This window comes from Loxodonta africana, chromosome 3 (genome assembly GCF_030014295.1).
Source record: "Loxodonta africana isolate mLoxAfr1 chromosome 3, mLoxAfr1.hap2, whole genome shotgun sequence".
Taxonomy (NCBI): domain Eukaryota; kingdom Metazoa; phylum Chordata; class Mammalia; order Proboscidea; family Elephantidae; genus Loxodonta; species Loxodonta africana.
Window position 1 is genome coordinate 15,797,599 of NC_087344.1, and position 72,089 is coordinate 15,869,687.

Consider the following 72,089-nt stretch of genomic DNA (forward strand, 5'->3'; position numbering starts at 1 on the left):
AGGGCTCCCCACGATTCAGGTCTGGTAACTCCTCTCTGCTTCTGAACAGTCTCTTCCTTCCCCTGCCCCTCAGTTCGTTGTCTTAGCTTGCCTTTGATGCTCAGGGTTCCCAGCTTGTCACAAATGTACTCTTTTCACTTTTTTGGGGGGGTCTTTGTTGTAAAGAGGGCTGGACGGAAGTGTCTGTCTATTCCGCCATCTTGGTTCCACCGCCTCCCTTTATTTGTTTCACAGTGACCTTCGCCTGCTGGAAGGCCTCCTCTTCCTTGGTCTTTCAGTCCCATGCTGCTCATTTCTTCACATTCTCTGTGTCTCTGTCTCTCTTCTCACACCCTCACTTTCTAGGTCTCTCCCCAGTTTCACCTGTCTGTCTCGCACACATTCTCTTCCCCTCTAGCCCCATTTCACTTTCTCATCCAATCTTCCTGTTTCTCTCTCCTTCGGTCTCACTTCCTTTCGCCACTAACCTGTATAGGGGCCGTAGGCTGTGGGCTACATGGGATATGAAGGGGCATCAATGCCCTAGGAGCTCAACAAATCCCTCTAGTTGCTTCACAGTTCCTGGGCATGGGTAGGCTTGGACTTTATCACTGTTCAGCCATCACTTGCATCTTACCCAAGCAGATAACACCCAAGTACCTGACCGACAAACCAGGCCCCTTCATTTTCCCCTCGATCGCTTTCCAACCCTGCGACTGGAGGCACATGACTACCTCACCAGCTGCAGTCTGCAAAGAAGCAAATGAGTCAGAGGTCATCATGACATCATCAATGTTGTGGGATATAGCCATCTCAGCAGGGGGAATCCACTGCTTGAGGTCAGTGGCTACCATGCCATAGTATATGGTGGGGCTATGCAGGTACCCTTGTGGGAGCATGTTGAAAGTCCACTGCCTCACCTCCCAACTGAAGGCAACTAGTCCTGGCTGTCTGAATGTAGAGGGATGGTAAAGACAAGTGGTAAGTGCCCAGTGCCACCCCCATTTGCCCCATCATCTGTGTGATGTTGGGTACAGCTGCAAACAATGGGGGAGTCACATCATTCAATTCCCAGTAGTCTACTGTCATTCTCTAGGAGCCATCCAGCTTGCACATTGGCCAGACAGGACTATTGAAGGGGCTCTTGGCTTGGTCTCAGAATTCCCACTGGGTGTAGCTCCAGCACAGCCTCAGTAATTTCTTGGTGCCCCCCAGGGAGGCGGTACTGCTTAAGGGCCATGATCTGAGCTGGGGAGTGCAACTGCACAGGAGACCATTTAACATTGCCTTGTACTACAGTCTTTATGGCTCTCACTTACAGGTGGAACTCACTGGAGGTCTGCAGCTCCAGCCCCAACAAGATATCTCTGCCCAGAAGGTATCCCGGGATTGGGGCTATGTATACTTGGTAGGCCTTTGGGGGTAGCCTTCCAATCTGCAGCACTAGTTTGATTTGGAGCACCCTGACGGCCTCACTCTCGTACCCATCAATAACTGTTAGCGGCCCTTTAAACCTATGTGGGTTATCATACATCAGGGTGCATTCTGCTCCAGTGTCTACCAGAGCCAAAACATATTGCTTGCTAGTGGGGGTCCAGTGCGTGATCATTTCAATGTGTTGTCTCTGGTCCCCTGTCACCCAGTGGAGGGCTTCCTGCACCCGTGTTGTGCCGTGGCCATACCCCCACTTGAGGGGTGAGGGAGACTTCCACCCCTCCATTGGGGGAGCCATAGGCTTGGCCTCCACATATGGGCTCTGGTCAGTGCCTTTGTGGAACCCAGATCTTTTGTCAGGAACAATTCTACACCAAAGAAACACATTTTATAGAATAAAAAGTTTGATCAAACATATGGCACAAATAAGAAATGCCCTTGCAGGGAACTGCTGCATTGAGACCCCAGACTGCTTGTCTGAGATGCATGGTTCAGGCTGCGGTTGTCTTGTCCCTCCCATCAGCCATTTAAACCTATTCATTGAAGTGGTCAATTGCCCCTATGTCTTGGGGGTGATAAAGAGTGCAAAGAGTTCATTCAAGATCCAGTGGAAGCCTCTGTACAGGACAAAAAGCACCAATATGATTTAACTGCTGAGAACACCCTGGCCTGTTGGCTCGGGAATCTGTCCCTGCACAGGTTTTAGCCTTGGCCAGGGTTCCATAGGCAGGTCAGCTTTCCTGTGCTATACAGCGTTTTCTGATGACAGTGGCAGACCTTGTGTATAGGCCCAGTCTAGGATGGTATGTGAATCTCCAAGGACGGTCCTCTCTTAAATCCAGAAGGTGATCGATTGCAAATCTCTTTACTCTGGAGCAGACAATGCTTCAGCCTCTGTAGTCAGCTGGTTAAAACTGGTCTGCTTGTTGGCTGTTTTCTGCTTTCAGCATAGTGGCTTTTCTAAGGACTACCCACACAAGTAACAAAAGCTTCTGTGAAGCAGAACCGATTTTGTTATTTTTTTTGTGTGTGTCCAGATGTCTAATCTATTGCATTGCATATACCTCAGTCCGAGGGTTGTCAGTGGCCAGATTGAATGGCCAGGCAGTTAGCTATAGCCCACGTCATGGTTTCCTCGTGTCCCTCTAAAAACAGCCCTAACTGCAGCAATTCCCATCAGAACTTGAAGGCAAAAGTTTACAAAGGTGTGCATTAATACATCAACATTGTCAGTACATACAATAAGGATTTGTAGGGGCCCCAAGAGACTTATCCGTAGCCAGGCTGGGGCAAGTGTCTCAATGATAGTGACTTCAGACCCAAAGTGTACCTCACTGGACTTTAGTTGTAACACAAGACCTTTGCTCCTCACTGGTGACACATAAATTAGGCTTATTCCTCAATTAAGAAATAAACATTCTTAATTATTTCTGAAAGAAGATCTGGGAAAAGTTGGCAGAGCCCTCACTCATTTGTGGAGCCATGCCTCCACCACACCAAGTGCAAGCATGGGTCCAGCTCAGTTGCCTGGTAACCTGGAGGTGGGCCCCCCTCTTTTAGTTTACCCCTTACCATTGCAGCTGCAGCTACATTGCTGTTCAGTTATCTTGGCAGGGGCAGCTGTCAGAGAATTCTGAGGTCTCTTCAAGTTCGCCCAACACAAGCTATCTTGAAGGGCTTTTTCCTCCTTTTTTTCCTTTTTCCCTGCTGTTTTAACTCTTGCTTTGCACTGGATGTTACAGGGTGTTCTCAGTTCCAGGGACTTGTTTAGCCCCTCCAACTAGCTCCAGTCCCATGTGCTACCAATTGAGCTAGCTGGACTTCACTGGCCACCCTGGGATCCCTCCCACAGAAAAGCATACAGGACAGACCTCCCCTCACAGAGGTCACTGACCACCCCAGGATGTCCCCCACAGACACCTCTTGCTTCTGCAAATGGGATGCTAATGTTTCAATGGAGGAGGAATATGCTGCCTGCAAATCCTCCAGCTGCAGCTCTGCTTCCAGCTGCCTAATTAGGGCCCTAGCAGCTGGCTCTGCATCGGACACCCCTCTCAATGCTGCCAGTAGAAGCCACCCCACCCAAGCACTGGCTTTTGCTTTGGGGCCTCCCATGAATATCGCCACGCCCACGACAGCGGCCACGCAACTCCCACAATAAATAAATAAATAACTCCCACAACCAAAACACAAACATCATTTCTTTCTCAATATGTAAAGACTCTAGTAACTGCAACAATCCCTGGGGCATTTTCGGGGTGCCCTCGTACTCACACACAGGTCCTTAGGCATCAATAGCCTGGGTTAGTGGTCCCAGGGCATGCGTCCCTGGCCACCCTGGGATTTCCCCCAGTGGAGCCCGCTTTTCCCCCACCATCTGGGAAGGCCTAGTGTGCTCCCTGCTATCCTGCTGACTATGCCACTTGTTGGCGGACAGCCCCTCACTGTGCATCCTGGCAGATCATCCAAAGAAGTGACACGTAGCTCTTTCCAGATTCATGAGTTCAGGGAAACTTACTGACATCGGCAAGCAGCTGCTCTCAGTGGCAGCTGGCTGCAGTATTTTCTGCAACCACCTAGCAAGGGACCCAAGCTTATATACTGTTCCAGCTGGGACCAAGGCTCGTTGTTTTCTCCCAGGTCCTTGGGAAGTCAGTGTTCAAAGGGACTTCATGTCCAGGCCCAGATGTTTTCCTTCTTGTTGCTAAGGCATTCCTCAGCCTTGGCTCCTGGCCCAGTCATATCACTCCCGGCCTTGTACCTTAGCCCGAGTCCATCCCGAATTCATCCCCAGCATGCCTTGGGGAAAAGCAAAGCTGATTTCATTAGGAGGGGATGCATATAGCTGAATAGCATTACCCTGCAAGTACTACCTGGAAGCTTGTTAGAAATATAAATCTTTGGGCTGCACCCAGATCTACTGAGTCTGAAATTCCATGGGTGGGTGGGCCCCAGCCATTTGTGTTTTAGTAAACCCCCAGGTGAATAGGAGAAGCTGGACTATAAGAAGAAGAATGGGGCATCAGGATTGGAGGAAGACTCATTAACAACTTGCATTATGCAGGTGACACAACCTTGCTTGCTGAAAGTGAAGAGGACTTGAAGCACTTACTAATGAAGATCAAAGACCACAGCCTTCAGTATGGATTACACCTCAACATAAAGAAAACAAAAATCCTAACAACTGAACCAATAGGCAACATCGTGATAAACAGAGAAAAGATTGAAGTTGTCAAGGATTTCATTTTACTTGGATCCACAATCAATACCCATGGAACCAGCAGTGAAGAAATCAAGATGCATTGCATTGGGTAAATCTGCTGCATAGGACCTCTTCAAAGTGTTGAAGAGCAAAGATGTCACCTTGAAAACTAAGGTGTGCCTGACCCAACCCATGGTATTTTCAATCACATCATAGGCATGGGAAAGCTGGACAATGAATAAGGAAGACCAAAGAATTGATACCTTTGAATTGTGGTGTTGCCGAAGAATATTGAATATACTACGGACTGCCAAAAGAAGGAACAAACCTGTCTTAGAAGAAGTAGAGCCAGGATGCTCCATAGAGGCAAGGATGGCGAGACTGCGTCTTACATACTTTGGACATATTGTCAGGAGGGAACGGTCCCTGGAGAAGGACATCATGCTTGGCAGAGTACAGGGTCAGTGGAAAAGAAGAAGACCCTCAATGAGGTGGATTGACACAGTGGCTGCAACAATGAGCTCAAGCATAGCAACGATTGTAAGGATGGCTCAGGACCGGGCAGTGTTTCGCTCTGTTGTGCATAGGGTCGCTGGGAGTCGGAACCGACTCGACGGCACCTAACAACAACAGGTGAATCTTATCTCTTCTTTTTTTTTTTTTTTTTTAATGACATTAGCCAGGCCATTGTTTTCTCTGTACATTGTCAGGCTTAAAGAACAGGGTCAATAAGTGTTACAGGTATGATGATGGAAGACTGCACTTGTTGATGAGCCCTTGGGGACAGAAAAGGAGAAAGTTTTCATTATATCCTTGGAAAGGAGAATTGGAAAAGACTTCCATAGAGGGAGTGATGCTTGAACTGAGATCTTCAAGAGTAACCTTTCGCTGTGTAGTTGGGCCATGGAACAAGTATTTCAAGAGTAGGAGGTTTTGTGAACAACTGGACATAGCATTCTGGAAAATGTAATCTGGCATAGCTGGATGAAGGGGCCTCTTTCAGGTAGGGAGAGGGATGGTGTGAGGCAAAAGTGAGTATCAACCCAGCTAGGAAGAATTCACACAACTTTTCAGTCAACCCAGCTCTTGGATTCTCCATCACAAAGGAGATTTGTACAGACCTTTTAGGCTAGTGGTTCTCAACCCCAGCTGCAAGTTAGAACCAGCTCCCAAAATTCTAATTCAATTGGTCTTAGGTGGGGCCTGGGCATGGTGACCCCATATGTTATAGAGTAGAACCGCTCCATAGAGTTTTCTTTGTTTGACTTGGAACTAGACAACTAAGAACAACAATCCTTACAGGAGCAGATCGTTAGGTCTTCCTTCTGTGGTGCCACTGGGTGGGTTTAAACTGCCAATCTTTTTTTCTTTTGCTTTTGGTGAAAGTTTACAGCTCAAGTTAATTTTTCAGACAAAAATTTATACACATTGTTTTGTGACATTAGTTGCAATACCCACCATGTAAGAACACATTCCCCCTTTCCACTCCATGTTCCCTATGTCCATTCAACAAGTTCGTGCCCCTTCCTGTCTTCTCACCCTGCCTCTGAACAGGAGCTGCCCATTTGGTCTCCTGTATCCTATTGAACTTAGAAGCACTCTCCTCACACGTAGGTGAATCTTATCAAGCACAGCTGAACTTTGGCAACAATTGCCCTAGGGGATTTGCTAAAATGGATCAATGAAGGACTCATACAGGGCTGCATCTTTAGAGATCTAAGGGCTCCTCACCTTCCAATGGTTATCTACAAATAATGTCACATTTGTTTTCGACATTATAATATTTATGCACACTTTCTTTGTCATTATATTGCATTTGTTTGAATTAGCAGAATATTATTAAATACTTATTTCTAGCATTAGTCCTTTGAATATTCATTAATTGCCATTTCTTAATGCTTCCAAGGTTAATGCTATCTCTCATTTAAAAATCAACATCCTTTGTCATTTTAAAGATATATCCCCATTTTTCTAGTTTGAGAGCCTGAATTACACTTCCTTCCCAACATACACCATCATTTGCAGTGATGCTTGTTAAAAATGATCAAATATATTTTGATTTCTATTGAAAGTAACATTTGTCCTCATGAAGTCACTGGACCAACATTCCCAATTCAATATTTTAAAAAGTAAAATTTTTGAAGGAATGAGCTATTGGAAAGCACGCGTTCACTTTGCCTGTAATGGCATGCGTTGCCTTCCAGCCAAAACAAAGAGATACTTAACAAGTGGAGTGAACACAAATAACAATTTTACATCACAGCAATGGCAGGAAAGGAGGTGAGATTTACAAGGTTGGCAATCAATTGTGAAACTTTCTTTACATCAGTTTCTAGCCTAATTCAAATCTCTCATTCTTTACACTAACGCACTATTTCTAAAATGAAAAGCATAAATAATTTTAAGATGAAAGTTAGCAATACAGGAAAAAAAGAACAAAAAACAAACCCATTGCACTGGCGTCGAGGCTGGTATATTTATAGTGTTCAAATTCTCTATTTTCCTATTGATCTTCCCTCTCAATACACTGTTTCTCGCTAAAGTCTTCAGTACGGCTTGAAATTCTTCCTTTAGTACCATCGGTTGCTGAACTTATGCTTCCTCCTTAAATGGTTGAATGTCAACCAATTATTTTTGGTATTAAAAAAAAACAAACCCCACTGCTGTCGAGTCGATTCCGACTCATAGCAACACTATAGGACAGAGTAGAACTGCCCCACAGAGTTTCCAAGGAGCACCTGGTGGATTCGATAGTGACAGTGTATTCCTTCCATCTTTTTTTTTTTTAAAGCTTTTTGCATTGTTCAATATTTTCCCTGTAGAATCCTTCACCATTGCAACTCAAAGCTTGAATCTTTTCTTCAGCTTTTTCAGCTTCAGAAATGCTAAGCACATTCTTGCCTTTGGTCTTCTACCTCCCCATCTTTGCCCAAGTCGTTATAATCCTTTGACTTCTTGACCTGCCCTTTGAAATCTTCTATTCGGCTCTTTTACTTAATCATTCCTCCCTTTCGTTTTAGCTACTCAATGTTCAAAAGCAAGTTTCAGAGTCTCTTCTGACATCCATTTTGATCTTTTCTTTGTTTCCTGTCTTTTTAATGACCTCTTGCTTTCTTCACGTATGATGTCCTTGATGGAATTGCACAACTTAGCTGGTCTTCAGTCATTAGTGTTCAACGAGTCACATCTATTCTTGAGATGGCCTGTAAATTCAAGAGGGATGTGCTTAAGGCAGTACTTTGGCTCTTGTGGACTTGTTCTAATTTTCTTTAGTTTTAAGCTGAACTTGTATATGAGCAATTAATGGTCTGTTCCAGAGTTGGCCCCTGGCCTTGTTGTGACTGATGACACTGAGTTTTCCATCGACTCTTTCCACAGAAGTAGTTGATTTGATTCCAGTATATTCCGTCTGGTGAGGTCCATGTGTATAGTCTCCATTTAAGTTGGTGAAAAAAAGGTATTTGCAATAAAGAAGTCGTTGGTCTTGCAAATTTCTATCCTGTGATCTCCAGCATCATTTCTATCACCAAGGCCATATTTTCCAACCACCAATTCTTCTTTGTTTCCATCCTTAGCATTCCAATTACCAGTAATTATCAATGCATCCTGATTGCATATTTGATCAATTTCAGACTGCAGAAATTGGTAAAAATCTTTAGTTTCTTCATCTTTGACCTTAGTGGTTGATGCCTAAATTTGAATAATAGTCTTAACTGGCCTTTCTTGCAGGCTTATGGATATTATTCTATCACTGACAGCATTCTACTTCAGGATAGATCTTGAAATATTCTTTTTGATGTTGAATGCAACACCATTCCTCTTCAAGTTGTCATTCCCAGCATAGTAGACCAGATGATTGTTTGATTCAAAATGGCCAATACCAGTCCATATCAGCTCACTAATGCCTAGTATATTGATGTTTATGCATGCCATTTCTTTTTTGACGGTTTCCAATTTTCCCTGGTTCGTACTTTGGATGTTCCAGGTTCCGATCATTAATGGGTGTTTGCAGCTGTTTATTCTCATTTTGAGTGGTGCCACACCAGCAAATGAAGGTCCAAGAGGCTTGGCTCCATCTACGTCATTAATGTTGACTCTACTCTGAGGAGATAGCTCTTCCCCTGTTGTCTTTTAAGTGTCTTCCAACCTGAGGGACTAAACTTCTAGCACTATATCAGAGAAAGTTTTGCTGCTATTCAAGGGGTTTTGGTGGCTACTTCTTTTCAGAAGTAGACCGCAGGGCCCTTTTTCCTAGTCTCTCTTAGTCTGGAAGCTCAGCTGAAACTTATCTCCCATGGGTTACCCTGCTGGTATCTGAAAACTGGCAGCATTGCTTCCAGCATCACAGTAACAGGCAAGCCCCCACAGTATGACAAACTGACAGACACTCGGGGGATAATAATGATAGAAATAATAAAAAGGACAAAATAACAGAGTTGGGGAGGATGTGTAGATATTTCTGGTGGCAATATAAAGTGGAAGAAGAACTCTCTTTATGTGTTGGGGCCAGAGTTGAGGAAATCTGAACACAAACCCCCCAGGTAGGTCACTGGGAGTGATGTTATGTTAGGCCATTTATACTTCCACCCCTCGATTTCTAGAGCCAGATATTCTATATGTTGGGAATGCAGAACATTATGATTGTCATTAATTTACAGCATATACTAAATCAAATCCAAACTTGTTGACATGAGGTCGATTCCAACTGCTAGTGACTTTATATGACAGGGTAGAGCTATCCCATACGGTTTCCAAAGCTGTAATCTTTACAGAAACAGACTGCCCCATTTTTCTTCTGCAGAGCAGCTGATGGGTTTGAATCACCAACGTTTTGATTAGCAACTGATCTCTTAACCACCGTACCACCAGGGCTTCTTCGGTGTATACAGCATCCTGAAAATTAGGTAGTCATAACTGCCTATGTATTCAAATGTTGTAGTATGTATGACGATTATCTTTAAAATTAATTACTTTCCCATACTACCACTATTTTTTCTTTTAATTCTCCCATACTCCAAATTGACTTTGGGCTGTGCTTTATCTCTCCCCTTCCCTTTCCTGATAAACTTTTGCAAAATAGGTCTTTACCTGCCACCTACATTTCTTCAATACACAGCCATTCTTCAACCACCCCACTTGAATTATTTCTGATCCTGCCCCTTTATTTAGACAGCCAGGAAGTAAACAGAGCCCTCTCTAAGATGAACAAAGTTTTCACATCACTAAGTGCAACTCAAGGGATATTTTTCCGTCCTTGTCTTATTAGTTCTTTAACAGCATTAAAACTATTGACCAGCTTCCTTTCTTCAGATAGAACCTGTTTGCCTCCATAACCTTGAGGACACCAAGTGTTGCACAAAATCGCTGAATATTCTTTAAGGCAAACACTTCCTAAGGTGGGATTTCACACTGAGAAGGATGGTTCCTAGTATTGGTTCTTTGCAGCAGTTAACTTTGGTTCAGGGACAGCTTGTTATTTTAAAATGAAACTAAAGACAGACAGATTTCTCCTTGGAGGAAAGAAATCCATCTCACAAACCCCTCACCGGACACTGTTGTCTACAAAGAGACAAAATTGGCAGAAAAATTTTCATCTTAAATTTTTTGGGATTGGCTGCTAACCCAAAGCTGAATCCACCAGCTGCTCCTTAGAAACCCTCTGAGGCAATACCACTGTGTCCTGTAAGGTCACTAGGAGTCTGAATTGACTTGAAGGCAGTGTTTTTTTTTTTTTTTTTTTTGTCTTTGTACCCATGGGAGGTGAATTGTTTAGAGAGTGAAACGACAATACAACAATTTATTTAATGAAGAGCTCTGAGATTCAACCTGGGAGACTCTGGAAACTTTAAACATGTCCTCATTGTCCTTCACCCTATAAATACTTAATCCCAGCCTTGTTGAAAACCAAATTGGGCTTCTCAGAGACAGACCATGGAGAAGAGAAACTTCTTAGCTGGTACCATCAGAAAGAGTTAGTGTGTCCCCTTCAGGGCTGGTGGAATAAGAAGGAAAAGAGGAAAAAAAGTGTGAGGCTCACCTCTCTGGTAAGGACACTGAAACCTCCCATACTTGCTTAGGAATGTGAGCTCTCTGTACTTTGAACGCACTTTAGTTTCCACTGTAGCCTGTCTTTTCCAGCTCTCATGTTTCTTCTTTGTCTTTCTGGAATCTAGAGCCTCTCTCCAAGAAGAGTTAGAAATGGCCATTGCTTGAATGTATAATTCTCTGAAGAAACTCTGACTCAACCAGCTATGGCACTTTATCTTATCTCTCTCATCAAACGTCACTTCTCCACTCTCTTCTATAAATTAGGGATAGTTGTTAGATTTCTTACATCCAGTAATTTATCCATTACCTACTCAAAGAAAATCTATTATAAGGGAGGTATTGTCTATTTTGTTCCGAAAATGTTTCAGTTTTTCTGTATATTCCCCAAGTATTTTTGCTTAAATAAAAAGTTACTGATTTCCTAATATTTCTTTAATACCCTGCCAACTTACTGATAGCACTTAAAAGTTCTCTTTGTACGCTATTTCTCCTTAGTGTCTTCAATATCATCTACAAATAGTACAATTGTTTTGGAGGTTTAGTACTCAGACCCATTTCCTTTTCTCATCTTAAATGATAAAGGAGAATGACTAAAGTGGGATTAGATTGCCTTGCCTTATTCATGAATTTAGTAGAAATATTTTAGTGTTTTAACGTAGATTATCCCGTTGACTGTGGTATTCAAACTGCCATTCCATATTGTGTTAAGACAATGGTAGGCAAAGAAAGTTACAACCTCTGCCACAGAAGTAAACATAAATTTTACCCATGAAAGAGGCACATCCAGGAATAGTACTGGATGCTCTATTTGTGGGCCTCACAAGCTCTGTCCTTCCTACACTTCATCCTCTGCTCTCTATCTCACTGACCTCTTTAATCTCTTCCATTACCAAGCTCACTGCCCCACAGGGAATTAAGCCTTCTGTTTTCTCAAACTATAGCGCTTGTCCTTTCCTTACTTTCTCTGACTTACAATTATTTACTCTTCTTCTGTCAGCGAACAGTCCTGTTTCAGAGAAGCCTTTCATACTCATTTGCACAGACTATATTATCTGTCCTCAGTGATTTTTTCTCTTTTTAATTAATTTCCATTCTTTATGCATGAATAATACTGTTTTTCTTTTTTTGAAAATATAAACATTTATTTCCAAATCTTAAGTTTGACTTTTAATTTTCCTTGGTATAATTTGTTCTATCGAAGTGTTTAATATTTTAATCTAATCTATCCGTTGTATACTTTGTAATAAACTCCACTGATGTTAGTACAACACATCCTCTTTCAAGAGCATGTACACATGAGCACACACATGCTTTGTATTTGATTTTAATGGTTGTGTGCTTTTGTTTCCTCCCTTTATTTACAGAGTCCACAAGGCCTTTCCTGTTCTTGGAAGAATCCATCTGGCAGGTGGTTTCTGCAATAGGGAGCCATAGTGATCTCCCCTAATTGGAATTGCTGCATGGAGGCCAAAAGAGGTAACAGACTTGTGTTTATAATGATCACAATTCCATCCTTGATGGCTGCCCTAGTTTAAAGGGGATATTGATAAACGATAGTTATGCAAGACAGATTTATTGTGACAATAAAAACAGAAAATCACAATTATCAAGTGTCTACTCTATCACAGGCACCATACTAGAAAAATGACATGCTTCATCTCATTTAATTCACCCGTCAGTCTCATTATGTAGGGAATACTTACTACTCTCCTTGGAGAAGTGAGTTATCTACAGCTAAGAGTGATAAGTAACTTTCTCATGGTCACATACGTAGTATGTTAGTAGAGACAAAATTCTATTCTAGGCAGGATGATTCAAACACTCATTTTTGAAATCACAGCTTTATACTGTAGCTTGGGAGAATTATATATCTAAAATAATTGTTACAGAAGGAAGAGATTAATAATAATAATTGCTATTATTAATTGGAAGGCCTGTTAGTGCAGTGGTTAAGTGCTAAGCTGTAAATTGAAAGTTAGACATTTAGAACGCACCAGCCGCTCTGCAGGAGAGAGATGTGTCAGTCTTCTTTGGCAAAAATAAAAGCCCTGGAAACCATATGGGGAAGTTCTACTCTGTCATATAAGGCTGCCTTGTGTTGGAATTGACTTGACTGCAATTTTTTTTCTTTCAGTATTATTAATTGAGAACCTCCTGTTCACAAAGACATTTATTTCTAAACCTCACAAAGAAGGTAGTAGTACTAACTAGATTTTTAAAAAAGAAAAAATAATGCACCAAGTGTTAACTGTTAAATCAGTAGGATGTGACAGGTCACATTTAAGGTATGGATTTTCAGCTCAGATGACTTTTATTCACTAACATAGAGCTACATTAATGAAGGAGGTATGGAGATTGTAATGGAAAAATACATACTTGTGAGTTCACATAACATGTATTCAATTAGCTTTGAATGGTCATATTGGTTTATGTGTATAGATTCAAGTAGGAAAATTACAACCAGTGAGTAGAAGGTAAAAAGAGAGAGTTTTTTTCTAAAATGTCTAAATAAGTATACACATTTAAAAAGGAAAAGTGCTACCTGTGACTGCGAGAGTCATTGTCTTTGGAAGGACTCAATAATGAAATACAGGTGGTGTCGTAAAGATGATGACTAGCTGAGATGGTAGTTGGGTGTTCATTGAATGTTGCTTTTACTTTCCCCAGCCCATGCACTAACTACATGGAAGTAGAAAACCAAACAAAAGTTTTTGAATTCTTCCTGCTGGGCCTCTCAGAGGATTCTGAACATCAGCCCCTCTTCTTTGGACTCTTCCTGTCCATGTACCTGGTCACTGTGCTTGGGAACCTACTCATCATACTGGCCGTCAGCTTTGACCCCCACCTCCACACCCCCATGTACTTCTTCCTCTCCAACCTGTCCTTTGTTGACATCTGTTTCATCACCACCACAGTCCCAAAGATGCTGGTGAACATCCAGACACAGAGCAAAGTCATCTCCTACATAGGATGCCTCACTCAGGTGTATTTCTTCATGATTTTTGCTGGACTGGACAATTTTATCCTGTCCTTGATGGCTTATGACCGGTTTGTGGCCATCTGTCACCCCCTGCACTATACAGTCATCATGAACCCCCAGCTCTGTGGATTCTTGGTTCTGATGTCTTGGGTCATCATTTTCTGGGCCTCTCTGCTTCATATTCTATTGATCAGACAGCTGAAATTCTGCATAGGCACTGAAATTCCACACTTCTTCTGTGAACTGGCTCAGATTATCAAATCAGCCTGTTCTGATACCCTCATCATTAACATCTTCTTGTATGTGTTGACTGTCCTGCTAGCTGTGTTTCCGCTATTAGGGATCCTCTTCTCTTACTCTCAGATTGTCTCGTCTTTAATGAGCATGTCCTCTGCTGGGGGAAAGTATAAGGCATTTTCCACCTGTGGGTCTCACCTGTCCGTGGTCTCCTTGTTCTATGGAACAAGCCTTGGGGTTGGCCTCAGTTCTACTGTGATCCATTCTTCCCAGAGAGTCTCTATTGCCTCAGTGATGTACACTGTGGTCACACCCATGCTGAACCCCTTCATATACAGCCTAAGGAATAAAGACATGAAGGGAGCCCTGGGAAGGATGCTTCGTAGAGCAGCCTCTTAACCATGATGATGGCCACTGGCCTCAGGGCTAAATGGGCATCAAGGTCCCCAAAGACAAACATTGTGAATTTAAATATCCTGATTCTTTTTTCTTCCTGAAAAAACATGCATCATTTCTTCCAATTCCAAAGCAATTATGATTTGGTTTCTGCTTGTTATTGTATCATTTTTCCTCAAGTCTCTCCTAAGTGAATCCTTTTGACTCTTCTTTCCTCTGTGCTGTCCTTAAGTTCTTTCTTTGGTCAGCTTTCTTAGAGCTATTCCTGAAAATTCCAACCTTAGATTTGCTGCATTAATATTGTTAAGTGCAGATGTGGTTTCCCAAAAGGTTAGTCTCTCAAACAATATCTTTCACCTTCATTTGGTTATGTGCATGTTTTTCTGTGAAAGAAAGAAAATTAAAATCACACAACAGCCATAACCAAATGCTTGCCACATCTGGACTGTGCTGGTTGTTTTACACATATGATTTCATTTAACCCTGATAATATTTCTTTGAGATATATTTTCATTCACCCTAGTTTTCAGAGGAAGAGTCTGAGATTGGGATGGATCGAAACCTTGCAAACTTTCATTGAGTTAATACTCTTAGTTTAGGTATCTTACTTTTCATAAGAACAATGATGGGATTTTGAACTTCAAGGATGGGAATCTAGATTTCATAGACGGTTTTTTCAGAAGATTCATAGTAATATACTGCATTGGATAATATGAGACTTAGATTCATTCTTTTTGGTCCGTCCTTGCTTCTTTTCTTTCCCCTTTCTTTCTTCTTCTTTACTTTCTTCCTTTCCTTATTTTATTTTACTTTTATGTCTCATCTTCGCAGCTTTAAGATATATTCCCCAGGATCCTAAAACATGTAGTAATGAAATAGAAGTTGTTCCCCAACATGTTTTAATTTTTTGGGACTCCCTGAAGGTGTCACCAGAATGGTAGTTACACACCTGTGGAATATATTCAGAACTTCATTTTTTGCGTAGATTATTGGTAGAATTGAGTCTGTTCAGTGAAAGGTAGAGTAGCAGATGCTGTCAATCAATGCTCCACCTACATTCCTTGGGGTTGTCTCACCATCTATATTGCACAGCAGTCTGACTGCTGATGGATAGCACCAGCTGGAACCTACTTTGTCAAATGCATGGTGGCAGAAGTGACCCAGAATTAGGTATCTCCAGGGGCAGCCTTCATTGAGAGGTGTATGATATACCTCTTTACTTGGGCGGAATTCTGAGATGGGGGTTTTGCACATTTTCCAGAACTTCCCAGGATGAAACTTTGCTCATTCACTGTGGTAGCTGACTCAATGCAAGCTTTATCAGATGTATTTAATTCCTTTTGTCACTTCTCTCCCATCCATATTCCTTGCTCTTTTATGTAAATTTCTTGCTCTTGAATCCTTGTCTCAGTGTCTGCTTTTGTGGATACCAAAACTAAGAAAGCTGATAAAGACTATGAAGGATATTAAGGGAGTCATGAAAGGAACTGGGGACTTTGGGGCCAAAACAAAACTCAGAAGAAACAATGTACTAAAAAATGATAGTTCATTAGTGAGAAAAACTTGTTCGCTGTGACTTCATTTCACTTCCATGCCATTCAGTTTAATCAAATATGCATTTATTTTCCACTATGTAAAAAGTAAGAAGGAGACCAGTGAGGCATAAAAAAAGAGAAAAGATTTCAATTCAGAGTAGTAAGAATAATCATATTGGTGTATACTAGAAACGGTTGTAAACAGATTCCAGTTACTAGAAATTATCAATGCATCCTAATTGCATGTTTGATCAATTTCAGACTGCAGAATTTGGTAAAAATCTTTTATTTCTTCATCTTGGCCTTAGTGGCTGATGTGTAAATTTGAATAATAGTCACGTTAACTGGTCTTCCTTGTAGGCTTATGGATTGTATTCTATCACAAAGAGCATTGTACTTCAGGATAGATCTTGAGATGTTCTTTTTGACGATGAATGCAATGCCATTTCTCTTCAAGTTGTCATTCTCAAAAGTAGACCATATGATTGTCCTATTCAAAATGGCCAATACCAGTCCAGTTCAGTTCATTAATGCCTAGTATATCAATGTTTATGCATTCCATTTCTTTTTTGATGGTTTCCAATTTTCCTTGATTTGTACTTTGGACATTCCAGGTTCTGATAATTAAAGGATGTTTGCACCTGTTTCTTCTCATTTTGAGTCATGTCACATCAGCAAATGAAGGTCCTAAAAGCTTGGCTCCATCTACATCATTAACGTCGACTCTACTCTGAGGAGATAGCTCTTCCCTTGTTGTCTTTTAAGCGCCTTCCAACATGAGGGACTCAACTTCTGGCACTGTATTAGACAAAGTTCCGCTGCTACTCAAAAGGTTTTCAGTGGCTACTTCTTTTCAGAAGTAGACTATCAGGCCCTTCTTCCTAGTCTCTCTTAATCTGGAAGCTCAGCTGAAATTTATCTGCCATGGGTTACCCTGCTGGTATTTGAAAACTGGCAGCATTGCTTCCAGCATCACAGTAACAGGCAAGCCCCTACAGTATGACAAACTGACAGACTCTTGTGGGTTAATAATGATAGAAATAATAAAAAAGATAAAATAACAGAGTTGGTGAGGATGTATAGATACTTCTGGTGGCAGTATAAAGTGGAAGTAGAACTCTCTTTGTGTGTCGGTGCCAGAGTTGAGGAAATCTGAACACAAACTCCCCAGGTGGGTCACTGGGAGTGATGTTATGTTAGGCCATTTATACTTCCACCTCTTGATTTCTGGAGCCAGGTATTCTACATGTTGAGAACACAGAACATTATGATTGTCATTAATTTACAGCATATACTAAGTCAAATCCAAACTTGTTGACATCAGGTCGATTCCAACTCTTAGTGACCCTATAGGACACAACAGAACTGTCCCATAGGGTTTCTGAGGCTGTAATATTTACAGAAGCAGACTGACACATTTTTCTTCTGCAGAGCGTCTGATGGGTTCAAATCACCAACCTTTTGATTAGCAGCTGCTCTCTTATCAACTGTACCACCAGGGCTTCTTCAGTGTATACACCATGCTGAAAATTAGGTAGTCGTAACTGCCCATGTATTCAAATGTGGCACTATATATGATGATTATGTTTAAAATTAATCATCTTCCCATACTACCACTATTTTTTTTTTAATTCTCCTGAACTCCATATTGACTGTAGGCTATGCTTTATCTCTCTCCTTCCCTTTCCTTACAAACTTTTGCAAAATAGGTCTTTACCTGCCACCTACATTTCTTCAAGACTCAATCAGTCTTCAAGCACCCCGCCTGAATTATTTCTGACTCTGCCCCTTTATTTAGAGAGTCAGGAAATAAATGGAGCCCTCTCTAAGATCAATGAAGTTTTCTTGTCACTAAGTGCATGTCAAGGGATATTTTTCAGTCCTTGTCTTATCAGTTCCTTAAGAGCATTAAGTCTATTGACCAAGTTGCTTTTCTTCAGATAGAACCTGTTTGCCTCCATAACTTTGAGGACACCAAGTGTTCCATAAATCACCAAATGTTCTTTAAGGCAAACACTTCCCAAGGCGGGATTTCACTCGAAGAAAGAAGGTTCCTAGTATTGGTTCTTTGTAGCAGTTAACTTTTGTTAAGGGACAGCTTGTTTCTTTAAAATGAAACTAAAGATAGAGAAATTTCTCCCTGGAGGAAATAAATCCATCTCACAAACCCCTCACCGGACACTGCTGCCTACAAAGAGACAAAATTGGCAGAAAGATGTTCATTTTATGTTTTTTGAGATTGGCTGTTAATCCAAAGGTCCAATCCACCAGCTGCTCCTTGGAAGCCCTCCGAGGCAATATCATTCTGTCTTATAAGGTCGCTAGGAGTCTGAATCGACTTGAAGGCAATGTTTTTTTTTTTTTTTTTTGTACCCATGGGAGGTGAATTGTTTGGACAGCAAAAGAAATATAGAACAATTTATTTAATGAAGAGCTCTGAGATTCAACCTGGGAGACTCTGGAAACTTTAAACATGTCCTCATTGTCCTTCACCCTATAAATACTTAATCCCAGCCTTGTTGAAAACCAAATTGGGCTTCTCAGAGACAGACCATGGAGAAGAGAAACTTCTTAGCTGGTACCATCAGAAAGAGTTAGTGTGTCCCCTTCAGGGCTGGTGGAATAAGAAGGAAAAGAGGAAAAAAAGTGTGAGGCTCACCTCTCTGGTAAGGACACTGAAACCTCCCATACTTGCTTAGGAATGTGAGCTCTCTGTACTTTGAACGCACTTTAGTTTCCACTGTAGCCTGTCTTTTCCAGCTCTCATGTTTCTTCTTTGTCTTTCTGGAATCTAGAGCCTCTCTCCAAGAAGAATTAGAAATGGCCATTGCTTGAATGTATAATTCTCTGAAGAAACTCTGACTCAACCAGCTATGACACTTTATCTTATCTCTCTCATCAAACATCCTTTCTCCAATCTCTTTTACAAGTTATGGATTGCTGTTAGATTTCTTACATCCAGTAATTTATCCATTACCTACTCAAAGAAAATCTATTATAAGGGAGGTATTGTCTATTTTGTTCTGAATATGTTTCAAGTTTTCTGTATATTCCCTAAGTATTTTTGCTTAAATAAAATGTTACTGGTTTCCTAATATTTCTTTAATACCCTGCCAACTTACTGATAGCACTTAAAAGTTCTATTTGTATGCTATTTCTCTTTAGTGTCTTCAATATCACCTACAAATAGTGTAATTGTTTTGGAGGTTTAGTACTCAGACCCATTTCCTTTTCTCATCTTAAATGATAAAGGAGAATGACTAAAGTGGGATTAGATTGCCTTGCCTTATTCATGAATTTAGTAGAAATATTTTAGTGTTTTAACGTAGATTATCCCGTTGACTGTGGTATTCAAACTGCCATTCCATATTGTGTTAAGACAATGGTAGGCAAAGAAAGTTACAACCTCTGCCACAGAAGTAAACATAAATTTTACCCATGAAAGAGGCACATCCAGGAATAGTACTGGATGCTCTATTTGTGGGCCTCACAAGCTCTGTCCTTCCTACACTTCATCCTCTGCTCTCTATCTCACTGACCTCTTTATTCTCTTCCATTACCAAGCTCACTGCCCCACAGGGAATTAAACCTTCTGTTTTCTCAATCTATACTGCTTGTCCTTTCCTTACTTTCTCTGACTTACAATTATCTATTCTTTTCCTGTCAGTGAAAAGTCCTGTTTCAGAGAAGCCTTTCCTACTCATCTGCCCAGACTGAATTATCTGCCCTCAGTGATTTTTTTCTCTTTTTAATTAATTTCCATTCTTTATGCATGAATAATACTATTTTACCTTTTTGGAAAATGTTAACATTTATTTTCAAATCTTAAGTTTGACTTTTAATTTTCTTTGGTATAATTTGCTCTATAGAAGTGTTTAATATTTTAATCTAAGCTATCCATTGTACACTTTGTAATGAACCCCACTGATGTTAGTACAACACATCCTCTTTCAAGAGCATGTACACATGAGCACACACATGCTTTGCATTTGATTTTAATGTTTGTGTGCTTTTGTTTTCTCCCTTTATTTACAGAGTCCACATGGCCTTTGCTGTTCTTGGAAGAATCCATCTGGCAGGTGGTTTCTGCAATAGGGAGCCATAGTGATCTCCCCTAATTGGAATTGCTGCATGGAGGCCAAAAGAGGTAACAGACTTGTGTTTATAATGATCACAATTCCATCCTTGATGGCTGCCCTAGTTTAAAGGGGATATTGATAAATGATAGATATGCAAGACAGATTTATTGTGACAATAAAAACAGAAAATCACAATTATCAAGTGTCTACTCTATCACAGGCACCATACTAGAAAAATGACATGCTTCATCTCATTTAATTCACTCATCAATCTCATTATGTAGGGAATACTTATAGCTCTCCTTGGAGAAGTGAGTTATCTACAGCTAAGAGTGATAAGTAACTTTCTCATGGTCACATAGGTAGTAAGTTGGTAGAGCCAAAATTCTGTTCCAGGCAGTATGATTCAAACACTGATTTTTAAAATCACAGCTTTATACTGTAGCTTGGGAGAATTATATATCTAAAATATTGTCATAAAAGGAACATAATAATAATAATGGTTATTATTAGTTGGTACTCCTTTTAGCACAGTGGTTAAGCGCTAAGCTGCTAATCGAAAGTTAGGCAGCTGGAACCCACCAGCCACTCTGTGGGAGAAAGATGAGGCACTCTTCTTCCATAAAGATAACAGCCTTGCAAACCCTACGGAGAAGTTGTACTCTGTCACATAGGGTTGCATTTCATTAGAATAGACTGAACAGCAATGGGTTGTGTTTTTTTTTTGGCATTATTAATTGAGATCATCCTGTTCACAAAGGCATTTATTTCTAAACCTCAAAAAGAAGATAATAGTATTAACTCGATTTTTAAAACAGAAAAAAAAGGCACCAACAGTTAACTGTCCAATCAGTAGGATGTGATAGGTCACATTTAAGACATGATTTTCAACTCAGATGATCTTTATTCCACTGACATAGAGCTATCAGAAAGAAGGGGGTATGGGGATTGTCACAGAAAGTACATACCTGAGAGTTTATACAGCATGTTTTCAATTAGCTTGGAACGGTCATGTCAAAGAAGAAATTGGTTTATGTGTATAGATTTAAGTAGGAAAATTAGGACTAGCGCAAGAAAGCTAAAAAGAGAGAGATTTTTGCTAAAGTGTCTAAATAATTATATACATTTAAAATACAAAAGTGCTACCTGTGACTGAGAGAGTCCCTGTTACTGGAAGGATGCATATACAAAATACAGGTGGTGCTGTAAATCTGATGAGTAGCTGAGATGTTAGTTGGCTGTTCATTGAATGTTGTTTTTACTTTCTCCAGCCTACACACTAGTTAAATGGAAGCAGGAAACCAAACAAAATTTTTAGAATTCTTCCTGATGGGCCTCTCAGAGGATTCTGAACTTCAGCCCCTCTTCTTTGGACTCTTCCTGTCCATGTACCTGGTCGCTATACTTGGGAACCTGTTCATCATTCTGGCTGTCAGCTCTGACACCCACCTCCATAGCCCCATGTACTTCTTCCTCTCCAACCTGTCCTATGTTGACATCTGTTTCATCACCACCACGGTCCCAAAGATGCTGGTGAACATTCAGACACAGAGCAAAGTCATCTCCTATACAGGATGCCTCACTCAGGTGTATTTTTTCATAATTTTTTCTGGACTGGACAATTTTATCCTGTCCTTGATGGCTTATGACCGGTTTGTGGCCATCTGTCACCCCCTGCACTATACAGTCATCATGAAGCCCCAGCTCTGTGTCTTGTTGGTTTTGATGTCTTGGGCCATCATTTTCTGGGCCTCTCTGCTTCATATTCTACTGATAACACAGTTGAAATTCTGTATAGGCACTGAAATTCCGCATTTCTTCTGTGAACTGGCTCAGGTTATCAAATTGGCCTGTTCGGATACCATCATCAATAACATCTTTTTATATGTGGCAACTGTCCTGCTGGGTGTGTTTCCTCTCTCAGGGGTCCTCTTCTCTTATTCTCAGATTGTCTACTCATTAATGAGCATGTCCTCTTCTGGGGGAAAATATAAGGCATTTTCCACCTGTGGGTCTCACCTCTCTGTGGTCGCCTTGTTCTATGGAACAGCCCTTGGGGTCTGCCTCAATTCTACTGTGATCCATGCTTCCCAGAGAAGCTCTATTGCCTCAGTGATGTAGACTGTGGTCACACCCATGCTGAACCCCTTCATATACAGCCTAAGGAATAAGGATATGAAGGGAGCCCTGAGAAGGCTCCTCTGTAGAGCAGCCTCTTGTCCACGATGATGGCCACTGGCCTCAGGGCTAAATGGTACTCATGGTCCGCAAAGCCAAATATCATGAATTTAAATATCCTGATTCTTTTTTCTTCCTCAAAAGACATGCATCATTTCTTCCAATCTCAAAGTAACTATGATTTGCTTTCTACTTGTTATTTTACCACTTTTCGTCAACTCTTTCCTAAGTAAATCCTTTTAACTCTTTTTTCCTATATGCTGTCCATGATGTTCCTTCTTTGGTCAGCTTTCTTAGAGCCATTCCTGAAAATTCTAGGCTTAGATTTGCTTCATTAATCTTGTTATGAGCAGGCGTGATTTCCCCAAGGGTTAATCTCCCAAACCTTGAGTCTTTCACCTTAATTTGGTTATGTGTATGTTTTTCCCTGAAAGAAATAAAATTAAAATCATACAACAGGCATAACCAACTGCTTATCACATCTGGACTGTGCTTATTGCTTTACACGTATGATTTTACCTAACCATGACAGTATTTCTTCAAGATATGTTTTCATTCACCCCTTTTTTCAGAGGAAGATTCTGAGATTGGGATGGATTCACACCCAGCAAACTATCATCGAGTTAATACTCCTAATTTTGCTACCCTACTTTTTATAAGAACCATAATGGGGTTGTCAAGTTCAAGTGTGGGAATCTAGTTTTGATAGATGGTTTTTTCAGATGATTCATAGCAATATACTGCCTTGGAAAGTATGAGATTCATTCTTTGTGGTCATTTCTTGCTTCTTCCTTTCTTTTCCCTTTCTTCTTCTTTACTTTCTCCCTTTTCTTATTTTATTTTTCTTTTATGTCTCATTGTTGCAGTATTAAGATATGTTCCCCAGGATCCTAAAACATATAGTAAGGGATACAATCGAAGAAGAGTTGTTCCCTCACACGGTTTAATTTTTTTGGACTCTCTGGGGGTGTCATCAGGAATGGTAATGACACACTTGTGGAATACATTCAGAACTTCACTTTTTGAGAAGATTATTGGTAGAATTGATTCTGTCTAGTGAATGGTGGAGTAGTAGATGCTTTCAATCAGTGGGCCACCTACATTCCCTGGGATCGTCTCACCATCTCTATTGCACATCTGTCTGACTGCCAATGGACTGCACCAGCTGGAACCTAATTTGTCATACGCATGGTGGCAGAAATGACCCAGAATCATGAATCTCCTGGGGTAGCCTTCATTGAGAGGTGTGGGGTATACCATCTCTACTTGGTGGTAATTCTGAGATGTGGGTTTTGCACATTTTTCAAAATTTTCCCAGGATGAAAACTCTCCTCCTTTACTGTGGTAGCTTACTTAATGCAAGCTTTATGGGATGTATTTTCCTCCCTGTGTCACTTTTCTTCTCTCCCATCTATTTCCTTTGTTCCTTCAAGTAAATCGATTGCACTTGAATCCTGGTCTCAGTGAGTGCTTGTGTGGGAAGGAAAACTAAGATAGTTGATAAAGACTGTGACGGATATTAAAGGAGTCATGAAAGGAACTGGGGACTTTGGGGCCAAAACAAAACTCCAAAGAAACAATTTACTAAAAAATCATAATTTGTTAGTGAGAAAAGACTTGTTTGATATGGCTTCAATTCACTTTGATTCCATGAAGTTTAATCAAATGTGTATTTATTGTCTGCTATGTACAAAAAAAAAAAAATTTTTTTTTTTTATGCACAAAGTGAAGAAAAGACCAGAGAGGTATAAAAAAAGGAAACAAAGAAGATTTCAATTCTGAGTAGTAAGCATAATCATACTGATAGTTACTAGAATCTGTTATAAACAAAAGTATTTTCAACTCACCTTGTATAAGCTTTCTCAAAAATTATTTTTAAAGCTTTATTGATGTATGATTTGCATACCATGAAATCAACCCATTGTTTAATCCAATGTTGTTGTTGATGTTAGGTGCCTGGAATCGGTTCCTACTCATAGCCACCCGATGTACCACAGAATGAAACACTGCCCAGTCATGTGCCATCCTCACAATTGTTGTTATGCTTGAGCCTATTGTTGCAGCCACTGTGTCATTCCATCTTGTTGAGGGTCTTCCTCTTTTCCACTGACCTTGTACTTTACCAAGCATGATGTCCTTCTCCAGGGACTGTTCCCTCCTGACAACACGTTCAAAGTATGTAAGATGAAGTCTCGCTAGCCTTGCTTCTAAGGAGCGTTCTGGTTGTACTTCTTGCAAGACAGATTTGTTCGTTCTTTTGGCAGTCCATGGTATATTCAATATTCTTCACCAACTCCACAGTTCAAAGGCATCAATTCTTCTTCATTCTTCCTTATTCATTGTGCACCTTTCACATGCATATGAGATGATTGAAAATACCATGGCTTGGGTCAGGTGCATCTTAGTCTTCAGGTAACATCTTTGCTTTTCAACACTGTAAAGAGGTCCTTTGCAGCAGATTCACCCGATGCAATGAGTCTTTTGATTTCTCCTCTGGTGCTTCCATGGAAGTTGATTGCGATCCAAGTAAAATAAAATCCTTAACAACTTCAGTCTCTTCTCTGCTTATCATGATGTGGCTTATTGGTACAGTTGTGAGAATTTTTGTTTTCTTTATGTTGAGCTATAATCCATACCGAAGGCTGTGGTCTTTGATCTTCATTAGTAAGTGCTTCAAGTCCTCTTACTTTTATCAAGCAGAGTTGTGTCATCTGCATAACACATGTTGTTAATGAGTCTTCCTTTATTATTATTTTTTTTTAATCCTAATGCCCCATTCTTCTTTATATACTTCAGCTTCTCAGATTATTTGCTCAGCATACTGATTGAATAGGTATGGTGAAAGGATACAATGCAATGGTTTAAGTAAATTTATTGAGTTGTACTATCATCACCCCAATCCAGTTTTAGAGGGTCATGTACTACAAAGACAGAGACATTTGTGGTCAGAAGAATCTTAGATTGTGTTGAATATGCGGCATCCCAATGACATAGAAGTCAGGCAGTGCTCCAGGTCCATAAATATTTTAGAAAGCAATATTGTATATTTTTTTCTAGTCTTCTCCAGTAATGACCTCCTTTCCAAAACTGTATAGGAAACATGTAGATAAGGAGAATGCCCTCATGCTCTATCTTCTTTTATATTGAATGATTGATTAAAACAACCCCAGGAGTTCTGAATTTATCCTGTAAGACATATCCTTATCATTGGGATGGCACCCTAATAGTATTTGGAAAAAATTAGCCTATTCGTAAACATTTAATTAGAGTAGGAAGAATATCTGTCCTGTTTGTTTTATTTTCAATCTCTTTCAGCCTTAGGCTTCCAGGAGATTTACTAATACATTCATTTTATAGAAGCAATGTTTGTTGAGAATCTACTGTGTTTTATGTGCTGGGGATAAAGTCATGAAGAAAAAATAGTTGCTGTTCTTATATAGCCTACATTCCAGTGGAGAAGAAAGAAAATGAACAAGTGAACCAACAAAAATATTTGAATTGTGGAAAGTGATATGAAAAAAATAAGAAGCACCAAATGATGGCAAAAGACTGTGAGATTTATTTTTGGATAATATTTTCAATGCCATGACAAAATAATAGAAAATGGCTGGGATGTTATAGATAATATTTTTAATATTATTTCTTAACATTCTAGACCCAGGTTTCTCAACCTCAACACTACTGACATCTTGGGTTGAATAATTCATTGGTGGGTGTCTTAAGACAGCTTCTCCAGAGAAGCAAAACCAATAAAGGATATAAATATATGTATATAGAGAGATTTATATCAAGGAAATGACCCACGAGGTTATAGAGGCTGTAATGTCCCAAGTCTGTGGGTGGATTAGAGGCTTCTCCTGATTCACATAGCTGCAGGGACTGGCAAAACCAAGGTCAACAGGTTGGACAGCGGGCTGTTGCTCACAGGCTGTAAAGTTCGATGAATCCCAAGATCTGCAGGCAAGACCGGAGGTAAGCTGGTAGCTCAAGTCCCAAGAATCTGAGGTCAGATATTTAGGAGTTAGTTGCAGGATCCAGAATGAGTAAAAGCTCCTGTGGGCTGCCAGAACATCTGCCCACACTTCATGCAGGCCACATGGCCAGGGAAACTCCCCTTCAACTGACTGGCTACTCACAACTGTTCCAATCACGGGCATGAACACAAATCAAATCTCAATAGGGAAGTGACCGCAACAGCACATGACTGCCAGACACCGAGAATCATGGCCCCTCCAAGTTGACAGACAACCTTAACCATCACAGTCTACCCCTTGTCAACTTGGCACCTGTACACATGTCCTTAAACCATACATAATCTCTGAATAAAGACAATTATAAAGTCAAACGTGCACCTAGCATGATACAATGAACACACATACGACCAAAGAAGCACTAGCCCTGTTTACCTCTTATATGTTATAAATGAAAAAAACAAAAATATTTGATGCACACATAAAAAACAGTAATATGCAGAACAATTACAGTCACTGTTTCTGCAACTGATCACATGGCCATAACTGGTATTGAGAACTAGAGTCTTCCACCATCCAGGACCCATTCTGTGTTCACTTTGCTCTTAACAAGTACCTTAGCTAGTCAGGGTTCTTTGCTGATGGGGTGACCCAAACCTTCATTCCTGAAGGGTGTGGGCCATTAGTAGGCTTGTTGAAATTGGGTTGCTGTAGTTTTCCATTGACTTTAAAAACCAGGCATGGTAGTACTAAGAAATGCCCTAAGGGAGCTGCTGCATACCAGACATAGTCTTCTTACCTCCATTATGTAATATCAACCTGATTTTCTCTTGGTAATTAGGATCAGTCACACCAGCCAGTATAGTAACCCCCTTCTTTGCCTGTTGATCCACAGGAATAAGGACCCCAAAGTGGCCAGGTGGCATTCTTAGCTTCCAGTTCAATGGAATCAGTGTTGTGTCTCCAGGTGGGAGCATTCCTCCCTTTGGAACTAAGACCTCTACACCTGCAGAGCATAAGGTCTTAGGGAGAGGAAGTAAAAATCTTATGAGTGTGTCACTAGGGGCAATAATGAGTGGTGCCACTCCCATTTCTACCCCTTGATTCCTGGACCCATGAATCCTGGCCATGGGAGATACAGCACCACATACTGGACACTGGTTTAGAGCATATACAGCCTCCTGGAGAACATTGCCCCAACCCTGTAAGGTATTGACACCAAGCTGTTGCCGTAATTGTGTCTTTAGGAGGCCATTTCATCGTTCTATCAAGCTGGCTTCTTCAGGATGGTGGCGAACATAGTAAGACCAGTGAATTCCATGAACATGGGCAAACTTCTGCACTTCATTTGCTGCGAAGTGTGTCCCTTGATCTGAGGCAATGCTATGAAGGATACCATGATGGTGCATAATGCATTCTGTAAGTTCATGGATGATAGTTTTGACAGAAGTATTGCATTCAGGGAAGGCAAATCCATATCCTGAGTAGGTGTCTATTCCAGTAAGAAAAAATGCTGCCCTTTCCACAATGGAAGTGCACCAATGTAATTAACTTGCCACCAGTTTGCTGGCTGATCAACTTGAGGGATGGTGCCATATCAGGGACTCAGTGTTGGTGTCTGCTGCTGGCAGATTGAGCACTAAGCAGTGGCTATAGCCAAGTCAGCCTTGGTGAGTGGAAGTCCATGTTGCAGGGTCCATGCATAACCTCCATCCCTGCCACCAGGGCTACTTTGTTCATGAGGCCATTGAGCAATGATGGGAGTATCTGGGGAAAGAGGATGACTGATTTCCACAGAACAAGTCATCCTAATCACTGGATTGTTAAAATCTTCCTCTGCTGAGCTCACCCTTTGTGACACATGAGACACAAATATCTTCACTTCTTTGGCCCATTCAGAGAGGTCTATCCACATACATCTTCCCCATAGATAAGCAAAACCCAAACCAAACCCAGTGCCGTCGAGTCGATTCCGACTCATAGCGACCCTATAGGACAGAGTAGAACTGCCCCATAGAGTTTCCAAGGAGTGCCTAGTAGATTCGAACTGCTGACCCTTTGGTTAGCAGCCATAGCACTTAACCACTACGCCACCTGGGTTTCCTCCCCGTAGATACTTGTGTCCAATTTTCCAGTCATGTTTTTTCCAAGTTCCTGACCATCCAGCAAAACCATTGGCCACAGCCCGTGAATCACTATAAAATCGCAAATCTGGCCATTTCTCCTTCCAAGCCAAGTGAACACCCAGGTGTACTAATTAAAGCTCTGCCCATTGGGAGGATTTCCCTACACTACTGTCCTTCAGGGAGGTCCCAGAAAGGGGCTGTAGTGCTGCTGTTGTCCACTTTCTAGTGGTGACCGAATATCGCGCAGAGCCATCTGTAAACCAAGCATGAGTTTTCTCTTGCTCAGTCAACTGGTCATAAAGAACTCCCCATGAGGCCACAGGCACAGACTGGGAAATGGAAGGTAATGTGACAGGAGTGGAAACCATGGGTATTTGGGCCACTTCCTCGTGTAATTTGGTTGTGCCTTCAGGTCCTGCTCAGGCCCAATCTAGTATGTACCACTTACATTTATTGATGGAGTGCTGCTGTGCATGTCTAACTTTATGACTTTTGTGTGTCAGACAACACCTAGTTCATAAGGGGCAGCTCAGGCTGCATGGTGACTTGGTGTCCCATAGTTAAGCATTCAGTCTCTACTGAGGCCCAGTAATAAGCCAAAAGCTGTTTATTAAAAGGACAGTAGTTATCTGCAGAGGATGGCAGGGCTTTGCTTCAAAATCCTAAGGGTCTGCACTGTAATTCACCAGCAGCGGTCTATCAAAGACTCCAAACAGCTTCTCTTTCTGCCATCGTCACTTCAAGCACCATTGGATCGGCCAGATCATATGGCTCAAGTAGCAGAGAAGCTTGCACAGCATCCTGAACCTGTTGTAGTACCTTCTCATGTTCTGGGCACCAATCAAAACTAACAGCTTTATGAGTCACTCAATAAATAGACTGGAGTAGCACACCCAAATGAAGAATATGCTGTTCCAAAATTTAAAGAAGCCCACTAGGTGTTGTGCATCCTTTTTAGTTCTGGGAGAAGCCACATACAAAAAACTTTTCTTCACTTTAGAAGGAATATCTCGATATTCCTCATACCACTGGACCCCTGATAATTTCACTGAGGTGGAAGGTGCCTGAATTCTTGTGGAATTAATTTCCATACCCTAGCACACAAATGTTTTATTAATAAGTCCAGAGTCATTGACACTTCTTCCTTGCTAGGTCCAATCAGCACAATGTCATCAATGTCATGGACCAGTGTGACATCTTGTGGAAGCGAAAGTTGATTAAGCTTCCTGTGGACTAAATTATGATGCAGGGCTGGAGACCTGATGTAGCTGTGAGATAGGCAACTGAAGGTGTATTTTTGGCCTTGCCAGTTAAAGGCAAACTGCTTCTGATGGTCCTTAAAAACAGGTATGGAGAAAAAGGTATTAGTCAGATCAATAGCTACACACCAGGTATCAGGAGATGTATTAATTTGCTCAAGCAATGAGACTATATCTGGAATAGCAGCTAAAATTGAAGTCAACACCTGGATAAGTATCTAATAATCCACTGTCATTCTCTGAGATCCATCTGTCTTTTGTACAAACCAAATAGGCAAGTTGAATGTGAATGTGGTGGGAATCACCGCCCCTGCATCCTTCAAGTCCTTAATGGTGGCATTAATGTCTGCAATCCCTCCAGGAATGTGGCATTGCTTTTGGTTTATTGTTTTCCCAGGTAGTGGCAGGTCTAATGGCTCCCATTTGGCTTCTCCTACCGTAATAGCCCTTACTGCATCTGTCAGAAATCCAATGTGGCAGTTCTGCTAATTGCTGAGTGTATCTATTCCAGTTATGCATTCTTGAACTGGGGAAATCACTACAGGATGGGTTCAGGGACCCACAGAACCTACTGTCAGATGGACATAAGCTAAGACTCCATTAATAACCTAACCTCCATATGCCCCCACTCTGACTGGTGGGCTACAGTGACATTTTGAGTCTCCTGGATTTAGTGTCAATTCAGAGTTATTATCAAGTAATCTCTGGAAAGTCTGATTATTTCCTTTTCCCAATCAATAGTCACTCTTGTAAAAGGCCATAGACCCCTTTGGGGAAGGCTGGGACAAAGGCTAACAGTACAAGCTTTTGACTTTGTATTGGAGACCTTCCTCAAGGGGACCCAGCCTCTCCTTCAGTCAAGGGGTTGTGGGTTTGTAAACTCTCTCAAGTGTGGGAATTGATTGAACGGCGATGACTCTCTATTCTGGTGATTTGAGTTAGACTGCTGTTCACTTGACCTAGAATTCATCCAGTGATATAGATCAAATAAATGTTTAGTACATTTCCTATCTATCTCACTCCTTGGCCCACCATAACTACGTACCGAACACTGAAAGTTCATACAAGTCAGATTATTCTGATTACTGCTTTGACTCTGCTGGCCATTACAGTAACTCTGTCCACCTTTTCTTTATTTATTGAGTGCTGCCACTTGGCCCCTACCACCAAAGAGTCCAACCAGCCCCATTGTAATTAGGTGTCTTAATTCTGTTAGGGCAGTTCCCACTGTCACATGTGACTTACATAAAATAGCCATCACTGCAGTCTTCAAGAATGCTGGGGTTCCCTTCACAAAGTTGTTTCTCACAGCTGTGGTAAAAGGTGTGTCTTTTGCTTACTCAGTATGTGAGTTTGTGGATCTAAACTCATAAATCCACTCTAGCATGCTGATTTCCCTAAGCCTTTGGATACCTTCTACAGTACACCAAGGCAGTTCTGGCACTTCAACTTGATTTGGTGTAGGCCACCAAGTAATCCATGCTTCATTGACTCCACCAAATAAACTATTAAATCCTTTTTTAACTTCTCGAGCTGAAACACTGAATAAAGAATCTGTGCTTAGTGAACCCATATCAATTAAATCAAACTAATTCATTTTTATGTTCCTTGCACCATTATTCACAGTTTATATTCATTCCCACACATATTCCTCAGGTTTCTGTTTCTACATATTAGAAAAGTCAAGTGGTTCTTTTGGAGTGTAGCATACCTCCTCCTGGGTCACACTTTGCACTTCATCACTTGGGGCTCACTAGGGCTTAAGTCTAATTATAGGTCTAGAAGCCCAAATCAGTGGGGAAATGTTTGAGGACATTCAGCATTGTCTTGTAAAGCGTCTGCCTCAGGCAATGTCCCAAGGGATGACTCAACATGGGTGCCTTAGGTGCAGCTGGGTTAATCTCAATAGCTGGAAGCGGAGGGGCTAATTGTTCTGTTGAAAGGAGTGATTGAGCAGAACTTACGGGCTCAGTGTCTCCAGCGTCTTGATTATCTGCCCATATATCCCCATTCCAGGAATCAGGATCCCATTTCTTCCCAATCAATGCTCTCACTTTAACTTCAGACAGCTCTCAAGGTTGGCAGTTGAATTGGTGTTGCAATTCAGCCACTCTTACAATACGACTCTGCATTTGGTTTTTGGCAATATCAGCTCTGTTACTACAAGAAATAGGGCTTTCTTTCAAAGCACAAGTGGAAACTTTAAGGTCATTTATGCAAATGTTCAGCTTTGACTCCGACACCCTAAGCTCATCTCTTTCACCAGTTTGTTTAGCAAAAGCGGGACCAACCACCCAGCTTTCTTGTGCTTCTCATTATGACCAAATTGTAGAAAGGTATCATGCATGCAGTCACCTAGAACCTTGCCTTTCACCAATACCTGATCTGTTATTGGTGGTGGTATTTTGCATATTTGAATTGCCATCTCATGCCATGGATTAGCAGTGCCCTCTTTGCTACTGAAAGTAGAGTCATCACATCTCTAGGAGTAATCAGACTTGAGAAGCAATTTAGAAAACTCATTCTTACAACTTTGTTTCTCTAGAAACACTCTCAGTACCAAATATCTTAGACTGTGTTCTCTAGAGAAGGAAAACCAATAAAGCGTATAAATATATAGAGAGACAGAGATTTATGTCAACAGATTTATGTCACGTAGTTGTAGATGCTGTAATCTTCCATGCCCATCGGTCAAGATAGAGGCTTCTCCTATTCACATAGCTGTAGGGACTGGCAAACCCAAGATCAGCAGGTTGGACAGCAAGGCTGTTGCTCACAGGCTGTAAATTTCGATGAATCCCAAGATTGACAGGCAAGACCACAGGCAAGCTGATAACTCAAGTCCCAAGAACCTGAGGTCAGAAGTTTAGGAGTTAGTTGCAGGATCCAGAATGAGTAAAAGCTCCTGAGGGCTGTCAGAACATCTGTCCACACTCCATGCAGGCCACATGGCCAAGGAAACTCCCCTTTGACTGACTGGCTACTCACAGCAGCTCCCGTCACAGGAGTGATCACAAATCAAATCTCAATAGAGAAGTGGCTGCAACAGCACATGAATGCCAAACACTGAGAATCATGGCACAGCCAAGTTGAAACACAGTCTTAACCATCACAGTAGGGGCCTGTCCTGTGTATGGTAGGATGTTTAACAGCATCCCTGGCCTCTAACCACTACATTCCAACACTCTATCCCCCAATTGTGAGAACTCTAAATGTGTTCAGACCTTACCAATTGTCTCCTATCAGGTAAAATAGCCCCAGTTGAGAACAACTGGCCCAGATGGTGCAGGAGTTGATGCCTTTAACATTACAGGATATAGGAAAAATAGGAAAAGCAACTATTAAGGGAGAATAAAATATCAGTTAATTATTGCAAGAGCTGAGTTAGTGGCGATTACAGAATACTTTATTGGTGCTATTATTTCAATATATCAAGGAGTGTGTGGGGTCCTGGGAGACTTCTTTAAAGGCAAATTATTACTGGAATAAGGTTCTTGCCTCTCACTGATCAAGAATGAGCAAGTAAAGCACGCAGCTTTCCACACGAGAAAAACTTTATCGAAGAGGCTTGCAAGTGGAGATGAGGAAGGCCTAGAGCAATGCTTACCCTCATCTCACAAAACAAAAGATGGGCCTGAGTTTTTAAAAGTTCTTGGGAGGGAAAAGATTCATGTTTATTCACAGGCATAGGCGGGGATTTGTTAACTAAGGTGCAAGAGCATCAGCTTTTCAAGATGGCTCCTGTCCCGGAGGCCTCTGGGATTGGTAGCAGGACTTATTATGGTGTGTCAGGCCTGCTCAGTCTCTCACTCCCTGGGTTCGATTCCCTGGCTGGGGCTGTAGCCCCTCACTGCCCCTGGTGGAAGTTCACACAGGGTCACAGGTGGATGTTCTGCGCATGTCCCTGGGCCTGGTTTTCTCCAGATGCTTCTAAAAGGCAACTTTAAAGAAGGTTATGGGCTATTTTTAGATACCCTGCCCCATCGTTCTGGGGAATGACTTTGTTTCTGTGCCCTGGCCCTTTTCTTGTTACTTTGTAGATTTGGGGACCCCTCTGTTCTCTATCTTACTAAGTCTCTAGGTTCCACACTCAACCCGTATTAAACCAAAACCAAACCAAGCCCAGTGCCACCTAGTTGATTCCGACTCATAGCGATCCTATAGGACAGAGTAGAACTGCTCCATAGAGTTCCCAAGGAACGCCTGGTGGATTTGAACTGCCGACCCTTTGGTTGGTAGCTCTACCACTTAACCACTATGCCACCAGGGTTTCCCAACCCCTATTACCTCCCCCTATTTCTCTTTTACTTGCTTCTTCTCTAACCACACCAGTCTATTTGATATTTCTCAAACAGGCACCCTCCGATCTCAGGGCCTTTTTTCCCTGTCTTAAGATGAGGGAACTTGTTTAATATCCAGGACAAAGATCTTGTTGACTTCAAGTGTTTGAACATACCAGATAAAGAAGGGATAATTAGAGGAAAGAAATTCATCTGTCTCCACAGCTACCTTCAGGGAGACAGAATTGGCAGAAAGTTTTCTATTATTCTCTTCACCCCAAGGGAACTGAGTTGTGTAAAGAGTAAAATGACAATAGAATAATTTATTTAATAGGATGCTCTGAGAATTCAGCCCCTGAGTTCCTGGAAATTTAAAATTAGCTCCCACGGCCCCTAAAGCAAACTCTCCTGGACCTCTAGAGATGTGAGTTCGGCACTGTCTGCTTGGTGTATTTCCCTGTACTTTCTAGGGAAAATCATTGCAGCAGAAAGAGAAAAGGCACCCGAGGGCTTCCATGATGCTACCTGAAAGCCAGTATATCCTAGTGAGGGCCATGTGCTGAAGAAGTAAACTGTGAAGGAAAAGCCTTTATTAGGCCCAAGCACCAGGGACAAAGACAAGAACAGTGGTTCTGAAAGTGTGGTCCCTGGACTAGCAGTATCAGCACCACCTAGGAGCTTCTTAGAAATGCAAATCTTTAGCCCACACCCCAGATCTACTGAGTATGAAATTCCACAGATGGGTGGGTCCCAGCCATTTGTGTTTTAGTAAACCCCCAGGTGAATCTTATCTCTCCTTTTTTTTTTTTTTTTATTTTAAAGGTATCAGTCAGGCCATGGTTTTCTCTGTACCTGGTCAGGCTTATGAACAGGGGGCAATAAGTGTCACAGGTATGATGATGGAAGACTACATTTGTTGATGAGGCCTTGGGTTCAGAAAGGAGAAAGTTTTCATTATATCTTTGGAAAGAATTGGAAAAGACTTCCAGAGAGGGGGTGATGTTTGAACTGAAATCTTCAACAGTAATCTTTCCCTGGGTGGTTGGGGCATGGAACAGGTATTCCAAGGGTAGGAGGCTTTGTGAACAACTGGACATAGCATTCTGGAAAATGTAACCTGGTGTAGCTAGATGAAGGGGTCTCTTCTAGGTGGGGAGACAGGTGGTGTGGGGCAAAAGTGAATGTCAACCCAGCTAGGAAGAATTCACAGAACTCTTGGTGTCGTGAGGAGGGGGTCACTATCGACTACTCCAAACGATTCGTGTCTTTCCACAATGTCTTTATTAATTATTAAGCACACAGGTTCTTGGCCATCCCAGACACCAGAGGCCTCAGTCACCAAAAGGGTAAGAGAGAGAAAGAGAGCAAGCAAGCTTACAGAAAACAAACTCCAAAGTCCAAAGTCTAAGGTCCAAAGTCCAAAGTCCAGACACCTCTGTCACTCTTGACCACCTCGTTGGGCTCAGGAGCACTATATCAGGCCTCTACCTCAGCAAGACTTTCGTCAAGCTAGGGTAGCACAGGGGTCGACTTCCCTTCAGACTGAGTGGAGACCAGGGTGGCTCGAAGGCTAATCGTGTTACTTCCAAACTCAGCTGGCTCTAGGATCTTGGTCAATCAACCTCTTGCACAGGGAGTCCACTGGCAGGTGAGGGGTCTCACACCGCCTCTCCACTGTCCAAAAGAGGGTGGCTCTGATATGCTCCGAGCAAACTTGAGTCTTGGTGTCTCTTCTGTTATACACATTGGGGCTCTCTGAGCCCTTTTGGTTGTTGTCGATAAGTACTTGTTTACGACTTAGCAGGAGCTCTTTGAGCCCGTTTCATTGATATTGTTATGTCCTTGTTTGTGACTTAGTTGGTCCTGGTTCTTCTGTTGATAAAGTTGTTTCCCTCCTCTAGGTTACATCATCTCATCTCCTTTCTTCACATGTTGTTTACTTCTTCATTTGCTTTCAGCTAGCCTGCTCTCCACATCTTGGGTCAACTCAGCTCTTGGCTTCTCCATAACAAAGGAGATTTCTACAGACCTTTTAGGCCAGTGGTTCTCAACTCCAGCTTCACATTAGAACCAGCCCCCAAGATTCTGATTCAAATTGATCTTAGGTGGGGACTGGACATTGTGACCCCAAGTGTTATAATGTAGAACTGCTCCATAGAGTTTTCTTCACTTGACTTGGAATGACTGAACAACCACTAACAACAACAATCTTTACAGGAGCAGATTGTTAGGTCTTTCTTCTGTGGTGCCACTGGGTGGGTTTAAACTGCCAATGTGTTTTTTTTTCTTCTTCTTTTTTATTGTGACTTAGGTGAAAGTTTACAGCTCAAGTTAATTTCTCATACAAAAATTTGTACACATATTGTTTTGTGACATTAGTTGCAATACACACCATGTGACAGCACACTCTCCCTTCCCACCCCGGGTTCCCTATGTCCATTCAACCAGTTTCTGTCCTTTCCTGCCTTCTCATCCTGCCTCTGGACAGGAGCTGCCCATTTGGTCTCCTGTATCCCGAAGGAAACGCTGGTGGCGTAGTGGTTAAGTGCTACAGCTGCTAACCAAAGGGTCAGCAGTTCGAATCCGCCAGGCCCTCCTTGGAAACTCTATGAGGCAGTATTCTGTCCTATAGGGCCTCTAAGGTGTCGGAATCAACTTGATGGCACTGGGTTTGTTTGTTTTTTTTTGGTATCCCACTGAACGGAGAAGCACTCTCCTCCCATGTAGGTGAATCTTATCAAGCATAGCTGAACTTTGGGAACAACTGCCCTGGGGTTTGCTAAAATGGATCAATGAAGGACTCACACAGGGCTGCATCTTCAGAGACCCAAGGGCTCTCCATCTCCCAATGCTTATCTACAAATAATGACACATTTGTTGACATTATAATACTTATACACACTTTCTTTGTCATTATATTGCATTTGTTTGAATTAGCAGAACATTATTAAATACTTATCATTTCTAGCATTAGTCCTTTGAATATTCATTAATTGTCATTTCTTAATGCTTCCATGTTGAATGCTATCTCTCATTTAAAAATCAACATCTTTTATCATTTCAAAGATATATCCTTATTTTTCTAGTTTGAGAGCCTGAATCACCTTTCCTCCTCAACACGCACACCACCATTTGCAGTGACACTTGTTAAAAATGATCAAATATATTTTGATTTCTATTGAAAGTAACACTTGTCCTCATGAAGTCACTGGACCAACACTCCAATGAATATTTAAACAAATAAAATTTATTAAAGGAATGAACCTTGGGAGAGCACACATTCAGTTTGCCTGTAATGGTATGCCCTGCCTTCCAGCCAAAACAAGGAGATACTTAACATGTAGAGTGGTACAAATAACAATTTTACTATACAGTAATGGCAGGAAAGGAGATGAGATTTACAAGGTTGGCAATTAACTGTGAATCTTTATATCAGTTTCTAGTCTAACACCAATCTGTCATTCTTCATACTAAGGCATTATTTCTAAAATGGAAAGTATAAACAGTTTTGACATGAAAGTTAAATGATATGAAGAAAAAAAAACTTGTTGCCATTGAGTCATTGGTGATATATTTATAACACTCAAATTCTCTGTTTTCTTATTGATCTTCTCTCTCAATATTCTCTCCATTATTGAGAGTGGTGTTTTGAAGTCTCAAACTATTATTGTAAACTTATCTATTTCTCACTTCAGTTCTGTCAGTGTTCACTTCATGTATTTTGAGATTCTTTTGGTAGGTGCATATATGTTTATAATTGTTATATCTTCTTGATAACTGACCCTTTTATCAGTGTATAATACCTTCTTTTGTGTTTCATGTGATTTTATAAATGGATTAATCTCCAATAAACACAGAGATAGAATGAATCAAAGGACAAATAAAAACAAAAACAAACAAAAAACCGTAATGCAAATAACATGTTATAAATAACACTCACTTTAGATTCAAGAGTACAAAGAAGTTGAAAAAATGTTCCACGTAAATAGTAACTAAAAAACAGATGTTGTGGCTGTACTAATATTAGACAAACTAGACCAAGTCAAGAACTCTTACATGAGACAAAGACAGACAATAAATAATGGTAAAAGCGTCATTCATTAAGAAGATATAACAACTATGAACATATATGCACCTAAAAAGAGCAGCAAAATATATGAAGGAAACACTGATAGAATTGAAGGGAAAAATGGAAAGTTTTACAATAATGATTGGAGACTTCAATACGCAACTTTCAATAATGATTAGAACATCTTAAAAAAAAAAAAAAAGGTAAGGAAATACGGAGCTTGAACAACATTATGAAGCAACTAGGCCTAAAAGACATTTACAGGAAATGCCATTCTTGCCTTTTGGCAAGAATTAAGGGGAAAATAAATGTTATAGGATAAATATCTGCTAGCTGGCAGACTCAACAACAAAGTAGGAAATTTGGCTTAGAAAAATGAACAAAGTAAAAAAATCCTGGGCAATGAGATGTCATCCCAGGTAGTCTTACCTATCCTTGTTGCTTCCATAGTCAGTTTACTTCTAGTTGTACCATAGGGTTGTCCCCAAATATTGGTTCAGCAGTGTTATGGTGCAATATAACAGGATGGTATAAAAGGGAACAAGGTGGTATAAAAGGGCATAAAAGAAACTCCTACAATTTAACAACCATACCCAAATAACCTAATAAAAATGGGCAAAAGGTGTGAATAGACATTTCTGTAAGAGAGATGTACAAAGGGGCAAGAAGCACACGAAAGATAACCAACATCGTTAGTCATTAAGGAAATTCAAATCAAAACACACTGAGACATGACTTCACTTACAAGAGAATGACTTTAGTAATAATGTTGTTGTTAGGTTGTTAGGTGCCATTAAGTTGGTTCCCACTCATAGCGACCCTATGTACAACAGAACAAAACACTGCCTGGTCCTGTGACATCCTCCCAATCATTGTTACGCTTGAGCCCATTGTTGCAGTCATGGTGTCAATCCATCTTGTTGAAGGTCTTCCTCTTTTTCATTACCCCTCTACTTTACCAAGCATGATGTCCTTCTCCAGGGACTAATCCTTCCTGACAACATGACCCAAGCCTGTGAGACATAGTCTCCCCATCCTTGCTTTCAAAGAGCATTCTGGTTGTACTTCCTCCAAGACAGATTTGTTCATTCTTTTGGCAGTCCATGATATGTTCAATATTCTTTGCCACCACCACAATTCAAAGTCGTCAATTCTTCTGTCTTCCTTATTCATTGTCCAGCTTTCACATGCATACAAGACTACTGAAAAAATGATGGCTTGGGTCAGGCGTACCTTAGCCTTCAAGGTGGCATCTTCGCTTTTCAACACTTTAAAGTGTTATTTTGCAGCAGATTTGTCCAATGCAATGCGACTTGATTTCTCGACTGCTACTTCCATGTGTGTTGATTGTGGATCCAAGTATAATGAAATCCTTGACAACTTCGTCTTTTCTCCGTTTATCATTACCTTGTTGGTCCAGTTGTAAGGATTTTTGTTTTCTTTATTTTGAGGTATAATCCATACTGAAGGCTGTGGTCTTTGATCTTCACCAGTAAGTGCTTCAAGTCCTCTTCATTTTCAGCAAGCAAGGTTGTGTCATCTGCACATCGCAGATTGTTAGTAAGTGTTCCTTCAGCCTTGATGCCCTGTTCTTCTTCATATAATCCAGCTTCTGGGATTACTTGTTCATAATACAGATTAAGTAAGTATGGAGAATGGATACAACCCCGACACACACCTTTCTTGAGTTTAAACAGCACAGTGTCCCTTTGTTCTGTTCGAACGACTGCCTCTTGATCTATGCGCAAATTCCTCAGGAGCACGATTAAGTGTTCTGGAATTCCCATTCTTCGAAATCTTGTCCATAATTTGTTATGACCCACATAGTGGAATGCCTTTGCATAGCCAATAAAGCACAGGTAAATATCTTTCTGGTATTCTCTGATATCTTTCTGATATACCTCCTCTGAACGTGGCTTGAATTTCTGGCAGTTCCCTATTGATGTACTGCTGCAGCTGCTTTTGAATGATCTTCAGCAAAATTTTGCTTGCATGTGATATTAATGATATTGTTTGATAATTTCCTCATTTCTGTTGGATCACCTTTCTTGGAAATAGGCATAAATTGGATCTCTTCCAGTCAGTTGGCCAGGTAGCTGTCTTCCAAGTTTCTTGGCATAGATGAGTGAGTACTTCCAGTATTACATCCATTTGTCAAAACATCTTAATTGGTATTGGGTCATCTCCTGAAGCCTTGTTTTCCTCCAATGCCTTCACTGCAGCTTGGACTTCTTCCTTCAGAACAATCAGTTGTTGACCATATGCTACCTCCTGAAATGGCTGAATGTCAACTAATCCTTTTTGGTGTATTGGCTGTGTGTATCCCTTCCATCTTCTTCTTTTTTTTTTTTTAATAATTTTTATTCTGCTTTAAGTAAAAGTTTACAAATCAAGTCACTCTCTTACACAAAAACCCATATATACACCTTTCTACACACTCCCAATTACTCTCCCCCTAATGAGACAGCCTGCTCTCTCCTTCCACTCTCTCTTTTCATGTCCTTTTCGCCAGCTTCTAACCCCCTCTACCCTCTCATCTCCCCTCCAGGCAGGAGATGCCAACATAGTCTCAAGTGTCCACCTGATCCAAGAAGCTCACTCCTCACCAGCATCCCTCTCCAACCCATTGTCCAGTCCAATCTATGTCTGAAGAGTTGGCTTCGGGAAAGGTTCCTGTCCTGGGGCAACAGAAGGCCTGGGGACCATGACCACCAGGGTCCCTCTAGTCTCAGTCAGACCATTAAGTCTGGTCTTATGAGAATTTGGGGTCTGCATCCAACTGCTCTCCTGTTCCCTTAGGGGTTCTATGTTGTGTTCCCTGTCAGGGCAGTCATCAGTTGTAGCCAGGCACCATCTAGTTCTTCTGGTCTCAGGATGATGTAGTCGCTGGTTCATGTGGTCCTTTCTGTCTCTTGGGCCTATAATCACCTTGAGTCTTTGGTGTTCTTCATTCTTCTTTGATCCAGGTGGGTTGAGACCAATTGATGCATCTTAGATGGCTGCTTGCTACCTTTTAAGACCACAGATACCACTCTTCAAAGTGGGATGCAGAATGTTGTCTTAATAGATTATATTATGTCAACTGACTTAGATGTCCCTTGAAGCCATGGTCCCCAGACCCTTGCCCCTGCTATGCTGGCCTTTGAAGCATTCAGTTTATTCAGGACTCTGCTTTTGGTTTAGTCCAATTGTGCTGACCACCCCTGTATTGTGTGCTGTCTTTCTCTTCACCTAAAGTCGTTCTTATCTACTATTCAATTAGTGAATACCCCTCTCCCACCCTCCCTTCCTCCCAGCTCTCGTAACCACAAAAGAATGTTTTCTTCTCAGTTAAAACTATTTCTCAAGTTCTTATAATAGTGGTCTTATAAAATATTTGTCCTTTTGGAACTGACTAATTTCACTCAGCATAATGCCTTCCAGGTTCCTCCATGTTATGAAATGTTTCACAGATTCCTCACTGTTCTTTATCGATGAGTAGTATTCCATTGTGTGAATATACCATAATTTATTTATCCACTCATCCATTGATGGGCACCTTGGTTGCTTCCGTGTTTTTGCTATTGAAAACGGTGCTGCAATAAACATGGGTATGCATATATCTGTTCGTGTAAAGGCTCTTATTTCTCTAGGATATATTCCAAGGAGTGGGATAGCTGGATCTTATGGTAGTTCTATTTCTAGCTTTTTAAGGAAGTGCCAAATCGATTTCCAAAGTGGTTGTACCATTTGGCATTCCCACCAGCAATGTAGAAGTGTTCCAATCTCTCCACAGCCTCTCCAACATTTATTATTTTGTGTATTTTGAATTAATGCCAGCCTTGTTGGAGTGAGATGAAATCTCATTGTAGTTTTGATCTGCGTTTTTCTAATGACTAATGATCGTGAACATTTCCTCATATATCTGTTAGCTGCCTGAATGTCTTCTTTACTGAAGCGTCTATTCATATCTTTTGCCCATTTTTTAATAGGGTTATTTGTCTTTTTGCATTTGAGCTTTTGCAGTATCATGTAGATTTAAGAGATCAGGCGCTGATCAGAAATGTCATAGCTAAAAACTTTTTCCCAGTCTGTAGGTAGTCTTTTTATTCTTTTGGTGAAGTCTTTGGATGAGCATAAGCGTTTGATTTTTAGGAGCTCCCAGTTATTTAGTTTTTCTTCTACATATTTTATAATGTTTTGTGTACTGTTTATGCCATATATTAGGGCTCCTAACATTGTCCTTATTTTTTCTTCCATGATCTTCATCATTTTAGATTTTATATTCAGGTCTTTGATCCATTTTGAGTTAGTTTTTGTGCATGGAGGGAGGTATGGGTCTTGTGTCATTTTTTTGCAGATGGATATCCAGTTATGCCAGCACCACTTGTTAAAAAGACTGTCTTTTCCCCACTTAACTGTTTTGGGGCTTTTGTCAAATATCAACTGCTCATATGTGGATGGTTTTATGTCTGGATTCTCAATTCTGTTCTGTTGGTCCATGTATCTGTTGTTGTACCAGTACCAGGCTGTTTTGACTACTGTGGCAGTATAATAGGTTCAAAAATCAGGTAAAGTAAGGCCTCCCACTTTGTTCTCCTTTTCCAGTACTGTCTTACTTATCCAGGGCCTCTTTCCCTTCCATATGAAATTGGAGATTTGTTTCTCCATCTCGTTAAAGAATGTCCTTGGGATTTGGATCGGAATTGCATTAAATTTATATATCGCTTTTGGTACAATAGACATTTTTATAATATTAAGTCTTCCTATTCACGAGCAAGGTGTGTTCTTCCACTTATGTAAGTCTGTTTTGGCTTGTTGCAGAAGTGTACTGTAGTTTTCTTTGTATAAGTCTTTTATATCTCTGGTAAGATTTATTTCTAAGTATTTTATTTTCTTGGGGGCTACTGTAAACGGCATTGATTTGGTGAGTTCCTCTTCAATGTTCTTTTTGTTGGTGTAGAGGAATCCAACTGATTTTTGTGTGATTATCTTGTATCCCAATACTCTGCTGAACTCTTCTATTAGTTTCAGTAGTTTTCTTCAGGATTCCTTAGGGTTTTCTGTGTATAAGATCCTGTCATCTGCAAATAGAGATACTTTGACTTCTTCCTTGCCAATCTGGATGCCCTTTATTTTTTTTTCTAGCCTAATTGCTCTGGCTAGGACTTCCAGCACAATGCTGAATAAGAGTGGTGACAAAGGGCATCCTTGTCTGTTTCCCGATCTCAGTGGGAATGTTTTCAGGCTCTCTCCATTTAGGATGATGTTGGTTGTTGGCTTTGTATAATTGTCCTTTATTGCATTGTGGAATTTTCCTTCTATTCCTATTTTGCTGAGAGTTTTTATCATGAATGAGTGTTGAACTTTGTCAAATGCCTTTTCTGCATCAATTGATAAAATCATGTGATTCTTGTCTTTTGTTTTATTTATGTGGTGGATTACATTAATTGTTTTTCTAATGTTGATCCATCCCTGCATACCTGGTATGCATCCCACTTGGTCATGGTGAATTATTTTTTTGATATGTTGTTGAATTCCATTGGCTAGAATTTTGTTGAGGATTTTTGCGTCTACATTCATGAGGGATATAAGTCTATAATTTTCTTTTCTCGTGGTGGCTTTACCTGATTTTGGTATCAGGGATATGGTGGCTTAATAGAGTGAGCTTGGTAGTATTCCGTACTTTTCTATGCCCTGAAATACCTTCAGTAGTAGTGGCGTTAACTCCTCTCTGAAAGTTTGGTAGAACTCTGCAGTGAAGCCGTCCGGACCAGGGCTTTTTTTGTTGGGAGTTTTTTGATTACCTTTTCAATCTCTTCTTTTGTTACGGGTCTACTTAGTTGTTCTCCTTCCATCTTCTATTGATACTTCCTGGGCCATTTAATATTTCCCCCATAGATCCTTCAATATTGAAACTAGAGGCTAAAATTTTTTCTTCAGCTCTTTGAGCTTCAGAAATGCTGAGTGTGTTCTTCCCTTTAGTTTTCTACCTCCAGGTCTTAGCTCAAGTCATTATAATACTTTACTTTGTCTTCTCCATCTGTCCTTTGAAATCTTCTATTTGGCTCTTTTATTTAGTCATCTCTTCCTTTTGCTTTAGCTACTCAACATTCAAATCAAGTTTCAGAGTCTCTTCTGGTATCCATTTTGATCTTTTCTTGTTTCTTATCTTTTTAATGACCTTTTGCTTTCTTCATGTATGAAGTCATTCACAACTCGTGTTGTCTCAGTCATTAGTGTCCAACATGTCAAATATATTCTTGAGATGTTCTGTAAATTAAGGAGGGATATGCTCAAGGGCATACTTTGGCTTTCATGGACTTGTTCTAATTTTCTTCAGTTTGAACTTGAACTTGCTTATATATGATAGTCTGTTCCACAGTGGGCCCCTGGCCTGGTTGTGACTGATAATATTGAACTTTTCCATTGACTCTTTCCACGGATGTAGTCGATTTGATGCCTGGTATTCCATTTGGTGAAGTCCATGTTATAGTCTCCATTTATGTTCTTGAGAAAAAGGTATTTGCAATGATGGTCTTGCAAAATTCTGTCATTTGATCTCTGGCTTCATTTCTTTCACCAAGACCATATTTTCCAAACATCAGTCCTTCTTTGTTTCCAACTTTTGCATACCAATCACCAGTAATTATCAGTGTATCCTGATTGCATGTTTGATCAATTTCAGACTTCAGAAGTTGGTAAAATTACAATATCTTCGTCTTTGGCCTTAGTGGTTGGTAGTTAATTTGAATAATAATTGCATTAACTTGTCTTCCTTGTAGGTTTATGGATGTTATTCTATCACTGACAGCATTGTACTTTAGGGTAGATCTTGAAATGTTCTTTTTTGACTATGAATTCAATACCATGCCACTTCAGTTTGTCATTCCCAGTATAATAGACCATATAATTGTCCAATTCAAAATGGCCCATACCAATCCATTTCAGCTCGCTAATTCTCCTAGAAATTCATGTTAATGTGTTCCATTTCCATTTTGAGGATTTCCTTGATTTTTACTTAGTACTTTCCATGTTCTGATTATTAATGGATGTTTGCAGCTGTGTCTTCTCATTTTGAGTTGTGCCACATCAGCAAATGAAGGTCCCAAAAGCTTGGCACCATCCACATCATTAATGTCAACTCTAAAGTGATTGATCTTCCCTAGTTGTCTTTTGAGTGCCTTCCAATCTGAGGGTCTCATCTTCTGGAACTGTATCAGAAAAAATCTGCTGCTATTCAAAAGGTTTTCAGTGGCTAATTCTTTCAGTAGTAGACCGCCAGCCCCTTTTGCCTAGTCTCTCTTCATCTGGAAGCTCAGCTGAAACTTGCTCACCATGGGTCACACTGTTGGTATTTGAAATCTGGTGGCATAACTTCCAGAATCACAGCAAGAGGTAAACCCCCACCATATGACACTGTCAGACACTTGAGAGTTAATAATGATAGAAATAATATGAAAGAGAAAATAACGGAGTTGGTGAGGACGCGGAGATGTTTCTTGTGACAATATAAAGTGAAAGAAGAACTCTCTTTATAAGTTGGGGCCAAAGTTGAGGAAATCTGAAGCACAAACTCCCCAAGTGGGTTACTGGGAGTGGTGTTATGTTGGGCCATTTATACTTCCACCACTTGATTTCTGGACCCAGGTGTTCTACACATTGGGGATACAGAACATACTGATTGTCGTTAATTTAAAGTATATACTAAATCAAATCCAAACGCATTGACATCAAGTCCATCCCAACTGATAGTGACCGTACAGGATAGAGTAGAACTGTTCCATAGGGTTTCCAAGGCTGTGATCTTTACAAAAACAGACTGCTATATTTTTCTTCTGCAGAGCGGCTGATGGGTTTGAATCATCTATCTTTTGGTTAGCAGCTGATCTCTTAACCACTGTACCACCAGGATTCTTCAGTGTATACAACATCCTGAAAATTTTGTAGTCATAACTGTCTATGTATTCAAATGTAGCATTATATATGATGATTGCCTTTAAAATTAATCTTTTTCCTGTATCTACCACTAACTTTTTAAAATCGTCCCATACTCCAAATTGACTTTAGGCTATGCTTTATCTGTCTCCTTCCCTTTCCTGACAAATCACCCCACCTGAATTATTTCTGACCCTGCTGCTTTATTTAGAAAGCCGGAAAATAAATGGAGCACTCTCTAAGATCAACAGTTTTCATGTCACTAAGTGCATGTCAAAGGATATTTTTCAGCCCTTGTCTTATTAGTTCATAACAGCATTAAAACTATTGGCCAGCTTACTTTACTTCACATAGAACCTATTTGCCTCCATAAACTTGAGGACACCAAGTATAAAATCGCCAAGTATTCTTTAAGGCAAACACTTCCAAGGTGGGATTTCACTCGAAGAAAGATGATTCCTAGGTTTGCTTCCTTGTAGAAGTTAACTTTCTGTAGGGGACAGCTTATTACTTTAATATGAAACTAAAGACAGAAGGATTTCTCCTTGGAGGAAATAAATGCATCTCACAAACCCCTTCCCCCCATTGCTATCTACAAAGAGACAAAATTGGCAGAAATTTTTTCATTTTATTTTCTTTGAGATTGGTTGCTAACTCAAAGGTTGAATCCACCAGCTGCTCCTTGGAAACCCTCTGCCATATAAGGTCACCAGGAGCTGGAATCAACTAGAAGGCAATGGTGTTTTTTTTTTTTTTGTACCCATGGGAGGTGAAATGTTTAGAGAGTGGAAGGACAATTGAACACTTTATTTAATGAAGAGCTCTGAGATTCAACCTGGGAGACTCTGGAAGCTTTAAATATGTCCCTCACCCTGTAAATATTTGATCCCAACCTTGGTGAAAACCAAATCAGGCTTCAGTGACACCATCAGAAAGAGTGTGTCCCTTTCAGTGCTGGTGAAGTAAGAAAGAAAATAGGAATAAAAGTGTATACTGGGCCTCATCTCTCTGGTAAGGCCACTGAAACCTCCCATATTTGCTTAGGAATATGAACTCCCTGTACTTTGAATGCACTTTAGTTTTCACTGTAGCCGGTCTTTTCCAGCTCTCATGTTTCTTCTTTGTCTTTCTGGAATCTAGAGCCTCTTTCCAAGAAGAGCTGGAAATGGCCATTTCTTTGAATGTATAAGTTTCTGAAGAAACTCTGACTCAGCCAGCTGTGACACTTTATCTTATCTCTCTCATCAAACATCACTTCTCCACTCTCTTCTATAAATTATGGACTGCTGTTAAATATCCTACATCCAGTAATTTATCCATTACCTAAAAAACCCCACTGCCATCAAGTGGATTCCGACTCATAAAAAAAAAAAAAAAATAGCGACCCTATATCTACTCAAAGAAAATCTATTATAAGGGAAGTATTGTCTATTTTGTTCCTAATTTGTTTGGGTCTTTCTATATATTCCCTAAGTATTTTTCCTCCAAACGAAAATTAAAGAAATCTAAGTATTTCTTTAATACCCTGCCAGCTTACTGATAGCACTTAAAAGTTCTCTTTTTAAGGGATTTCTCCTTAGTGTTCTCAATATCATCTATGAATAGTATAATTATTTTTGAGGTTTTAGTACTCAGACTCATTTCCTTTTCTCATCTTAAATGATACAGGAGAATGACTAAAGTGGAATTAGGTTGCCTTGGCTTATTCATGAATTTAGCACAAATATTTTAGGGTTTTAATGTAGATTATTCTGTTGGCTGTGGTTTAAAAACAGCCATTCTATATTGGGTTCAGGCAATGGTGGGAAAACATAAAATTACCCACATAAGAGAAACTTTTTTTTTTTAAGAGAAACATCAGGGAATAGTATTGAATCCTCTATTTGTCAGCCCCACAAGATCTGTCCTTCCGACCCTTCATCCTCTGCTCTCTATTTCACTGACCTCTCAAATCCCTTCCATTACAAAGCTCACTGCCTCACAGGGAATTAAGCCTTCTGTTGTGCTTGTCCTTTTCTTACTTCCTCTGACTGACAGTTATGTACTCTTCCTCTGTCAGCCAAATAATGCTGTTTCAGGGAAGCGTTTCCTACTCATCCACCCAGAATAATTACATGCCCTCAATGGTTTTTTTTTTTCCTTTTTTAAATTTATGTCCATTCTTTATGTGTGAATAATACTATTTTTCTTTTTTGGAAAATGTAAACATTTATTTTCAAATCTTAAATTTGACTTTTAATTTTCTTTGGTATAATTTGCTCTATAGAAGTTTTTAACATTTTAATGTAATCTATCCATTTTTTATCCATCTTATGTGATAAACTCCACTAATTTTAGTACAACACATCCTCTTTCAAAAGCATGTACACACAAGCACACACATTCTTTGTATTTCATTTTAATGGTTGTGTGATTTTATTTCCTCCTCTTATTTACAGAGTCCACATGGCCTTTCCTCTTCTTGGAAGAATCCATCTGGCAGGTGGTTTCTCCAATAGGGAGCCATAGGGATCTTCCCTAATTGGAAGACCTGCATGGAGGCCAAAAGAGGCAACAGACTTGTTGTGTTTATAATGACCACAAACTTATCCTTGCTTAATGGCTTCCCTAGTTTAAAGGCGCTATTGATAAATGATAGATGTGCAAGACAGATTTATTGTCATGATAAAAACAGAAGCTCACAATTATCAAGTGCCTACTCTATGTCACAGGCACCATACTAGAAAAATGACATGCATCATCTCATTTAATTCACTCATCGATCTCATTATGTAGGGAATATGTGAGGTATCTGCGAAAAGTAAGTTTCTCATGGTCACATAGTAAGTTGGTAGAGCCAAAATTCTATTCCAGGAGGTATGATTCAAACACTCATTTTTGAAATCACAGCTTTATACTGTAGCTTGGGAGAATTATATATCTAAAATAATTGTCATAAAAGGAACAGATAAATAATAATAATAAAAATTGTTTTTTTATTATACTTATTATTAGTTGGGAGTCCTTTTAGCACAGTGGTTAAGTGCTAAGCTGCTAATCGAAAGTTAGGCATTTGGAACCCACCAGCTGTTCTGCAGGGAAAGATGTGGCAGCCTTCTTCCCTAAAGATAACAGCCTTGGAAACCCTATGGGAAAATTGTACTCTGTCATATAGTGTTGCTTTGTGTTGGAATCGACTTAACAGCGATGTTTTTTTGTTGTTGTTGTTTTTGTATTAATAATTCAATTGTCCTGTTCACAAAGGCATTTATTTCTACACCTCACAAAGAAGGTACTAGTATTAACTAGATTTTTAAAAAACAAAAAAATAAGGCACCAGTGTTAACTGTCAAATCAGTAGGATGCGACAGGTCACATTTAAGATACGGATTTTCAACTCGGATGACCTTTATTCACTAACATAGAGCTACCAGAATAAAGGAGGCATGGGGATTGTCACAGAAAAGTACATACTTGAGAGTTCACATAATGTGTTTTCAATTAGCTTAGAAGGGTCATGTCAAAGAAAAAAATTGGTTTATGTGTATAGATTTAACTAGGAGAATTAGGACCAGTGGAAGAAAGCTAAAAAGAGAGAGATTTTTGCTAAAGTGTCTAAATAATTATATGCATTTAAAATGGAAAGTGCTACCTGTGACTGAGAGAGTCACTGTCATTGTAAGGACTCGATACCAAAATACAGGTGGTGTTGTAAAGGTGATGACTAGCTGAGATGCTAGTTCACTGTTCCCTGAATGTTGCTTTTAATTTCTCCAGCCTACACACTATTTAAATGGAAGCAGGAAACCAAACAAAATTTTCAGAATTCTTCTTGTTGGGCCTCTCAGAGGATTCTGAACTTCAGTGCCTGTTCTTTGGACTCTTCCTGTCCACGTACCTGGTCACTGTGCTTGGGAACCTGCTCATCATCCTAGCCATCAGCTCTGACTCCCACCTCCACACCCCCATGTACTTCTTCCTCTCCAACCTGTCCTTTGTTGACATCTGTTTCATCACCACCACGGTCCCAAAGATGCTGGTGAACATCCAGACACAGAGCAAAGTCATCTCCTACATAGGATGCCTCACTCAGGTGTTTTTCTTCATGATTTTTGCTGGAATGGAGAATTTTATCCTGTCCTTGATGGCTTATGACAGGTTTGTGGCCATCTGTCATCCCTTACACTATACAGTCATCATCAACGCCCGGCTCTGTGTCTTGTTGGTTTTGATATCTGGGGTCATCATTTTCTGGGCCTCTCTGCTTCATATTCTACTGATAACAGGGTTGAACTTCTGTACAGGAACTGAAATTCCACATTTCTTCTGTGAACTGGCTCAGATTATCAAATTGGCCTGTTCTGATACCCTCCTCAATAACATCTTTTTATATATGGCAACTGTACTGTTGGCTATGTTTCCCCTCTCAGGGGTACTCGTCTCTTACTCTCAGATTGTCTCCTCTTTAATGAAGATGGCTTCTGCTGGGGCCAAGTATAAGGCATTTTCCACCTGTGGGTCTCATCTCTCTGTGGTCTCCTTATTCTATGGAACAGCCCTTGGGGTCTGCCTCAGTTCTACTGTGATCCATGCTTCCCAGAGAAGCTCTATTGCCTCAGTGATGTACACTGTGGTCACGCCCATGCTGAACCCCTTCATATACAGCCTAAGGAATAAGGATATGAAGGGAGCCCTGAGAAGGCTCATCTGTAGAGCAGCCTCTTGTGCATTATTATGGCCACTGGTCTCAGGGCTGAATGCACTTCATGGTCCTCAAAGCCAAATGTCATGAATTTAAATATCCTGATTATTTTTTCTTCCTCAAAAAACATGCATCCTTTCTTCCAATCCCAAAGCAACTATAATTTGCTTCCTACTTGTTATTTTAGCATTTTTCCTCAATTCTTTCCTAAGTAAATCCTTTTGACTCTTCTATCCTATATGCTGTCCATAATATTCCTTCTTTCTTAAAGCCGTTCCTGAAAATTCCAAACTTAGATTTACTGCATTAATCTTGTTATGTGCAGGTGTAATTTCCCCAAAGGTTAATCTTTTAAACATTGATACCTTTCACCTTAATTTGGTTATGTATGTGTTTTTCCCTGAATGAAGTAAAATTGAAACCATACAACAGGCATAACCAACTGCTTGTCACATCTGGACTGTGCTTATTGCTTTACATGTATGATTTTATTTTACCATGAAAATATTTCTTTGAGGTATATCTTCATTCACCCCATTTTTCAGAGGAAGAGTCTGAGATTGGGATGGATTCAAACTTGGCAAACTGTCATTGAGTTAATACTCTTAACTTCGCTATCCTACTTTTTATAAGAACAATGATGTGGTTTTCAAGTTCAAGGGTGGGAATCTAGATTTGACAGATGGTTTTCTCAGATGGTTCATAGTAATATACTGCCTTGAAAAATATGAGACTTTGATTCATTGTGGTCCTTCTTTGCTTCTTTTCTTCCTTTCTTTTCCTTTTCTTCTTTGTTTTATTTTACCTTTATGTCTCATCATTGCAGTTTTAAGATATATTCCCTAAGATCCTAAAACATGTAGTTAAGGGATACAATCGAAGAAGAGTTGTTCCCTCACATGGTTTAATTTTTTGGGGCTCTCTGGAGGTGTCATCAGGAATGGTAGTTACAGACTTGTGGAATATGTTCAGAACTTCGTTTTTTGAGAAGATTATTGGTAGAATTGAGTACATCCTGTGAATGGAGGAGTAGTAGATGCTGTCCATCAATGCTCCACTTACATTCCCTGGCATCGTCTCACCACCTCTATTGCACATCTATCCGACTGCCAATGGACAGCACCAACTGGAACCTACTTTGTCAGATGCATGGTGGCAGAAATGACCCAGCAATTATATATCTCCAGGGGCAGCCTTCATTGAGAGGTGTGAGATATGCCTCTTTACTTGGGGGTAATTCTGAGATGTGGGTTTTGCACATGTTCCAAAATTTTCCCGGGATGAAAACTCTGCTCATTCACTGTGGTAGCTGACTTAATGTAAGCTTTATGGGATGTATTTTCTTTCCTATGTCACTTCTCCTCACTCCCATCCATATTCCTTGCTCCTTCAAGTAAATTGCTTGCACTTGAATCCTGGTCTCAGCGTCTCCTTCTGTGGGAACCAAAACTAAGACAGTTGATAAAGACTGTGAGGGATATTCAGGGAGTCATGAAAGGAACTGGGGACTTTGGGCCCAACACAAAACTCAGAAGAAACAATTTACTGAAAAATTATAATTTGTTAGTGAGAAAAGACTTGTTGGATATGGCTTGAATTCACCTTGATCCCATTAAGTTTAATCAAATGTGTATTTATTTTCTGCTATGTATAAAGTGAGGAGACAGAAGATGTATAAAAAAAAAAAAAGAGAGAGATTTCAATTCCGAGTAGTAAGCATAAACATATTGATGCGTACTAGAAGCTGTTGTAAAAAAAAAAATTACATATTTTCAAATCAGCTTGTATAAATCCATGGAAATCTTTATGAAAAATTATTAACGGTTTTATTGATATATTATTTGCATACCATGAAATCCACCCATTGTTTAATCCAATGTTGTTGTTGTTAGGTGCCATGAAATCAGTTCCAACTCATAGCAACCCTGTGTACCATAGAATGAAACACTGCCCGGTCCTGCTTCCATCCTCACAGTTGTTATGCTTGAGCCCATTGTTGCAGACACTGTGTCAATCCATCTTGTTGAGGGTCTTCCTTACTTCCACTGACCTTGTACTTTACCAAGCATCATGTCCTTGTCCAGGGTCTGATCCCTCCTGACAACATGACCAAAGTATGTAAGACACAGTCTTGCCATCCTTGCTTCTAAGGAGCATTCTTGTTGTACTTCTTTCAAGACAGATTTGTTCATTCTTTTGGCAGTCCATGGTATATTCATTATTCTTCGCCAACACCACAATTCAAAGGTGTCAATTCTTTGGTCTTCCTTATTCATTGTCCAGCTTTCACATGCATATGTAGTGATTGACAATACCATGGCTTGGGTCGGTGCACCCTAGTCTGCAAGGTGACATCTTTGCTTCTCAACACTTTAAAGAGGTCCTTTGCAGCAGATTTGCCCAATGCAATGTATGTTTTGATTTCTTGACTGCTCCTTTCATGGGTGTTGATTGTGGTTCCAAGTAAAATGAAATCTTTGACAACTTCAATCTCTTACTCCGCTTATCATGATGTGGCTTATTGGTACAGTTGTGAGGATTTTTGTTTTCTTTATGTTGAGGTGTAATCCTTACTGAAGGCTGTGGTCTTCGATCTTCATTAGTAAGTGCTTCAAGTCCTCTTCACTTTCAACATGCAAGGTGGCATCATCAGTATAATGCAGGTTGTTAATGAGTCTTCCTCCAATCCTGATGCCCCATTTTTCTTCATACAGTCCAGCATCTCAGATTATTTGCTCAGCATACAGATTGAATAGGTATGGTGATAGGATACAATCCAATGGTTTTAGTAAATTTATTGAGTTGTACAATCATCACTACAATCTAGTTTTAAAGGGTCAAGTACTACGAAGTCAGACATTTGGTCAGAGCAATCTTAGATTGTGTTGAATATGTGGCATCCTCAATAACATAGGAGTCAGGTAGTGCTCCAAGTCCATAAATATTTTATAAAGCAATATTTTATATTGTTTTCCTAGTCTTCTCCAGTAACGACTTCCTTTCCATAACTGTATAGGAAATGGGTAGATAAGGAGAGTGCCTGCTGCTTTCTGTGTTTTTATTTGAAGGATTTATTAAAACAACCCCAGAAATTCTGAATTTGTCTTGTAAGGCTTGTTACCTAAAATGTACTTTTCATTGGGATTGTATCCTAATAGTATTTGAAAAAAATTAGCACATTTGTAAACATTTAATTAGAGTAGGGAGAGTATCTCTCCTTTTTATTTTCAATCTATTTCAGTCTTAGGCTTCCAGGAGATTTACTGATACATTCATTTTATAGAAGGAATTTTTATTGAGAATCTACTGTGTTTTATTTGCTGGGGACAAAGTCATGAAGGAAAAATAGTTCCTGTCCTTATACAGCTTATTCCAGTGGGGAAAAAAGAAAATGAACAAGTGCACCAATAAAAATGTTTGAATTGTGGAAAACGATATTTAAAAAAATGAAGAAGCACCAAATAATAGAGAAGGTACGGTGAGATTTATTTTGGGTAATATTTTCAATACCATGATAAAATAATAGAAAATGGCTGAGAATAGTTTTAATTTTATTTGTTAACAGTCTAGACCAGAGTTTCTCAACCTCAGCACTACAGACATTTTGGGCTGAATGATTCATTGGTGGGTGTCTTAGGCCAACTTTCCTACAGAATCAAAACCAATAAAGCATATAAATATATATATATATAGAGAGAGAGATATTTATATCAAGAAAATTACAAGGTTGTAGAGGCTGTAATGTTCCAAGTCTGTGGGTGGGGTTAGAAGCTTCTCCTATTTACATAGTCACGGGGACTAGCAAACCCAAGATCAGCAAGTTAGACAGCAAGGGCTGTTGCTCAGACTGTAAAGTTCAGTGAATCCCAAGATCGGCAGGCAAGACCGCAGGTAAGCTGATAGCTCAAGTCCCAAGGACCTGAGGTCAGATGATCAGGAGTTAGTTGCAGAATCTAGAATGAGTAAAACCTTCTGAGGCTGCCAGAACATCTGTCCACACTCCGTGCAGGCCATACTGCCAAGGAAACTCCCCTTAGACTGACTGGCTACTCACAGCAGTTCCCATCATGGGAGTGATCACAAATGAAATCTCAATAGGGAAGTGACCACAACAGCACATGACTGCCAAACACTGAGAATCATGACCCAGCCAAATTGACACACAATCTCAACCATCACAGTGGGGACCTGTCCTGTGCATTGTAGGATGTTTAACAGCATCCCTGGTCTCTACCCACTACATCCCAGCACTCTATCCCTCAATTGTGAGAACTCTAAATCTGTTCAGACATTACCAGTTGTCCCCATTACCAATAGCCCCAGTTGAGAACAACTGGTCTAGATGGTGCAGGAATTGATGGCCTTAACATTAAAGGAGATAGAAAAATAGGAAAAGCAACATTTAAGGTAGAATAAGACATCAGTTCATTATTGCAAGAACTGAGTTAGAAGAGATTACAGAATACTTCACTGGTGCTATTACTTCAGAGGTGAAATATATTGGTTTGGTATTCATCAGTCTGCACTCGTGACAGTATAATCAGTTAATCGGACAGATAGAGGGAGAAATTGCTGCTCAGAGAGTCAAGAATTAGAAAGACAAGATGGTGCTTTGCTGAATCCTATCCATGATTATTCAGTTCTCAGTTATAGGGCTCCCACCAGTCATATGCTCTCATTGGACACTGTACACATTCATCACAACATTAGCCACCATTGTAATTAGATAATTTCCTGTATGATTATTTCATTGTTGAATGTCTGTTCAAAATATCCATCTGAGCTTTCTATCCCATCCATTCCTGATGTTTTAGTACTTTACACTATTACTTATCTTTCTTTATCCTGTATATCCCAATGTCTGCATGCAAGAATACAATTTCCAGTATAGTTCAACACGTTTCCATCTTTTAATGTAAATAAGGCCCACTCATCACCCCACATTCTCCTTTGGGTATTGCTCCTAACTTTTAAATATTTGGTCTGCACTTGCATTTTCTTTTCCACACTGGTTACTCTCTCTTCAACTAACCTGATCTGGAGTCTTTCTACCTCCATCACAGTCACTCTCCCTGAGGTCTGCAGTGACCTCATGTGTTCAATACATTCTAAGGGATATTTCCAGTCTGTAAACTGCTTGATTTTTTTTCAGTAGTGAAGTTACTAATGACTGCATTCTCTTTCTTGAAAGAGGGACATTATTCTGCTTTCATGGCATGGTAGACTCCAGGTAATCCATAAGGCTGCAAAAGATAGCTTAACCAAAATACTTTTCATTTTTGTCACAATGAGATTTTGAGGGTCAAGGTTATTGAGAGTTCTTGAAGCATTAACACATCCCTTGGGGTGAAACTTCTAATTTGGAAATTAAACCTTGTTAAAGAGAGGCAACAGTTATGGTAATACATCAAGGAGCATGTGGGGTCCTGGAAGACTTCTTCAAAGGAAGATGAGAGAACTTGTTTAATCTCCAGTAGAACTTGTTGACTGCAAGTGTTTGAACATAATAGATAAAGAAGGAATATTTAGAAGAAAGAAATTCATCTGTCTCCACAGCTACCTTCAGGGAGACAGACTTAGCAGAAAGTTTTTTTTTTCTATTATTCTCCTTACCCCAAGGGATCTGAATTGTGTTAAGAGTAAAATGGCAATAGAACAATTTCTTTAATAACATACTCTGAGAATTCAGTCCCTGAATTCCTGGAAATTTTAAGTTAGCTCCCAGGGCCCCAAAGAAAACTATACTGGACCTTGAGAGAAATGAGATCAGCATTGTCTGCATGGTGTATCTCCGTGTACTTTCTCGGGAAAGTCATTGTAGCAGAAATAGCAAGGGCACCCAAGTGCTTCCATGATGCTATCTGAAAGCCAGTGTATCCTGGTGAGGGTGGGCTTTGTGGGGAAGCAGTAAACAGTGAAGAAAAAAACCTTTATTAGGTCCAAGCACCAGGGACACAGACAAGAACAGTGGTTCTGAAAGTGTGGTCTCTGGACAAGCAGATTCAGCACCACCTGGGAGCTTGTTAGAAATGCAAATATTTGGCCTGCACCCCAGATCTACTGAGTCTGAAATTCCCACAGTGGTGGGTCCCAGCAATTGGTGTTTTTGTAAACCTCCAGCTGAATCTTATCTATTCTTTTTTTTTTAAAGACATCAGCCAGGCCATGGTTTTTTCTGTACATTTTCAGGCTTGTGAACAGGGGGCAATAAGTGTCACAGGTATGATGATGGAAAACTACACTTGTTGATGAGGCCTCAGGGACAGAAAGGAGAATGTTTTCATCATACCCTTGGAAACGAGAATTTGAAAAGACTTCCATAGAGGGAATGATGCTTGAACTGAGATCTTCAACAGTACCTTTTCCCTGGATGGTTGGGACATGGAACAGGTATCCCAAGGGTAAGAGGTTTTGTGGACAATTGGACATAGCAATCTGGAAAATGTCATCCAGGTGGGGAAATGGGTGGTGTGGAGCAAAAGTGAATGTCAACCCAGGTAGGAAGAATTCATAGACTTCTTAAGTCAAACCCAGCTCTTGGCCTCTCCATCACAAAGGAGATTTGTACAGATCTTTTAGGCCAGTGGTTCTCAGCCCCAGGTGCACATTAGAATTAGCCCCCAAAATTCTGATTCAATTGGTCTTAGGTGGGGCCTAAGCATGGTGACTCCAAGTGTTATAGGGTATAACTGCTACATAGAGATTTCTTGGCTTGACTTGGAATGACTAGATGACAACTAACAACAATCTATACAGGAGCAGATTGTTAGGTCTTTCTTCTGTAGTGCCACTAGGTGGATTTAAACTGCTAATCTTTTTTTTTTTTTTTTAATTGTGTTTTGGGTGAAAGCTTACATCTCAAGTTAATTTCTCATACAATAATTTATACACATTGTTTTGTGACATTTGTTGCAATACCCACCATGTGACAGTACTCTCCCCTTTCCACTCCAGGTTCCCTGTGTCCATTCAACCAGTTCCTGTCCCTTTCTCCCTCTGGACAGGAGATGCCCATTTGGTCTCCTGTATCCTATTGAACTAAGAAGCACACTCCTCACATGTAGGTGAATCTTATCAAGCACAGCTGAACTTTGGGAACAACTTGCCTAGGGGGTTTGCTAAAATGGATCAATGAAGAACTCACACAGGGCTGCATCTTCAGAGATCTAAGGGCTCTCCACCTCCCAGTGCTTATCTACAAATAATGGCACATTTGTTTTTGACATTATAATACTTATGCACCTTTTCTTTTTCATTACATTGCATTTGTTTGAATTAGCAGAATATTATTGAATACTTATCATTTTAGAATTAGTCCTTTGAATATTCATTAATTGTCATTTCTTAGTGATTCCATGTTGAATGCTATCTCTCATTTAAAAATCAACATCCTTTATCATTTTAAAGATATATCCTAATTTTTCTAGTTTGGGAGCCTGAATCACCCTTCCTCCCCAACATACACCACCATTAGCAGCGAAACTTGTTAAAAATGATCAAATATATTTTGATTTCTATTGAACCCAACATTTGTCCTCGTGAATTCACTGGACCAACACTCCAATTTGATATTTAAACAAATAAAATTTATTAAAGGAATGAACCATGGGACAGCATGAGTTCAGCTTGCCTGTAGTCTTATGCTCTGCCTTCCATCCAAAACAAATAGATATTTAACAAGTAGAATGAGTACAAGTAACAATTTATATCACAGCAATGGCAGGAAAGGAGATGAGATTTACAAGTTGGCAATTAATTAACTGAGAAAATTTATTTACATCAGTTTCTAGTCTAAGACAGCTTTCTCATTCTTTATACTAAAGCATTATTTCTAAAATGGAAAGAACAAGTAGTTTTGACATGAAAGTTTAATGATATGGGAAAAATAAAATAAAGCAAAAAACCCCAAACCCGTTGCTGTCAAGTCGTTGCTGATATATTTATACTGTTGTTCAAATTCTCTATTTTCTTATTTATCTTCTCTCTCAATATACTGTCCATTTTTGAGAGTGGCGTTTTGATGTCTGAAAATACTGCTGTGTTACCACAAATCGTGGGTTTGAGCTGCCTGCTGCAAAGCCAATACTGAGACAGGAGTAGGTAAGCAGCAAGAGGGCTTTATTGAACACCATGTTCAAAAAACAGAGGGTTCCCCAAATTCTGTCTGCCCCAAAAGGGCTGACTGGATGGTTTTTTAGGGAGAGCGTCAAGGTTTAGAGATTTCCAGGAATGTTGATTCTTCTTTGAGGTGGACATTATGTCAAAGTCACCTATTGTTGACATCTAGCAGGTCTCTTATTGCCATCCTGGTTTTGATCACAAGATGGATCCAGACTTTGGTCAATTATCTCAGGTTCTGATGGTATTGCTCATTGTCTTGTCCCCTGGTTTAATCAACAACAAAATCTCGATTACCTTGTTTTTCTACAAAGGAACTTGTTTTTCTACAAAGGAATGATTGCAACACAGATTCCAGGGCAAGTAATCCAAATTTTCAAAGGCTAAAGATTTAATCACAGGTTATACAGCTAAACAAGAAAATACATTCTCTTATTTTGATACTGAAACACTAAAGAAAATGTATTTTCTCTACTTCAGTTGTAGAACTATTTTTCACTTCAGTTCTGTCAATATTTTGTTCATATATTCTGAGGCTTTGTTGGTAGGTGCATGTATGTTTATAATTGTTATATCTTCTTGATAACTGACCCTTTTATCATTATATAATACCCTCCTTTGTGTCTCATCTGAATTTGTAAATGGATTAAATCTTCAATAAACACAGAGATAGACAGAATGGATAAAAGAACACAAAAATAAAAACAAAAACAAACTGACAAAAAAGCGATGCAACAACATGCTGTAAATGACACTCAGTTTAGATTCAACAACACAAATAAGTTGAAAAAAATGTTCCATGTAAATAGTAACCAAAAGACAGCTGTGGTGGCTATATTAATATTACACAAACTAGACTAAGTCACCATGGATATCATTGCTGATGTCAAATGCATCCTATCTGAAAGCAGAGAATACCAGAAGGATATTTACCTGTGTTTTATTGAGTATGCAAAGGCATTTGACTGTGTGGATCATAACAAATTATGGATAACATTCTGAAGAATGGAAATTCCAGAACACTTAATTGTGCTCATAAGGAACCTGTACATAGATCAAGAGGCAGGTGTTCAGACAGAACAAGGGGATACTGAGTGGTTTAAAGTCAGGAAAGGTGTGTATCACGGTTGTATCCTTTCACCATACCTATTCAATCTGTATGCTGAGCAAATAATCTGAGAAGCTGAACTATATGAAGAAGAACAGGACATCAGGTTTGGAGGAAGGCTCATTAACAACCTGTGTTATGCAGATAACACAATCTTGCTTGCTGAAAGTGAACAGGACTTGGAGCACTTACTAATGAAGATCAAAGACCGCAACCTTCAGTATGGATTACACCTCAGCATAAAGAAAGCAAAAATCCTCACAGCTGGACCAGTAAGCCACATCGTGATAAGCAGAGAAGAGTTTGAAGTTGTCAAGGATTTCATTTTACTTGGGTCCACAATCAATACCCATGGAAGCAGCAGTCAAGAAATCAAAAGATACATTGCATTGGGAAAATCTGCTGCAAAGGACCTCCTTAAAGTGTTGAAAAGCAAAGATATCACCTTGAAGACTAAGGTGCACCCGACCCAAGCCATGGTATTTTCAATCACATCATATGCATGGGAAAGCTGGTCAATGAATAAGGAAGACTGAAGAAGAATCGATGCCTTTCAATTGTGATGTTGGTCAAGAATATTGAATATATCATGGACTACCAAAAGAACAAACAAGTCTGTCCTGGAAGAAGTACAATCAGGATGCTCCTTAGAAGCTAGGATGGTGAGACTGTGTCTTACATACTTTTGACATGTTGTCAGGAGGGATCAGTCCCTGGAGAAAGACATCATGCTTGGTAAAATACAGGGTCAGCAGAAAAGAGGAAGACCCTCAACAAGGTAGATTGACACAGTGGTTACAACAGTGGGCTCAAGCCTAAGAACAATTGTAAGGATGGCACAGGACTGGGCAGTGTTCCGTTCTATGGTACACAGGGTCACTATGAGTTGGAACTGAGTCGATGGCACCTAACAACAATGACAACAGACTAAGTCAAAATCTGTTACATGAGACAAAGACAGACATTAAATAATGGTAAAAGGGTCAATTCATTAAGAAGATATAGCAATTAAAAACACATATGCACCTAAAAACAGAGCAGCAAAATATATGAAACAAACACTGACAGAATTGAAGGGAAAAATGGAATGTTTTACAATAATAGTTGGAGACTTCAATACACAAATTTCAATAATGATTAGAATATCTAGACAAAAAAAAATAGTAAGGAAATACAGAGTTCAAACAACCTTATGAAACAACTAGACCTGAAAGACATTTACAGAAAATGACATCTTTGCACTTGCCTTTTGGCAAAAATTAAGGGGAAAATAAATGTTATAGGATAAATATCTACTAGCTGACAGACTCAACAACAAAGTAGGAAATTTGGCTTAGAAAAATGAACAAAGCAAAAAATCCTGAGCAATGAGTTGTCATCGCAGGCAGTCTTACCTATCCTTGTTGCTTCCATAGTTAGCTTGCTTCTGGTTGTACCATAGAGTTGTCCCAAGATGTTGGTTCAGCAGTGTTATGGTGCAACATAACAGGATGGTATAAAAGGGAACAAGGTGGTATAAAAGGGCATAAAAGAAACTCTTGCAATTCAACAACTATACCAAAAGAAACTAATAAAAAATGGGCAAAAGGTGTGAATAGACATTTCTTTAAAAGAGATGTACGAAGGGGCATGAAACACATGAAAGATGCTCAACATCATTAGTCATTAAGGACATTCAAATCAGAACACATTGAGATACAACTTCACTTCCATGAGGATGACTTTAATAATAAAGTTGTTGTTAGGTTGTTAGGTCCTATGGAGTCAGTTCCGACTCATAGCAACCCTATGTACAACAGAACAAAACACTGCCCGATCCTGCACCATTTTTCCAAATGTTTTTATGCTTGAACCCATTGTTGCAGCCCCTGCGTCAATTCATCTTTTTGAGGATCTTCCCCTTTTTCATTGTCCCTCTACTTTACCAAGCAAAATGTACTTCTCCGGTGACTGATCTCTCCTGATAACATGTCCAAAGTACGTGATACATAACTTCCCCTCCTTGCTTCCAAAGAGCATTCTGGTTGTACCTCTTCCAAGACAGATTTGTTTTTCCAGCTTTTGCATGCCTACGAGATGACTGAAAAAACTATGGCTTGGGTCAGGTGTACCTTAGTCTTCAAGGTAACATCTTCATTTTTCAACACTTTAAAGGGGTTCTTTGTGATAGGTTTGTCCAATGCAATGCAACTTTTGATTTCTTGACTGCTGCTTCCATGGGTGTTGATTGTGGATCCAAGTAAAATGAAATCCTTGACAACTTCATCTTTTCTCTGTTTATCATGATGTTGCTTATTGGTCCAGTTGTGAGGATTTTTGTTTTCTTCACTATGAGTTGGAATCGGCTCAACGGCACTGGGTTTATGTTGAGGTATAATCCATACTGAAGGCTGTGATCTTTGATCTTTGTCAGTAAGTGCTTCAAGTCCCCTTCATTTTCAGCAAGCAAGGTCATGTCATTTGCATATTGCAGGTTGTTCATGAGCCTTCCTCTGGTCTTGATGCCCTGTTTTTCTTCATACTTCCAGCTTCTCAGATTACTTTTTCATCATACAGATTGAGTGAGTATGATGAAAGGATACAACCCTGACACATACCTTCCCTGACTTTAAGCAGAGCAGTATGCCCTTGCTCTGTTTGAACCACTGCCTCTTAATCTATGTACAGGTTCCTCATGAGCATAATTTAGTTGTCTGGAATTCCCATTCTTTGAAATGTTATCCATAATTTGTTATGATCCACAGAGTTGAATGCTTTTGCATAGTCAGTAAAACACAGGTAAACATCTTTCTGGTATTCTCTGACATCTTTCTGATCCACCTGACATCAGCAATGATATACCTTGTTCTACTTCCTCCTCTGAATGGAGCTTGAATTTCTGGTAATTCCCAGTTGATATACTGCTGTAGCGGCTTTTGAATGATCTTCAGCAAAATTTTACTTGTGTGTGGTATTAATGATATTGTTCAATAATTTCCTCATTTTTTGGATCACCTTTCTTGGGAATAGGCATGAACTGGATCTCTTCCACTCAGTTGGCCAGGGAGCTGTCTTGCAAATTTCTTGGCATAGATGAATGAGTGCTTCCAGTGTTGCATCCATTTGCTGAAACATCTTAATTGGTATTCTGTCATTTCCTGGAGCCTTGTTTTTCAATAAAGCCTTCAATACAGCTTGAACTTCTTCCTTTAGTACCATTGGTTGGTGACCATATGCTACCTTGTAAAATAGTTGAATGTCAACCAATTCTTTTTGGTACAGTGACACTGTGTATTCTTTCCATCTTTTTTTAATGCTTCCTGCACCGTTCAACATTTTCACCATAGAATCCTTCACCATTGCAACTCAAGGCCTGAATTTTTTTCTTCAGTTCTTTCAGCTTCAGAAATGCTAAGCTTGTTGTTCCTCTGGTTTTCTACCTCCAGGTCTTTGCCCAAGTCATTATAATACTTTACTTTGACTTCTCAAGCTGCCCTTTGATATCCTCTATTCAGCTCTTAGTCATTTCTCTCTTTCTCTTTAGGTACTCAACGTTCAGAAGCAGGTTTCGGAGTCTGTTCTGACATCCTTTTTGGTCTTTTCTTTGTTTTCTGTCTTTTTAACAACCTGTTGCTTTTTTCATGTATGATGTCTTTGATGGTGTTCCACAACTTGTCTGGTCTTCAGTCAAATCTGTTCTTGAGATGGTTTGTAAATTCAGGAGGGATATGCTCAAGGTCATACTTTCGCTCTCATGGACTTATTCTAATTTTCTTCAGTTTCAACCTGAACTTGTATATGAGCAACTGATGGTCTGTTCCACAGTCGGCCCCTGGCCTTGTTCTGACTGATGATATTGAGCTTTCCCATTGAGTTTTTCCACAGATGTAGTTTATCTGATTCCTGTGTGTTCCACCTGGTGAGGTCCATGAGTATAGTCTCCATTTACATTGGTGAAAAGAAGATATTTGCAATAAAGAAGTTGTTGGTCTTGCAAAAGTCTATCATGTGATCTCTGGTGTTGTTTCTATCACCAAGGCCATATTTTCCAACCACCAATTCTTCTTCTTTGTTTCCATCCTTCGCATTCCAATTACCAGTATTGTTAATGCATCCTGATTGCATGTTTGATCAACTTCAGACTGCAGAAGTTGGTAAAAATCTTCAATTTCTTCATCTTTGGCCTTAGTGGTTGGTGCATAAATTTGAATAATAGTCACATTAACTGGTCTTTCTTGTAGGCTATGGATATTATTCTATCACTGACAGCAGTGTACTTCAGTGAATGCAATGCCATTCCTCTTCAAGTTGTCATTCCCAGCATAGTACACCATATGACTATCCAGTTCAAAATGGCCAATACCAGTCCTTTTCAGCTTGCTAATGCAAAAAAAAAAGAAAAAAAAAATGCCTAGTATATTGATGTTTATGCATTCCATTTCTTTTTTGACGATTTCCAATTTTCCTTGATTTGTACTTTTGAATGTTCCAGGTTCCAATTATTAATGGATGTTTGCAGCTGTTTCTTCTCATTTTGAGTGGTGCCATATCAGCAAATGAAGGTCCCGAAAGCTTGACTCCATCTACGTCATTAATGTCGACTCTACTTTGAGGAGGTATCCCTTCCCCTGTTGTCTTTTGAGTACCTTCCAACCTGAAGGACTCAACTTCTGGCACTGTATCAATGTTCCACTGCTATTCAAAAGGTTTTCAGTGGCTAATTCTTTTCAGAAGTAGACTGTTGGGCCCTTCTTATTAGTATCCCCTAGTTTGGAAGCTCAGCTGAAACTTGTCTGCCATTGGTATTTGAAAACTGGCGGTATAACTTCTAGCATCACAGCAACAGGTAAGCCTCCACAATATGACAAATTGACAGATGCTTGGGGGTGGGGGTTAATAATGATAGCAATAATAAAAAAAGACAAAATAACAGAGTTGGTGAGGATGTGTAGATATTTCTGGTGGCAATATAAAATGGAAGAAGAGCTCTCTTTATGAGTTGGGGCCAGAGTCGAGGAAATCTGAAGTACAAATTCCCCAAGTGGGTCACTGGGAGCGATGTCATGTTGGGCCATTTATACTTCCACCCTTTGATTTCTGGACCCACGTCTTCTGCACTTTGGGGATACAGAACACTATGATTGTCATTATTTTACAGTATCGACTGCACTGGGTTTAGGTTATGCTAAATCAAATCCAAACTCGTTGACATCAAATGGATTCCAACTGATAGTGACCCTGTAGGTCAGAATAGAACTGCCCCATAGGGTGTCCAAGGCTGTAATCTTTACAGAAGCAGACTGTCATATTTTTCTTCTGCAGAGCAGCTGATGGGTTCGAATCACCAAAGTTTTGGTTAGCAGTTGATGTTTAACTGCTGTACCACCAGGGCTTCTTCAGTGTATACAACATCTTGAAAATTATGTAGTCATAACTGCCTATGTATTGAAATATTGCACTATATATGATCACCTTTAAAATTAAACACTTTCCCATACTATTACTTTTTTTTTTTTAATTCTCCCATACTCCAAATTCACTTTAGGCTATGTTTTATCTCTCTCCTTCCCTTTCCTGACAAACTTTTACAAAATAGGTCTATACCTGCCACCTACATTTCTTCAATTCTCAATCACTCTTCAACCAGCCCACCTGAATTATTTCTCACCCTGCCACTTTATTTACAGAGCCAGGAAATAAATGGAGCCCTCTCTAAGATGAACAAAGTTTTCATGTTACTAAGTGCATGTCAGGGGATATTTTTCAGCCCTTCTTTTATTAGTTCTTTAACAGCATTAAAAGTATCAACCAGCTTACTTTTCTTCAAATGGAACCTGCTTGCCTACATAACATTGAGTACACCAAGTGTCCCATAAAATCACCAAATATTCTTTAAGGCAAGCACTTCCCAAGGTGGGATTTCACTCTAAGAAAGATGGTTCCTAGGTTTGGGTTCTTGTAGCAATTAACTTTCCTTAAGAGACAGCTTGTTACTTTAAAATGAAACTAAAGACAGAAGAATTTCTCCTTGGAGGAAATAAATCCATCTCACAGACCCCTCCCCTCCGGCCCCCCCAACCCCTCATTGTGTCTACAAAGAGACAAAATTGGCAGAAAATTTTTTGTTTTATCTTTTTTGAGATTGGATGTTAGCCCAAAGGTTGCATCCACCAGGTGCTCCTGGAAACCCTCTGAGGCAATACCATTCTGTCCTATAAGTTCGCTAAGAGTCTGAATTGACTTGAAGGCAATTTTTTTTGTACTCATGGAAGGTGAATTGTTTAGACAGTGAAAGGATAATAGAACAATTTATTTAATGAAGAGCTCTTAGATTCAACCCAGGAGACTCAGGAAACTTTAAACATGTCCTCATTGCCCCTCATCCTGTAAATATTTGATCCCGGCCTTGGTGAAAACCAAATTGGGGTTCTCAGAGTCAGACCATAGAGAAGAGAAACTGCTTCAGTGACACCATCAGAAAGAGTTAGTGTGTCCCCTTCAGGGCTGGTGGAGTAAAAAGAAAAAGAGGAATAAAAGCATGTACTGGGCCTCATCTCTCTGGTAAGGATACTGAAATCTTCAATACTTGCTTAGGAATGTAAACTCCCTGTACTTTGAACACACTTAAATTTCCACTGCGGCCAGTCTTTTCCAGCTCTCATGTTTCTTCTTTGTCTTTCTGGAACCTAGACCCTCTCTCCAAGAAGAGTTGGAAATGGCCATTTCTTGAATGTATAATTTTCCGGAAAATCTCTAACTCAACCAGCTATGACACTTTATCTTATTTCCCTCCTCAAATATGACTTCACCCTCTTCTATAAATTATAGATTAGTGTTAGATTTCCTCCATCCAGTAATGTATCCATTACCTACTCAAAGAAAATATATTATAAGGGAGGTATTGTCTATTTTGTTCCTACTATGTTTGGGTTTTTCTATATATTCCCTAACTATTTTTGCTTACATGAAAAATTACTGGTTTCTAAATATTTCTTTAATACCCTGCCAACTTACTGATAGCATTTAAAAGTTCTATTTGTATGCTATTTCTTCTTAGTGTCCTCAGTATTGTCTATACATACTATAATTACTTTTGAGGTTTAGTACTCAGACCCATTTCATTTTGTCATTTTAAATGATGCAGGAGAATGACTAAAGTGGGATTGATTGCCTTGGTTTATTCATGAATTTATCACAAATATTTTAGTGTTTTAATGTAGATTATACTGTTCACTGTGGTTTTAAAACAGCCATTCTATATATTAAGGCAATGGTAGGAAAACAAAGTCACAATCTGTGACACACAAGTAAATATAAAATTACCCATGTAAGAGTTACATCAGGGAATAGTACTGAATGCTCTATTTGTGGGCCTCACAAGCTCTGTCCTTCCTACCCTTCATCTTCAGCTCTCTATCTCACTGATCTCTTAAATTCCTTCCAAGGTCACCGCCCCACAGGGAATTAAGCTTTCTGTTATCTCAACCCACTGGTGTCGAGTCCATTCCAACTCATAGCGACTCTACAGGACAGAGTAGAACTGCCCGATAGAGTTTCCAAGGAGCACCTGGCAGATTCGAACTGCCGAGCTCTTGGTTAGCAGCTGTAGCACTTAACCACTATGCTATGAGTTGGAATCGACTCAATGGCAGTGGGTTTGATTTTTGGGTGGGTTATCTCAACCTATTGTGCTTGTCCTTTCCTTGCTTCCTCTGAATGACAATTATCTACTCTTCTTCTGTCAGCCAAATAATCCTATTTCAGAGAAGCCTTTCCTTCTCATCTGCCCAGACTAAATTACATGTCCTCAGTGATTTTTTTCTCTTTTTAATTAACTTCCATTCTTTATGCATGAATAATACTATTTTTCTTTTTTGGAAAATGTAAACATTTATTTTCAAATCTTAAGTTTGACTTTTAGTTTTCTTCAGTATAATTTGCTCTATAGAAGTTTTTAATATTTTAATCTAATCTATCCATTGTACACTCTGTAATAAATTATACTGATTTTAGTACAACACATCCTCTTTCAAGAGCAAGTACACATGAGCACACACATGCTCTGTATTTGATTTTAATGGTTGTGTGCTGTTATTCCCTTCTCTTACTTATAGAGTCCACATGGCCTTTCCTTTTCTTGGAAGAATCCATCTGACCAGTGGTTTCTCCAATAGGGAGCCATAGGTATCTTTACTAATTGGAAGAGCTGCATGGAGTCCAAAAGAGGTAACAGACTTGTTGTGTTTATAATGACCACAATTCCATCCTTGCTTAATGGCTGCCCTAGTTTAAAGGGGATATTGGTAAGTGATAGACATGTAAGACAGATTTATCTTGATGATAAAAACAGAAAATCACAATTATCAAGTGCCTACTCTATATCACAGGCACCACTCTAGAAAAATGACATTTATCATCTCATTTAATTCACTCAACAATCTCATTATGTAGGGAATATTTACTACTGTCATCAGAGAAGGGAGTATTTCCAGCTGAGTGATTAAGTAACTTTCTCATGGTCACATAGGTAGTAAGTTGGTAGAGCCAAAATTCTATTTCAGGAGGTATGATTCAAACACTCATTTTTGAAATCACAGCTTTATACTGTAGCTTGAGAGAATTATATACCTAAAATAATTGTCATAAAAGGAAGCCAAACCCAAAAACCCATTGCTGTCGAGTCGATTCTGACTCATAGAGACCTAGAGTAGAACTGCCCTATAGAGTTTCCAAGGAGCGCCTGGTAGATTCAAACTGTCGGGCTTTTGGTTGACAGTCGTAGCTGTTAGCCACTATGACACCAAGGTTTCCCATAAAAGGAATGGATTAATAATAATAATTTTTTATTGGGAGTCCTGTTATCACAGTGGTTAAGTGCCAAGCAGCTAATTCAAAGTTAGGCAGTTGGAACCCACCAGCCACTCTGTGGGAGGAAGATGTGGCAGCCTCCGTCCCTAAAGATAAGAGCCTTGGAAACCCTATGGGGAAGTTGTACTCTGTCATATTGGGTTGATTTGTGTTGGAATTGACTTTATAGCAATGCTTTTTTTTTTTTAATTTGATACTATTAATTGAGATCCTCCTATTCACAAAACCATTCATTTCTAAACCTCACAGAGAAGGTAATAGTATTAACTAGATTTTTATAAAAGAAAAAATAAGACATGAAGAGTTAACTATCAAATCAGTAGGATGTGACAGGTCACATTTAAGATATGGATTTCAACTCAGATGACCTTTATTCACTGACATAGAGCTACCAGAATGAAGGAGGTATGGGGATTGTCATGGAAAAGTACATACTTGAGAGTCACATAAAGTGTTTTCAATTAGCTTGGAAGAGTCATGTGAAAGAAGAAATTGGTTTATGTATATAGATACAGGTAGGAAAATCAGAACCAGTGAATAGAGGCCAAAAAGAGAGAGATTTTTGCTAAAGTGTCTAAATAATTATACACATTTAAAATAGAAAAGTGCTACCTGTGACTGAGAGAGTCACTATCATTGGAAGGACTCAATAACAAAATATAAGTGGTATTGTAAAGGTGATGACTAGCTGAGATGCTAGTTGACTGTTCACTGAATGTTGCTTTTTACCTTCTCCAGCCTACACACTACCTACATGGAAGCAGAAAATCAAACAAAATTTTCAGAATTCTTCTTGCTGCGCCTTTCAGAGGATTCTGAACTTCAGCCCCTCTTCTTTGGACTCTTCCTGTCCATGTACCTGGTCACTGTCCTTGGGAACCTGTTCATCATTCTGGCCATCAGCTCTGACCCCCACCTCCACACCCCCATGTACTTCTTCCTTTCTAACCTGTCTTTTGTTGACATCTGTTTCATCACCACCACAGTCCCAAAGATGTTGGTAAACATTCAGACACAGAGTAAAGTAATTTCCTATATAGGATGCCTCACTCAGGTGTATTTCTTCATGATATTTGCTGGACTGGACAATTTTATCCTGTCCTTGATGGCTTATGACCGGTTTGTGGCCATCTGTCACCCTCTGCACTATACAGTCATCATGAAGCCCTGGCTCTGTGTCTTGTTGGTTTTGATGTCTTGGGTCATCATTTTCTGGGCCTCTCTGCTTCATATTCTACTGATAACACGGTTGAACTTCTGTATAGGCACTGAAATTCCTCATTTCTTCTGTGAACTGGCTCAGATTATCAAATTGGCCTGCTCAGATACACTCATCAATAACATCTGTTTGTGTGTGTTGACTGTTCTGCTAGTTGTGTTTCCCCTCTCAGGAACCCTCTTCTCTTATTCTCAGATTGTCTCCAATTTGATGAGGATATCCTCTGTTGGGGCGAGGTATAAGGCATTTTCCACTTGTGGGTCTCACCTCTCTGTGGTCTCCTTGTTCTATGGAACAGGCCTTGGGGTCTTCCTCAGTTCTACTGTGATCCATGCTTCCCAGAGAATCTCTATTGCCTCAGTGATGTACACTGTGGTCACACCCATGCTGAATCCCTTCATATACAGCCTAAGGAATAAGGATATGAAGGGATTCCTGAGAAGGCTTCTTTGTAGGGCAGCCTCTTGTGCATGATGATAGCCACTGGCCTCAGGGCTAAATGGACTTTATGGTCCCCAAATCAAATGTCATGAATTTAAATATCCTGATTCTTTTTTCTTCCTCAAAAGACATGCATCATTTCTTCCAATCCCAAAGCAACTATGATTTGCTTTCTATTTGTTATTTTACCATTTTTCCTCAACTCTTTCCTAAGTAAATCCTTTTGACTCTTTTTTCCTATATGCTGTCCATAAAGTTCTTTCTTTAGCCAGCTTTCCTAGAACCATTCCTGAAAATTCCAGACTTAGATTTGCTGCATTAATCTTGTTCAGTGTAGGTGTGGTTTCCCCAAAGGTTAATCTCTCAAACATGGATGCTTTTCATCTTCATTTGGTTATGTGTATGTTTTTCCGTGAAAGAAATAAAATTAAAATCCTACAACAGGCATAACCAACTGCTTGTGACATCTGGACTGTGCTTATTGCTTTACATGTATGATTTTATCTTGCCATGAAAATATTTCTTTGAGGTATATTTTCATTCACCCCATTTTTCAGAGGACGAGTCTGAGATTGAGATGAGTTCAACCTGGCAAACCATCACTGAGTTAATACTCCTAACTTTGCTATCCTACTTTGTATAAGAACAATGATGTGGTTTTCAAGTTCAAGGGTGGGAATTTAGATTTGATAGATTTTTTTTCAAATGATTCATAGTAATTATTGCCTTTGATAACATGAGATTTTGATTCACTGTTTGTGGCCCTTGCTTCTTTTCTTCCTTTGTTTTCTCTTTCTTTCTTCTTCTTTACTTTCTCCCTTTCCTCATTTTATTTTACTTTTATATCTCATTGCAGTTTTAAGGTATATTCAGCAAGACCCTAAAAGATGTTGTAAGCAATACAATGAAATGAGTTGTTCCCTCACATGGTTTATTTTCTGGAACTCTCTGGAGGTGTCATCAGGAATGGTAGTTACACACTTGTGGAGTACATTCAGAGCTTCATTTTTTGAGATTATTGGTAGAATTGAGTCTGTCCCATGAACTGTGGAGTAGTAGATGATGTCAATCAATGCCCCACCTACATTCCCTGGGATCATCTCACCATCTTTATTGCACACCAGTCTGACTGCCAAAGGACAGCACCAGCTGGAACCTACTTTGTCAGATGCATGGTGGCAGAAATGACCTAGAATTATGTATCTCCAGGGGAAGCCTTCATTGAGAAGTGTGGGATACAGCGGTTTACTTGGGGGTAATTCCAAGATGTCTGTCTTGTACATTTTCCAAAAAATTTCCCAGGATGAAAACTCATTCACTGTGGTAGCTGACTTAATGCAAGCTTTGTTGAATGTATTTTCTTCCCTTTTGCACTTCTCCTCTCTCTCATCCATGTTCCTTGCTCCTTCAAGTAAATTGCTTGCACTTGAATCCTCGTCTCAGTGTCATCTTCTGTGGGAATCGAAACTAAGAGAGTTGATAAATAAGGAGTATTAAGGGAGCCATGAAAATAACTGGAGACTTTAGGGCCAAAACAAAACTCAGAAGACACACTCACAAAAAAAATAGTGCTATCGAGTCTTTTCCGACTCATAGCGACCCTATGCAATGCCCCATAGGGTTTCCGAGGAGCGCCTGGCAGACTTGAACGGCCGACCATTTGCTTAGCAGCCATAGCACTTAGCCTACGCCACCAGAAGATACAACTTACTGAAAAATCATAATTCATTAGTGAGAAAAGACTTGTTCAATATGGCTTCAATTTACTTTGATCCATGAAGGTTAATCAAATGTGTATCTATTATCTGCTATTTTTTTTATGTACCAAGTGAGGAGGAGACCACAGAGGTATAAAAAAAAAAAAGATTTCAATTCTGAGTAATAAGAATAATCATATCGATGTGTACTAGAAGCTGTTGTAAACAAAAGTAAATATTTTCAACTTACCGTGAATAAATCTATGCAAATGTTCCTGAAAATTTATT

The 72,089-nt window shown here is 39.8% G+C and overlaps 4 protein-coding genes across 4 annotated transcripts; all 4 read left to right on the forward strand.

The window, feature by feature from the left end:
• Positions 1–13,153: 13,153 nt before the first annotated feature.
• Positions 13,154–14,279, forward strand: LOC135230868 (olfactory receptor 7D4-like). The gene has a single exon (XM_064283105.1). The coding sequence runs from the start codon at positions 13,287–13,289 to the stop codon at positions 14,277–14,279; it is 993 nt and encodes a 330-aa protein (XP_064139175.1). The 5' UTR covers positions 13,154–13,286.
• Positions 14,280–21,086: 6,807 nt separating this feature from the next.
• LOC100655709 (olfactory receptor 7D4-like) lies at positions 21,087–22,011 on the forward strand. The gene has a single exon (XM_023542595.2). It carries the CDS (start codon positions 21,178–21,180, stop codon positions 22,009–22,011), a length of 834 nt encoding a protein of 277 aa, XP_023398363.1. The 5' UTR covers positions 21,087–21,177.
• A 27,244-nt stretch (positions 22,012–49,255) lies between these two features.
• LOC135230494 (olfactory receptor 7D4-like) lies at positions 49,256–50,461 on the forward strand. Its single transcript, XM_064279847.1, has one exon. The coding sequence runs from the start codon at positions 49,463–49,465 to the stop codon at positions 50,459–50,461; it is 999 nt and encodes a 332-aa protein (XP_064135917.1). The 5' UTR covers positions 49,256–49,462.
• Positions 50,462–69,297: 18,836 nt separating this feature from the next.
• LOC135230495 (olfactory receptor 7D4-like) lies at positions 69,298–70,137 on the forward strand. Its single transcript, XM_064279848.1, has 2 exons — positions 69,298–69,649; positions 69,935–70,137. Exons 1-2 carry the CDS (start codon positions 69,298–69,300, stop codon positions 70,135–70,137), a joined length of 555 nt encoding a protein of 184 aa, XP_064135918.1.
• The last annotated feature ends 1,952 nt before the right edge of the window (positions 70,138–72,089 follow it).

Bases quoted from the DNA above. Each gene is read 5' to 3' on its own strand.
- LOC135230868 (XM_064283105.1), top strand. From the start codon at position 13,287: ATGGTAGTTGGGTGTTCATTGAATGTTGCTTTTACTTTCCCCAGCCCA.
- LOC100655709 (XM_023542595.2), top strand. From the start codon at position 21,178: ATGGAAGCAGGAAACCAAACAAAATTTTTAGAATTCTTCCTGATGGGC.
- LOC135230494 (XM_064279847.1), top strand. From the start codon at position 49,463: ATGGAAGCAGGAAACCAAACAAAATTTTCAGAATTCTTCTTGTTGGGC.
- LOC135230495 (XM_064279848.1), top strand. From the start codon at position 69,298: ATGTACCTGGTCACTGTCCTTGGGAACCTGTTCATCATTCTGGCCATC. The intron at 69,650-69,934 runs TCATTTTCTGGG...GGTCTCACCTCT, and splicing joins GGTTTTGATGTCTTGGGTCA to CTGTGGTCTCCTTGTTCTAT.